Source organism: Manis pentadactyla, chromosome 4 (assembly GCF_030020395.1).
Source record: "Manis pentadactyla isolate mManPen7 chromosome 4, mManPen7.hap1, whole genome shotgun sequence".
In the NCBI taxonomy this organism is placed as follows: domain Eukaryota; kingdom Metazoa; phylum Chordata; class Mammalia; order Pholidota; family Manidae; genus Manis; species Manis pentadactyla.
The window spans coordinates 85,787,672-85,859,760 of NC_080022.1; the positions used below are offsets into that span (position 1 = coordinate 85,787,672).

Genomic DNA, 72,089 nt, shown 5'->3' on the forward strand with positions numbered 1-72,089 from the left:
GCCTCCTTGCATGGTAATGACCGGGTGCAATACTGATGCTGCTCCGGAGGTGTGCCCATAAAGTTAGAATGCCCTGGTCTTTGGGCTCAATGAGGATGCCCACACTTCTTCCTCCCTCGTTGCAGGGAACCCTCACCATTCCTAGACACATGATACGGAGTGTTTATCAGCAGGTGATTCAGTGTTGTAGGGTCTCCTGCGCAGAGATTCTTCAGAAGGGACTGCCATTCCTGGATAGCAGCCAGTTCCCACCAGGGTCTACTTTTCAGTATGGGATCCTAGTTTTAATTTCACACACGCAGAGGTCAGTTTTCATTTGTGGGTCAGAGCTCAAGAGCTGGGCTTCTGCTATCCAGCAAACCTGACGCTAGCATTCCTAGACTGACCCAGGAGGCTGCCCAGTGGGGGCGTGGGTGCCTCTGCTGCTCCCCAGACTGTCTGCTGCAGAATACAGGGAATGCTTCCTCTTTTCCGATTCTTGACGTCAAGCTCCGAAAGCCACCAAGCCTCGCAAGGGCGGTGGAGAGCCGAGGGAGGGCAGCGGGAGGGGAAGCCATTGCAGCAACAGCTTGGAGGAGGTTGCTGGACGCCTCTCCGTGGAGAAAAACAGGCAGCGAGAGCCAGAATAGGGAGGAAGAGGACCTTCCCTCTCGGGCAGCCGCCGGGTTGCTGCAGAGGGGAGGGGAGAGGCGGGGGCGCTGCATGCAACGCACTGGCTCCAGCGGCGCCCGCGGGGAATGTGACATCAGCGGCGCCGGGCGCTTGCGGCTGGAGGAGGCGGCTCGCCTCGGCAGCGCGGTGCACACCTCGCCCCGGGGTGAACGCAGACCTGGGCAGGCGGCAGGGATGTCGGCGAAGGAGAGGCCAAAGGGGAAAGTGATCAAGGACAGCGTGACCCTCTTGCCCTGCTTTTATTTCGTGGAGGTGAGTTGGCCCAGCGCCTTGGCGTAATGCAGATCCTTCGGGCATCTCCGGAGCGAATTCAAGGGCTGGACCCTGTTGGAGGCGCGGAGACGCGGCCAGGGTGCGCGCCGCTGCCCCCAGATGCCCGACTCTCCCCTCCCCCCAGGTTCTGGGGAGCCCCCGCAGTGTGCCTGTGAGTGCCTGCCAGCCAGGGGTGATTTCCACTAGCGGAGTCGCGGCCAGGTGGCCTGCAAGGGAGAGATACCTGTGTGAGTGAGTGTGGGGCTAGTTCCCCGGCCCTCCTGTGGGGCCTGTGCACAGTGTTTGGGGCCCAGAGGGGCCATGATGCCGGTATTTTGGGATATGGGTCTCCGGTCAGCTAGTACGTATTAAAACTCTGTGAGCTTTTGATAAGAATTCAAATGCACATAGCCATGCCTGGGGTGTATGAGTGCCGGGAATATTTATACAGTATCAGGACTATTGATTACTTTATTACAAACAAACAAATACGGTTCCCCTATATAATTACTGTGGTGCTCACATCTGCTTCTAAAATTGGGTCCACATCTTTGGGCATCAATCTATTGGCCTTTTATCATGATTAACAAAAATTATATGTGTGTGTGTGTGTGTGTGTGTATTTTTTAAATAAGTGACATCATTTGATTTTACATGAATTGCACATATACACTTAATCTGTGCTGAGCAGTATTTATTACAGATAAGCAATTCCTATGCAGATGTATTCAAAATGAACCTGTAACTTACCAAAACGCCTTATTTAATAAGGGAAGAACAATTTATGGAAGGGTTATAAAGATTGACAGGTGCAGTGATTCCATGCACTATGTCCATTGCATTAGGAAGACATTTTTAAGCAAGAGGTTTATTAATCATAGGTAGAAAAAAGATGTATTGGATAGGTTTAGTGAAATCAGATGGTTTTGGACATAGAACTATGTTCTGTAGTTATAGCCTGGATTGCATAGAGAATTATGAGACTGTTGCTGAATTATAAATGTCCTTCCTTGGCTGTCTTTTTAGCCAAATATGGAGGTTTAGCACTTTCAGTTACATATAGTAGACTGTTTTTGATGATTGTGAGACTATCTATGCTGAGGGATAGTCCCTGCTTTGAAACTTGGGGGAAGGGACATTGTCATATTGTCCAGGCAGGTAACAGTATATTTGCAAGTTTCTCTTAGTTGTCACAATTTTTTTTGAGTGGTTTCAGTTTTAAGAAAGAGGTATGTGACTTGCATAAGTCTCAGAGAAATGTTGGGTGATTCCTTCATCCATGATCCACAAAAAAAGAAGGAAAAAAATGGTCCTATTTATTTAAAGTAATTATTTGATTCATTTGTTTTTGCCTTCTCCTTTCACAAGAGATTTTGAAACCATGGTTTAGGTAATTCAGTTGAAAGATAATAGGATTTTCTCAAGAAAAATGTGGCAGAAGATTCCATGATGAAAAGGGTAGAAGAATAGAAAGATGGGATATCTGCCTTGGAGTTAAATCCTGTCAGGCCACTTGTCGCATTGCAAATCCACTGTGGTTTTGTACTAAAGCACTTTCATTCATGTCTGGAACTGTTACATCTATCTAGGAGAAATCAGTCAATGGTAGGTTTCCACCTCCAAGATGGAGCACCCCTGAGATCAGCTAGTAGCTGACTACATATGGATTGCAGCCATTTGGCTTCAAGGAAAATACTTCCATGAAAGAGGATGCAAACAGAGAATTACGAATATGCCTTTAGAGAGGCTATGTGTGCATTTTTTAGGTATCTTTGTACTAAGGAGTGCATATCATCCCTTAATCTAGAATTTTAAAAGTAAAAATGCTTCATAATGCATTTGAATGTGTCCCTAGGAACATCTCACAAATGTTACTTCTTTTCAATGTGTGGAAATCATTGAATTCATTTTCACCCATTCAGGTACCCTCTAGGAGTCCCTTAGCAAGGCAAGCCATTGAACAATTACTTGAAGACAGTTCATGGAGTTTGAGTGAGCATTTGACATTATGACTTGACATTATGTCTTGAGTATAACTCATTTCAAAGGGAGAGCCACAAAACTGGTTTGCAAATTATCTCCTGAAACTTAAACACATGATGAACCAACCACTAAAGAGCCTTTAGAAAACACTGGAACACCAATTATTTAAGGGATTGTTGACAGACTGCACTATCAAGCTCTCTTGGAATGATTCATTTTGAAGCTGGAGAGAATCAGCTTTATATCTCATTTGGAGGCTGCATAAATACAGCATGAATTAACAGTCCAGTAAAATGCTCTAGAGTAATGACACTTGCTTTATAACATAGTTTCCCAAGCCTTAGTAATTAAAATAGAAAAGTGAAACATGAGTGAATCTTAAATCGCACAGTAGTCCAAAGCTTCCTCTGTTACTTAAGACAATAATTTAAATAACAAAAAGGGGCAAAAACTTTGGATTCTGAGGAGAAAACTCTGGGTCTCACATCAGTGACATCATAGACAGTTTAAACTTTGCCTTAATTCAAAGAGTTTAGATTGTTTTAAACTGCTATTCATGATAGGTCTGAGATCTGAAGAAACTTTAGGAAAGAGGAGCAACTTTCATTCAGACTAGAGGGGGCTGAAATCAATTTAGTCTGAATTATGGCAGAAAAAGGGCATCATGATCTACTGGGAAAAACCTGAGCTTTGCAGACCTGGTTCATACACCACCTATGCTATATACCACTCAGATAATTCTGGCCAACCTACCTCTCTCATCCTCAATTTCTGCATATGTAATAGCATTTATATGATATAATATAAATATACATATTCATATATAATATAAATTATAATACCCATACCTTAGACTATATTATGATGTTAAAATATTAAGACATGGAGACACTGTCATGCCTGGGATAGAGTAGGCACTGGAGATGTGTCACTTTCTTTCCTCTCTCTTAACTGCCCTTGACTTAAATGGATTATTTTACTTTTAAACTAGTTTTAAGGGATCAAGTCCTGATAAGCTCTAGCTTGTGAGTTCCTGTTGTTCAGAGGAAGCCACCACCTCCCCAACTTTTACAAGTGGTCTGGGTTTCAGAAGTTTCCTGAAATTGGCCTATTGCAATGGATCTGAATGGAGAGAGTAAATAGCTGAGTACTATTTACAGTTTGGGCAATAACAGCCATCATTTATGAAACACTTTATAGGTACTAAGAATAAAGCTAAATGCTTTACATGTACATCTCATTCAGTCTTCAAAGATTCTCATTAAGAAAGAGGTCATGCTTATCCATGTTTCAAAGAAGAAGAAACTGAAACTGAGGAAGTTATAAAACTTACCCAGGTTTACAAAGCAGGTGGGAGACAGAGCCAGGTGTGACCCCAGAGCCCAGGCCCTTAACCACTGCAATAGCTGCCTTTCTCAACACGTTGAGAGAATATTCACATAGGCAAAGTTCCCATGGTTTCCCTCTGGTGAAAATCAGAAGATGGGGTTGAAAGTAGGGGCCTACTGACAAAGGTGATACAGTTTTGCCTGACAACAGGCTAACTTCTTCAGTTGAGTTCCACCTTGACACCCCCACCTGAACCCCCACGCTGATTCACTGCTTAGTGGTCAGTGTCCCCTCCACAGATCCCCATGCCTAGGTAAGCAAAAGAGGAGAGACCCTGGCAGCCAGTTTGCAGAATGTCAGGGTAGAAGGAATGTATATCCTTGTGGGCACTGGACTGCGGTGTTCAGCCACACTCTAAAATCAAGTAATCTTGTCACAGTTCACCACTAAGCTTGATGTTAAGCCAACATTAAGTAAGTTAACTTCTCCTACATCTCTGATTTATGCTGTCAATTGTCTGCTGATAAAAGGGCTTATGACTGAGAGTAATTAAATATATCAATATTACATGATGATGTGAAAAACACGAAATAATTTCCAGCCAGTTATCTCACTTTATGAACAAGTTTGATAGTTCAGTTTTTCATTGTTCAACTCAGAAGATAAGAGGACAAGTTATGAAAGGAACTCTCAAACAAGTATATCCAAGGCCTTATCAGGTTGAACAGAAAAGCAGGTAAAAAGAAATGTTCCACTGAAGAGAAGGTTTCTCTTGCCTTTCAAGTTCCAAAGAATTCTCCAAGTGATGGACAGTCCTATCACTTAACGGTGGCAACTGCAGCCAGCAGCACACCTCGACTTACTTAGTAAGAGGTCTTTCAAGCTGGCTAACCCAGTATTTTATGAGATAAGGCTGGTTGTCTGTATATCTGATGTGTTTCCTTTATGAAAGCATTATGAGGGCCCCACCTGTGCTCAGACTCACCGTTGTGCTCTTATTAGTCATTCTCTTCAAATATGTGAGTTCTCATTGATTTAGTATGTAATATAAACAAATGACAAATTATCTTTTAAGCTAAAAAGATACAAATTCTTAATAAATAAATAGGAAAGAGATTCTTTGCATTTAAACATTCTGCTTTATGGTATATATTTTTATTAGTAATTTAATGTTTACTTTATGGAGGTAGAAGAGCTCTTGCTGACATACAAAGATATTTTTATAGGGCTATAAATATAGTTTGAGGTTGACTGACTCACCTAGGATCCCACAGCTGATCTTAAAACCAGCACAGAGTTCAACATATAGCAAGCACCCAATAAATATTTTTTGGACAAAGAAACAAGATAGTTTGAAATTTCTTGTTTCTCTCTCTCTCTCACACACACACACATACACACATACATCCCTATACACAAAGGTATGCACGAACACAGAGGGACTGAAAATATCTTTTCTCTCTCTTTCTGTTAAGCTTGAAATAACAGTATCTGAAGCATTACAGATTCAAAATATTTTAAATGCAGCAAACTTGATATTAGACAGACCGTCTTCACTAATTTGAATGTTATATTTGACAATGGATAAGTTTCCAGATTTTCTTAACCTAGACAATATTTGTTAATACTAGACAGTGTGCTCAGGAATGAAAGCTGTTGTTTCTCTGTTGTCGTCCTTCCTGGAGAAGTTCAAAAAGTCTTTGCTTGAGCAAAGACCCTGGTTTGTGTAGTCTGAACACCAGGCCTAGACATTTTGTGATGTTTTGACAAAACGTTAATGTGATTTTTGTTTTCTTCCCACTGGAAAATGTCTACAGATTCTTAACTGTAGCAAGCATTAATTCATAAGATTTCTGTTGCAGCTCATGAACTATGTAAAAATTATATAACCCATTTGATCTTCTAGCTGGAAAATATAGTTAACTTATTTCCTTTTGCATAAACCTTTAGCATCAGTAGGAAGTATAAAATCACATTTTCCATTGCATGTACCAAAATAGTAGCTATAGATTTTTTCCTTTTTCTAGATGGCATAGAGAGATTGTCTGCTCAAAGTACTCCAAACCCTGCCAACAGAGATGAGATGACAAATCTTCCCTCCTCTTTTAGAGTCACAATGCACAAAGCCTTTTGATGAAAAACAAAAAGAAAATAGAGAAGATAACAGGTTCCTAAGTTTTAGAGAGACTAAATGAGGACATTTTCACAAATACCAAGACTGTGTATTGAGCATAGAACCTGCTATTTGAGAATTCTATGTTATTCCTAGGCACCATCACTCTCCTAGTGTGTCTCCATGGCCAAGTCACTCATATTGTTTTTTGTCCTACTTTTTCTCTAACAGGAAATAAAATACCTGGTTTCTACCAACCTCAAAGGGAGATTAATAATAATAATAAACTAATAGTCCATTTCCAACCTCCTTTATATGACAGACCCTGTGCATACATTATCTTTAATCCTGAGAACCACCCTAGAATGTACTATTAATATTGTATTAATGTAGTATTGAGAAGGTAATTTTCCTTATTTTTTACATCAGCAAACTGAGAGAACTAAATATTCTTCTCTGGGCACACAGCAATTAGGTGAAGGAGCCAGGATATGAGTGATTGTCCATTTTGCTCTAGCATTAATTAACATTATCCAACTCCACCTCATGCATGCTTTCAATGATAATGCTTAACTGAACAAAGAAGTGGATGAGAAGACCCTACTGCCCACCTTTGCCATGACTTGGCTAACTTCATGGTATCTGAAGTCCTGTACTTGGAAGATGTCTGGGTGAGGTTCTCAGTCATGGAATAGAGTTTTTCTCTTCATTCAGATACTTAGCACTATCTCCTACTTACAGTAACTGATTTGATTCTGAATGGATGTGTAGATGGCTCAATGACTGGCTTCTGAAAAAGGTGTTTTTGGAAAGCACAAATAGCATTCATGAGTCTCCTGTGGAGACTGAATGAGGAGCTACCGGGAGAAAGAGAGGGAAGAGTTGGAACTGAAATAAAATTAGGAAAGTAGAATCTGTAGGTCTATGAAAATGGTGGAGTATGGAGGGAAGGTCTCCCAAAGAGATAATAGAAACAGAGAGAGGCCAGGCCAAGGAGAATTAGGAGCAAGAGCAAGAGAATTAGTCACAGCAGATTTCCTCGCTGCATATGTGTGCAACACAAGCTATTGCTTAAGCAACTTCTCTTTAAAGGAATTAAGGATATGTCTTATTAGAGAATTAAGTCGAATAAAATCATGTACTCCAGGAACATCTAGTTTGATTCTTCTATATACAAATGAGAATATTGTGGCTTGAAAAGGTTAACTGAGCTGCCTAAAAACACACTGTGGTTAATATCAGATCAGGAATAGAACGTAAGTCTCCTGACTCCTGTTCTAGTGCTCGTTTCTAATTACTGCTATTTCTAGAATCCCTTATGTAAGAAAGTTTCCCCTGGATTCTAATACTTGAAATGCAGGTCATTCTAATTCTTCATATAAACAAATTGTTCTAGCTGTTTGGAAATTATCTCTAAATACTTAGGTACACATTTCATGCACCACATTGCATTAAACAACATGTTAAAGCAATTATGAATGGATCTTCTGCTTTTCCAAATATTTAGGCTCTTTGAAAAACATGGTTACAGCTAATGATCCTAAGTTTAGAAGTGCTATTTTTCTTTCTCATTGCCTAATTGCCCACCTGTGATTTCACAACTACTTTCTTTGACACAAGGTCTCTGACAGACCTGAAGGAAAGAAGAAACATTGGAATGAGTAAGAATGTAATTTACATCGTCAGTTTTCTATTACAGTTTAATGTATTTTTTTCCATGTACACTATCTCATTTGATCCTTTAAATACAACTGAGGAGTAGGTATCAACACTGTTTTACAAATTAAGTAATTGAGACTCAGGAAGTTCTAAGAACTTGCCTAAAACCCAAGTACTGCTCTTCTACCATGTAGGCCACAAGAATAAAGAGGTTGTATTTAAACTGTGAAATGTCTAATTATAAGCATCTCAGTTTTTTATAGTTTCATCTAGAGTTAATTAGTTGAGAAATGTACTTCCAGGTAACTATGCAATAGAGTAATTTCCTCAAGGTCAAGTGGGCTTTAGGAAGAGGAAGCCAAGGACAGAAATGCTCATTTTGACACAATTAATGTTGAGGTGTTTTTCCTGTCAGTAATTAGGCATTGAATCAATTGCCCAATAGGTTCATTATTGTTTGGTTGTTTTTATATCACAAAACATTTATGTTAGTCAACATAAAAGAGGAGAATTGCTTTCTTATTTGCTGTAACAAGGTGGCTTCTGTACATTCTCCTAAAACTAACATTAGAACCATTCCATATAAACTAAAGAGAAGGGGAAACACACATAATTAAAATCAATGTATTTAGAGGAGAAGGTAAATAAGGCATCAGTACATTTCATAGACTGTCATTTGGGAGTGGGAACTGTGGAACATATGTGCGTATGGTGTCCACCATTTACTGTCCTTGCCAAAAGCTTGGGCTGTGGGATTGCCTTAGAGGTAAAACTGCCGTTTAATAAAATCCTAACCATGCTTCAGAAAGTGGGTCCTCATGGACAGAGTCCAAAAGACACCAATCTTATATTAAGGGCTCTCCAAAAAGGGGTACTAAATTACCAGGGTGTAATCTGTACTTTCATGACAATTCATTTATTCACTGAATAAATATTTATTGATTGCTTATTATGTGACTTTTGGTTAAGTTAATGGAAATAATATGAAATCACTACTGGCGTACTTCCTAGTCCATAGTAGAATTTCAATAAATTTGCACTGAATGGATGGAATAAAATAGCACTGATAATTATGAACGTAAATTTTCCCTTAACTTTCATTTTTCAGCCAGAGGAGACATTTTTATTTGTAAAGAAAGTGATGATGAATGCCCCTTCAAACATTGCTCTGCCTCATGGATTATTGAGCACCTGAAGATTAAAACAATCTTCAAGGTCTGTATGAGTCCTCAGTTCTTAATTATACTTATTTTTTGATGTAAGTCATACCTATACCTATGGCTTTTTTTTTTTTTTTTGAGATTTGAGACTTCAAAGAGAAGCATCATTTAAACAAAGAACTTATAGTTTTGATTTTCATAAGACACATATGCTAGCAATGATCCACTAAATGATCATTTAGTAGAACCTACCAATAGATAACAATTTTTTACTTTTATAAAAGAATATGGCTTTTTTACTCATTGGCTTTGTAATCCTAGACATATAATTCACTTCCTTCAAACCTCAGTTTCCACATTTGTGAAATAGTGAAAATACTGTGGATGTGTTAGTTTTTGTGACCTTTTAATTATATGTAAATTCTATAATATGGCTAACAATTCCCAGTGGGAACTCAGCGCCTAGCAAATGAGTTTTCTCTTTCCCATTTATCAACACCTACCTAACCTCCATCTTGTCTAAAGTTAACTTTCTATGTGGTTTTAGATATTATTAGGTTTCTTGGAAAGACTTTGTTTTCCTATTTTTTTGTATCACACATTTAGGTGTGTTTTATAATGCACATACAGTGATAAAGTAATTCATTACAATATATAAATACATAAAAGCAAATGCTTATTGGAATGTGTGCTGGTTTTTTATTGACTGAGGTACACGTGCACACCGCCCCCCCACACACACACACTCATATAATGGAGACCACTTGCCTTAAGTGCCGGTACTTGACCTTGTCAGAGGAAGAAAAGTCACATTTACTGAGCATCTGCTATATACTAGCGTAACACCTCTACTGCAAGTCCTTGCTCCAGGGATGTTAATAGGCCCATACTCTGGGAGACCCTGCCATTCTTACCTCTTTTAGGGTTCTTTGGTACCATGTACCAACTCAGCAGCAGGGGCTATCCTGTGCAAATTACATGTGTTCCCATGTCTGAATTGAGCTATCTGTGAAATAAATAAATTTATCTGCAAAAACTAGTGAATGAGCAAAGGATAATCCAATCTTTGGGAATAAGTGACCTAATTTAGGCTATAAGGAAGAGATTTGTTCCAATCTTTTCTTTAAGTCAGTTGGATAAGCCCTAAAGAAGGAACAGACTTTTTGCCCATTAGATAATGATTTAGAGATGCTTGTATTGTAGCAACTGAGATTTGAGAGACTAAGACATAGAGAATTTCCAGCTCTGAAGAGTTTGGTATAGTCTTTTTCATGGGAAAACCTTATAAAGAAGATGTCAAGAATGTGTTGTAAACTCTACACTATACAGAGAAGAACTTTTAAAACTCTTCTACCCTCAGCTCTCATCCAATTTCTAGCTTCCAAATGGATTTTATATGTATGAGGAAAAATTATTTAGAGATGCCAGATTTTTTGGTACTTAAATGTCCTGGATAACATTGATCCTAGTGATTCTTAGATAGTTAGACTAGGAGATAAATAAGGAAGAATTCTTTTTTAAATTAATTTCTTTTTCTTTCTAGCCTCTCAAGCAATATAAGTAGCAGGTGGCAGATAAATTCTCAAAAAATTTGTGTTGCATTGATTATTATGTTGCTCAAGAATCAAAAAGCTTAATTAATGGACATAGATGGAACCTGTACTGAACCTCAGCTTTGGTCTTGACCTTGGCTTTGGTCTTCTATGCCTGACCTTGAATGCTAATGGTCCTTTCACTTCAGTTCAGAAAGAGAAGAAGAAAGAGCTAAAACTTAGGTGCCCAGATATATGTTTCAATGTGTTTGAGGAGGGCTAAGTGCAGCACGGCCTAGGATGCTCTTTGGGGCTATAAAAGACTTTATGAACCCCTCATTCCAAGGCTCCCAGTCCCCTTGACTCAGAAGGCTCTGCTCCTGGCTCCACCACCACCCTTTCATCTTACGATTGCAGAGGCCAATGCAGCAGACTAGGAGGGAGAGGGCTGGTAGGAGATGGCCCTACGAACCACAGAGACCTTAGTGTGCTGTGCCTCAGTCTCACATTCTTTCCTGTGTTGTTTCTTCATTTTCCAAGATGCATTAAAAATCATAATGAGGACATCAATTTCCAGTCTAGGCAGAGGGTGTCTAGCATAACCGAGGGGTAGAGACTGAGCCAGGGCAGCAAGGCAGGGACTCGCCCTTCTCCAGCAGCAAGATAAGGCTGCTTAGCTTCACATACCAGATGGTCAGGTTGCCAAAATAAAAGACTGTTCAAAGCTTGGCATACGAGTGGAGGTTAAACACATTTCTAATGGGTGGCTATTTCTTTAAATGAGTAGGGAAGCTGGTTAAAAAAATGTCAGCATAAAGGGTTAACATCCAAAATATATAAAGAAATCACATGCTTCAGCACCCAAAAAGCAAATCACCTGATTAAAAAATGGACAGAGGATATGAACAGACACTTCTCCAAAGAAGAAATTCAGATGGCCAATAGACACTTGAGAAGATGCTCCACATCACTAATCATCAGGGAAATGCAAATTAAAACCACAATGGGATATCACTTCACACCAGTAAGGATGGCCAGCATCGAAATGACTAGGAACAACAAATGCTGACAAGGATGCGGAGAAAAGGGAACCCTCCTACACTGCTGGTGGGAATGTAAGCTAGTTCAACCATTGTGGAAAACAATATGGAGGTTCCTCAAAATACTAAAAATAGAAATACCATTTGACCCAGGAATTCTACTTCTAGGAGTTTACCCAAAGAAAACAAGTTCTCAGATTCAAAAAGACATATGCACCCCTATGTTTATTGCAGCACTACTTACAAGATAAGGAAGCAACCTAAGTGTCCATCAGTAGATGAATGGATAAAGAAAATGTGGTGCATATACACAATGGAATCCTATTCAGCCATAAGAAAACAAATCCTACCATTTTCAGTAACATGGATGGAGCTAGAGGGTAATATGCTCAGTGAAATAAGTTAGGTGGAGAAAGACAAGTACCAAACGATCTCCCTCATTTGTGGAGTATAACAACAAAGCAAAACTGAAGGAACAAAATAGCAGCAGACTCAACAGTCTCCAAGAAGGGACTAGCGATTACCAAAGGGGAGGGGTATGGGAGGGCAGGTGGGGAGGGAGGGAGAAGGGGATTGAGGGGTATTATGATTGGCACACATGGTGTGGGGGGGTCTTGGGGAACACAGTGTAGCACAGAGAAGACAAGTAGTTACTCTATGGCATCTTACTACACTGATGGACAGTGACTGCAATAGGGTATGGGGTGAAATTGGTAATATGGGTGAATGTAGTAACCACATTGTTTTTCATGTGAAACCTTCATAAGAGTGTATATCAATGATACCTTAATAAAAAAAAATGTCAGCAGCAGCTACAACAATGCTTAAAGTTCCCTCCAGCTTAGAGACATTTCATTTCTACTGGCCACCTGCCAAGGATCTGTGTATTTTTCCAGATGAAACTTTAAGTCTCCCAAAGGGCATACATGCACACACACACACACACACACACACATCACATTTCCTCTTTCACTCTTGGTTCAAGCCACTTACCTTCTCAGGTGTTGTGTTGGTCAAGCAATCCAGCAGGAATTAGATAATATTCATTGTAGACTTTAGTAATAAAATGTGCTTCTTTCTCAAATGTACTCTTATCCCATGTTACATTATATTTGGGTTATATTTTTGTTCATCTGACTACTGATGCATCTCACAATGAACACATAGTACAATCATAACTTGATTTAGGATATTAGAAAATAAAAGTTATTAATGTCCTACATTAATAGCCCATCTTCAATTTCTCTTTTATTCATCAATCCCTTTCACAGATACATTCAAGTAAATGAGGTCTTAAGCAGCCTTGGAAAATCCTTAATCTTTAAGGTGGACTCATAATGTGCACTTAAGTATGCATCTAAGTATGTAGGAGACAGCTTGAAAAGATAGAGTGGCTCATGATACATTGTTAAATTCACATGTCCAAAATTAGATTAGAAATCCTCTTCTGGGTAATTGATAGGTCAAATAAAATATCAGGCACATAGTATACATTCAATAAATGTTAAATCATTACATAATAGAAAACATAAAATTTTATAGTGTTAACATAAAATAGTTTAATGATAAATTTGATACATGAATTAGTAAACAACTCAAAAAACGTAATTTCAAAATACTGGTACCTGTAATTCAATGATCTCTGTGTATATAACATAAGATTATATGTCACTTTGGATCTCAAAATTAGAAATTTGCATCTCTTATTTCATATTTCAGATGTGTAATTTCCAGTTACATCTCATTTCCCTGACATTATTGGAATGACTGTGTTTTTTGTCCAAACTCCCATTTTATTTGAAATTAAGAAATATGTGTTGATTGGATCCCAAAGATACTATGTATTTCCTTTGTAAGACTGTTCAGGTGTAAATATATATGCTTTCTCCATATGAATAAAATAATCCCACAATTAGTGAAAACATTATTTAATCTGAGTCTATTAAGATCTTAACATTTTTTCAGGGGATATCAAAATATATATGCATGCTACCACTCAGCAAAAATAACTTGGTAGCATTCATAGGACATAAAGATAAACGTATCTCATATTAATGTTTCTCAATGGCTTTGGGAAGATGAAGGTCAGTGGTGAAAGTTTTCAGCAAGAGGCAATAGGTATAATAACTACAAACATGAATTTGGGTGTTAAATTTCTTGAGTTTATAATCTAGCAAACAAGCCATACAGTCTTGCACAAATTATGTAATCTTCCTGTGCTCAGTTCCCTCCTCTGTAAGATGGGATAAAAATATTGCCTTCATTAAAGTTGTATTGTGACGATGGCATGAATTCAGAAATGCAAAGTACTTTAAATGGTATCTGGCAAATATTAGTAGCATTAAATTGCTATTAGAACCCATATTTTTAAAAGGTGTACATTCTAAGGGAAAAGAAATTAGCTGTAAGAAAAATTTTAAAGCAATTACTTTTAACAATTGAAATACAGTTGCCCAGCCTCAGGTCTTAGTATCTCATTTAGTTTAAATAACAAAACGCTTTTAATTCTTTCCAAGACAATGCACGGACTTTGGTGTCTAATTATGTAAGAGCAGCAAATTTTCAGGACCTGAGATTAAAGCTGGTGATTATAAAGTTTACTACCCCAAGCCTAAAGCTAGATCAATATTCAAGTTATAAAACAGCCACATGTCATTATTTCAGACTTTACTGTAAGATCATTGAGATATTGTAATTAGTCTTTTTAGAGCTGTAAAGATATAATTTATATTTGGGCATAAATACACGGGACAGATTTTTCCCATTAAGCCTAACCTATTTATTAGATCTGGTCCTTCTTCCCTATTAATTATCATTGCTATTTGGAGGACTCTATTGGAATTTCTCGTGTTCTTTAATGTTAGGAAAGAACATTAGAACACTGGAAATTCACAATAGGAACGTGTTCTGTGGTAGAAGTAAACAAGGATCTTTACACCTGGGGAATTTTCTTTTGTCATATTAATCACACTACAAGAACTATGTAAACATTTAACATTTTTGTTCAAATCATCCATACATGTATTAATTTATTGATGATACATTGATGATACCCAGTATGTCAGGTCCTGCCCTATACTAGACCCTGGGGGTAGAGAGGCACCTGAGACAATTTCCCTGCTCTCTTGGGTCTTGTCATTGAATAAGAGGGAAAAGTAGAGGAACAACTGCCACTGCAAGTGTCAATTGCTACAAAAGAGCCATTCACCCCGTTATCTCTGTGCAGCTAGAGAAAGAGTTACAAAGGACATGCTTACAAAGAAAAGCCTCTGGAGTTTAAAGGTACCCAATTCCTGATATTGTATATAAGAAGTCATTCATTAAGAAAGACAGAGTGAAGATAAAAGCAGAAGACACGCAAGACATAAGTAAAGGTTGTTAAAATATTACCCCTTCTTCCGCCTCAAAAATGTAATTGTGCTGGAGAAACTGAACAGGGAAGAATATTTAACACCTTGGAATATCTTATCATTGAGTGTGATTTGAGAGTCCCCGCCACCCCTCCTCCTTGGTGCCTCTTTAACCCCTTGCACATGTGGCCACCTCATGTCTCTGTCCCTTAAGCCAGCATTTTCACTGAAGCCTGGGGCTACTCTTTCCTGAAAAGCATCAGATGGGAGCCAGAGAGCGACATGTGCCAGAGTGGCAGCAGGGTGTTAGGGTGTGGTGGGGCTCGTGCTTCCAGGAACGTAGCAGATCAGGTTGCATTTACTGGCCTTGTACTTCGAAGCCAGGCACTCCCAAGGAGGTTATATTAAATTAGATAATTTATGGGGGAATGTCTAAATAAAAAGTCATTCAGTGTTGTTTTCTTGTTGGATATGAGTAGGTGCTTAATTCTGCTTTCAGGAATTGAAAGTGAATGAGCTTTAAAAAGAATAGATACTAGGTTTGAGCAAAAGAAGCAATTTTCATATTAGAGTGATAAAGAAGTTGGTAGAGAAACTAAGAGTTAAAAACAAGTGGGTAGGTTTTTTCATACTGCACATATTACTGCAACACCCTCTCCGCATTTGGGAGCTGCAGCCCTTGCAGCAATGCCGAGGAGGACAGCAGGCTGAGAGCCACGGAAAGGCAGTGGAGAGCACATTTCCGGGCCTTAGATGCCAGCCTGGGCATCCAGGCGCTCTCTCTCACAGGCTTTGGGGCATTTAGGCAATTTCTGTCAACTCTCTCTGTCTCAGTTTTCCCGTTTGTAAATTGGGGGGACACATAGATACTTTATAAGGTGTAGATGGAATGCAGCAATCTATTCTAGAACTTGGCACAGTCTCTGGTACTTAGATCCTCAACACATGCTATGTGTTGTCAAGAAATTGCCCATGTTTTCTGGTTCTCTAATAGCAATGCCCTGATTTCTTTGTATTAAATTCAGTGAGAATTTACTGGACACCTAAAACATTCAGAACCCTGTGGGAAATACACAAGTCTCCCTTTTAATTACCAGAGCTTAAAACAGAGGTTGGTCGTATACAAAAAACTACAGAGCAAGGCAGACATGTAACAGGTGTGACAAGAAAACATATATGGAGTAGGTGAGGCAGTCTTCAGTTCAGGATGGAGAGCATGGAGAAGGTTTCAGGGAGGAAAAAATTATGTCATCCTGACCTTTATGAGGATGATTTTAATGGGAAACCAATGTGAAAATGTAAAGTAAAGCAGAGACTAGAACATGTCTTTTGGGGAATGAGTGTAATGGGAACGTAGACTGCTTGTGGATTGGGAGAGGAGAGAGCAGGCATAGAGCAAAATCAAGCAAGAAAAACAGATTGAGTCTGTATTACAAAAGGTCAAAAGTGCCATTCTAAAAAATTTGCACTTTGTTTTGTTATTAGTGGGACAGTCTTAAAGGTATGATCAGATGTGAATCCTAGGAGAATTGGAAGCATTGTAGAGGATGAAACGCTGTGGCGAGGATGGAGGTGGAAGCCCTAACTCGTTATAGTGAGTAGTGACGGCGTGAGTGAAATGAGGAATGCTTTTTAAGTCATGAGAGCACACAGAGAATTTAATTAGGTGACAGTGAAAGAAGGCCCTCATTTCCCTGTTAACAAATGAGGCCCAGGAAGGGGAAGTGACTTGTCCCTAATACCAGAAGCTATAAATGGGGCAGTAAATGGGGAGAGAAACTGGATCCTCCTAGTTTGAAGACCAACATTGGTTTCCCTCTAACACGGTGCCAATTTAATCTTTATCTACACATGCCATGTAAGCCATGTCCATTTTATTTGTGAAACTGGTTTAGATTTCTAGACCTTAAATGGTATGATAGACTCATTCTGACTTATCCTTTCCCTTAATACTACAAAGATTAGTGTGTTTTTATAATCTGCATTTTTGAGATTCACTGCTGTTAATCTTAATAGGTTATCATCAAGGTGAAGATAGTCTTAAAGCCATAAAGCCCTATAATACAATATTAGTTATTATTATTGTTAATATTTGAAGGAAACACTTATCTGTATTAGCTACAAGGCAAAGAATACTAAGGAGTGTCATTAAAGATTGCACTGTAGGAAGGGGGACATTCTATCATCCCCGTGTGTTGGCCTATGACAACCTCCTATGTGGCAATAAGCTTTAATAAAAATATTTGATCTGCTAATATTTTTTCAAGTTTCATTTTAATACATTGTATTTAAGTTTTAAATTTCACATTTTATATGATTGTGGGACACTTACTATTTGTTCCCAGCCTCCTGTTTAAAATATTTTATTAATATCAAAAATGTTCTTTTTCTCTTAGATTATCTTTTGCATATGAGTGGTGTGAGTATACAATTATATTCTTTCACTTCTTGTGACATTATTTATATCACAAAATTCATATTCATAGCCAAGGTAGTTTAACTCTGAAATTCCTCATGCAAGTGTTCTTCAAAAGTGAGGGCAATGCTGTTTAAATCGGCCTATATCACTAGTGTGCAGCCTTCTCCCTGCAGCCTTGGACTCTCTCTTAGCATCAGATTGTCATCTTACTCTATTCCTGACAGCTACATTTTAATAATGAAAAGACATCTCAATGTTCCTGTTTCCAAAACAGAACCCTGGATTCCTCCTGCTCAAGCTTCTCCCAACCTTCCCAATCCAGTAAGTGACACCATTGGCCTTCCCCAATTGCTCAAGTCCCAAAGCCTTGAAATCAGCCTGTATTGTTTTCTCTTCAGCGACCAACCCTTCAACAAATCCTGTCATTTCTGCCCCTAAAATCATATCCAAAATCTACCAGCAACTCTCCATCTCCAGTACCACACTTGAGTAAAAGCTGCCTTCATCTCTTGCCTGGCTTATTTCAGCTGCCAAGCATCCTGGAACATGTAAGCTTCATGCTTGCAGAGGGTTTTCTCTGTTTTGTTTAATGCTATCCTCCTCATGCTTAGAGCAGTGCCTAACACATTCTAGGTATTCAAAAAGCATCTGCTGAATTTTGAAGATCCTTCTGAATTTCCACCCTCTGTCTGCTTTTGATCCATTACATTCAGCCCAACAGCCAGAGTGATCTTTGTAAAACACAGTTCAAGTCTTTTACACCTCTGCTTAAACTTTCCAAAGTATTTCCAAATGTACTTGGAATAAAATACTAACTCCAGCCATGGTCTTTAATTCTCTGCAAAGTTTCATCCCAAATCCAACTCTTTGACTCCATTTTATATCACTTCTCTCTTTTGACTGTGTCTTTTACCTGTTTTTTAAGTGGCTAGTTCTTTCTTGCCCTTTCAATTCTCTGCTTAAGTGATACCTACTTAGGTAGGACTTCCTTCATCGAAAATAGCAGTCCAGGTACCCAATTACCACGGCCCTCTCTTTCATCTTCTTCACGGTGTATATTCTTTCTAATATTGTAATTCTCAAATTTTTACCTGCTTTCCCCTGCTGGAATGAAATATTTATAAGGACTTAGTTTTATTACATCTGTATTCCCAGAACACAGCACAAGGCCTAGCACTAGAAGACTTGCAATAGACATTTGTTGAATGAATAAATAATTAAATGAGCCATCAATATCACATAGGTTCACTGACCCTTTGTGACTATGATCCCACCAGTTTAAGAGGATCTCACAGGACTCTGAAGTCAAGATTGTCACGAAAAAGGAAAAGAATGGAACTAACCTGTATTGCTCTAGGTTGAGAGCAAAGTGAATTCTCCCAAATGACAAGTAAAGTGTGTTCTTACTATCAACATGCTAAAAGCAAGTAAGCTCTATGACCTAGATAAAATGTCATGACAGATTCCATAAACTGTTTCACTAGAACGGGTATGTAATGTAGATTTTTTTTTTAATTGGCATCAGAAAAATCAATATTATCTAGCAAATGTAATCTTTTGAAAACACTCTTCTTTTGTTTTCCCAGTCCTCTGAAGTTATAATTTTCTTTAAAAATTATCCTATTATCTTTACTCACAAGTTCCTTAGCAGATGGTAACCATAAGAATCAATCTTTCTTTTTTGAAAACCATTTTCTTAGTGTTCAGATAATTTCCATCTTCCGTACTGCTGCATTAAAATAGTGTGGTTTACATTTTTTCTTGGCTAAAACATAACTAGAGAATAAAACTCCTAGTGCCTGACTATATAGAGCTTTTAGAATCTTTTTTTTTTCTCCATTTTTTTTTTTTTAAATAATTATTTTTTATTGAAGGGTAGTTGACGCACAGTATTACATTACATTAGTTTCAAGTGTACAACACAGTGGTAGAACATTTATATACATAATTCTAGGTTCCAGCTATCACCCTACCAAGCTGTTACAATATCTTGACTATATTCCTTATGCTATACATTACATCCCGGTTACTTATTTATTTTACCATTGGAAGTCTGTCTTTTTTTTTTTTTTTTTCTTTTGTGAGGGCATCTCTCATATTTATTGATCAAATGGTTGTTAACGACAATAAAATTCTGTATAGGGGAGTCAATGCTCAATGCACAATCATTAATCCACCCCAAGCCTAATTTTCGTCAGTCTCCAATCTTCTGAGGCATAACAAACAAGTTCTTACATGTAGAACAAATTCTTACATAATGAATAAGTTACATAGTGAACAGTACAAGGGCAGTCATCACAGAAACTTTCGGTTTTGCTCATGCATTATGAACTCTAAACAGTCAGTTCAAATATGAATACTCATTTGGTTTTTATACTTGATTTATATGTGGATACCACATTTCTCTCTTTATTATTATTATTTTTAATAAAATGCTGAAGTGGTAGGTAGATACAAGATAAAGGTAGAAAACATAGTTTAGTGTTGTAAGAGAGCAAATGTAGATGATCAGGTGTGTGCCTGTAGACTATGTGTTAATCCAAGCTAGACCAGGGCAATAAAACATCCACGTATGCAGAAGATTTCTCTCAGAACAGGGGCGTGAGGTTCTAAGCCTCACCTCTGTTGATCCCCAATTTCTCACCTGATGGCCCCCCTGCGACTGTGCCTGTCTTAGGTTGTTCCTCCCTTGAGGAATCTTACCCGTCTCTGGCTAACCAGTCATCTTCCGGGCCATACAGGGAAATGTAAAGTTGGTAAGTGAGAGAGAAGCCTTATTGTTTGAAAAAGTTAGCTTTTTACTTCTTTGCATATTTATGCCCTGTGGCTTCTATGACCAGCATTTGTCTTGAGGTATCTTTACCACTTGGAAGAATTATGATACTCGGTAAATTTGATATGAGGCACGAATTCTATTTAAGGGTTGTAATTAGGAAGGAAGAAGAAAAGCTGTAGAAGTAGCAGATGGAAGAAAACATGGGAAGATTGATTATTTCTTTGACATATCTTCTTGTAGAGTAACTTCAGCATGTATAGGTTTTAAGCTACTACTTAAATTACGCACACACATTAACATAATAGGAGTATAGTTACATAACCAAAGCATATCTGTAATTACCAGCCATCTCCAGTGAAACCAAGAAAACCAGTTAGGCACCTTAGGCATTTGTGAAAACTTATCTATGATATGGTGGATATTGTCCAACTGAACTTGAACAGTCTGAGAGAAATCAGACAAATTAAAACAACCCATTCCTGGGGACTGTTCACATGCCATATGTTCTTTTTAGAATCTTTTTTTTAAAATCACATTTGGATACAATCAAAAGAGGTCTGTGTGATTTTCTTATGTATATATCAATTCTATATCTATGCCAAAATTAGCACAGTCACCTGTTAAATTTTTTACATTCAAAAGAAAGTAATGTTGATGAGCATTTCAAAAGATGAAAGATAACTGTGAGGGTAAGTATGCTTGAAGCAAACACTATAATTTTAATTCATTACACTGTGTGGTAGTAAAATTCAATATAGGAAAACAATATATGTAATTACTTTTCTTCCCAAATATTGTAAATATTTTGTTCAAATCACTCTTGCTTGAAAGCAAAATTTATGTAAAAGAAAAAGAGTAAAAGATCTTTTTTTAAAAAAGTCAGAAAAACAAATATTAAAAAGGATATAAACTGTGATTCTTTGAAAACAAATGATGGTCTTAAAATATGTTTCTATAGGAATTTGAAAGACATTAATACATGAATAAAAGTGGTATAACTGGAAAAATTGGCAGTTTCAAGAAGGCTAATATCTTAAGGGACTAAAATGAGTATTAGTAAAGGAAATTATTTTCACTCATATTAATTTATTATATGTATATATATATAATTTATTATATGTATATATGTATATGCATATGAAATTTGGAAGTCACTATAATGTATAGTGTTGGTGAAAATATAGAAATGAATAAGATTAGGACCCTAACCAAAGGAGATTTTCATTTGGGAAGCAGAGCAAAGGCTGTAACTAACCAAAAGCAGGTAATTATAATAAAGAGCACTGTATAAAAATTTCCTGAAAAGAAGTGCTTTTAAAAAATTTTAGAGAATTAAGAATAAGGAAATTACTTTCAAAAGAGATTACCAAGTAAGGCATTATGAAAAAGGTAACATTTGGAGAGTATATTATTAGTAGTTGTTATAACAGCAACAGCAATACTTACTAACACTTATGAAGTACACTTCATTCCAGATATTGTTCAATATGACTTGCAATACTACATGTAATCTTTTCAACTGCCTGTGTGGATGGGTACTATCCATGTATTTATTTTATAGATAAGAAAACTGAGATGTAAGTGAAACATCTCCAAGTTCACACGGTTGGTAGTAAGTGGGAGAGCTGATACTAGGACCTCCTGTAATGAACCCTGAAAACCGTATGACTCCATTGGTTTATTACAGTATGTTGAATTCTGAGTGTCCTTCACTATTTACACACACACACACATGCAGTAATGCACAAGCACACCAATGCACAACTATAGGAATTGTGCTTTCATCCTATGGTCATTTCTTCACAGCCTAGTTGAACAGAGTCTCAAAACTGTTGAACAATGTCTCTACCAGGGAAGATTTACTTAGTTTTCAGATTAGTAATGTTGATAAAATTTTGTCCACCTTTCTGCTGCAGACATGAAACTTACTTTACTGGGGCATTACATTTTTTTAAATGAAATGAGCAGAAAATATTTAGGTGGGTGTGAAAGGCCTCAAATCTGATTCCCATTTACAAAATATATGTAGAAGTATAGTTCATATAGAAATATGAACTAAAGGCATCACGGAAATTTGAAAGATGGTATATTATCAAATTGGATTTAAGAGCAAAATATTTAACATTTCAATTAATGAAGAACTTTTTCTGAATTTATGAAAACCACACTTTTAAAATAATGTTTATTTATGCTAAGTGATGTATATTTTTAACTAAAGGTTTGTAAATAGAAGCCCTTAATTAAACAGAATTTGAAGCTACCCCCATTAGTTGATGCTACTTGTATTTCATTGACCTGAAATTCTATTCCATATTTTTAAATGGAAACATTGAATAGTCATTAAGAAATAAGACTTTGGAGCTACAATTCATGGGTTCAAAACCCACCTCTGCCATTTGCTATATAGGAAACTATATAGGGGTTTCCTATATATAGGGGTTTCCACTATATAGGGGTTTACCCACCTGTAAAATGAGGAGAAGAATAGCACCTATTTTATATCATAACAGGAAGTTTGATATAAAGTTATAAGTTAAAATTAGTTAATAAAATCAAAATTTCTAAAACAGGAAAGTATCTGGCACACAGTAAGTCCTATTTGAAGCATTTGTTAAATTAAAACTAAAGTATATTTAAATTGATTTAAGTGGAAAATCTCAGTCACTCATATACAGGATGAAAAACTGATTTATTGGTCAAGACTGAAAGCTACTATTCCTTCATTACAAAAGTGGGGAGCAGTGAGGAGAAATGATCAGATATTTGGAGTGACAAAATGATAACAATTCTAATAACACAAATACAAGTTTTCATGTACATTTTATTCTCTTTATTGAAAAGCATTCATCTGAAAAATAGAAAGACCATGCCAGATTAATCTCTGTATGTTACTAATTTTTCTAATACACCTAATTCTCACCTCATTATGAAGAGACCTCTTGGCAATACAAAGCATAATGCTATTTTGTAAACTTGTTTTCTTTTTGAGCCAGACAATTGGAAATTACGGATGTTCAGTAATGTTTTTATCGAAAACCTACTCTGTTTAGTTAAACAAACATGGTATCCTCCACACGTAACAAACCTTTAAACTAAATAGTTCTTTTATATTCATTATATAAGTCTGCATTTTCAGATTCTGAATGGTCTAGCATCAGTGTATATGCAGTATTACCTCTTTAGCTGAGATCAGGTCTTTTACTGATCTTATGATCCTCTATGGCCAAGCTCATGTCTTGTTCATGGTATTATAGATAGCACCCACCTAATACCCAGCAGGCTGTAGGATGAATGAATGAATAATCAAATCTATAACACAGTCTACAAAGAAAATTGCATGTAGCTTTGGTTTACCAGATGAACTAGAGGACATCCAGTGTAATTAGAATTTCATACAAACAACAAGCAATTTTTAGTATAAATATCTCCTGGATATTGCATGGGACATACGTATACTAAAAATTATTCATTGCTTATATGGAATTCTAATCTCACTGAGTGACCTGTATTTTCATTTGCTAAATCCAGTAACTCTAGTCTAGTTACTGTAACAAATTAAGATTTACTCATTTATTCAATTAGTCATTCATTAACAAATAGTTATTGCTTTATTAAATTGTTAAATGATGTACTGCATACTACCATGTGCCAGGGACAATTCTATGCCCTGGAGACTCAGCAATAAATGACTGGCAGACTCACTTCATGAAGCATAAATTTCAGGGGGAGATGGGAGATGTAAGAAAAAGTAAATAAATCCAGTATTAAATTGACAAGATTATATCAGTTAATGATAAGTGCCATGGAGAAAAGGAAGCAATATGATAAAGGTAGGGAGAGGAGGACAGATTGAGGGCTTGAATTGTAGTGGGCAGGGATGACATAAATGTGGTACAAGGAAATGTAGAAAATTGAAGCAAAAGCCAGTTTGTGCAGAAATTTGCACTCCATGATGTGACATTTGGATTTTATTCAAGTAGAATGAGAACCACTGGTGCAGTTAAGAGAGGGAATGATAGGATCTAAAATATTTTCAAAAGACCTCTTGGTTTTCTGGGTGGAAAATGGGAGCAGAGGGTAAAAGTGGAAGTGGAACACCAGTTAGGAGGTAATCCAAGAGCACAGGTGAGGGAGGACATGGGCTCAGAGCAGGCTGGTGACAGAGGTAGATGAACTAGAAATACATTTTAAAGACAGAAGCAATAGTATTTAGGAATGACTTTAACTCTGAGATTGGAGAGGAGTGTAAGAGAAGGGAGGATATCCATTGGTTTGCAATTAAAGATGTGCTGATTCTATGTATGACCAGCATACAAGAATAAATTGTTCTCCTATGCCCTTCATTCTCAGTTGCCTATATTGGCATCATCGGTGGTCAGCCTGTATTTCCTTGAACTCACGGATGTCTTCACACCTGTGCACTCTGGATTTAGCTGCTATGACCGGAGCCTTAGCATGCCGTACATTGAACCAACGCAGGAGGCAATTCCATTCCTCATGTTGCTTAGCTTGGCTTTTGCTGGACCTGCAGTTACGGTAAGGATTGCCCCCAAACTGTGTTCATCAGTCCCAAAAAACTAAGCATAATCACATTTGTGTAATAAATGAGTTATAAGCAAACAAAAACTGAACTCCAAATCTTGGACCGAAAAGATCATGTCTCTGAGATATTGAGACAGCATCATGTGGGAATACTTAGTAATTGAAAATTATCGGCATTAAAAGTTAAAAAAGATTATGGGATTGCAAAAATGATAGGTCCCTTTTATAAATCATTCCCCCAAAATGATAACTGCATAATTCTCTTTGAATAGCTAATATGACATTTCTGATATAATTCCTAATTCATAATGTGTTTATTTGACATCTGAAGTCTGGAAAACTGTAGGGAGAAAACAAATAATTATATAGTGGAGAGACTTTCTTCTCAAAAGTGCATGTTGATATCACAGTTTGATTTTTAACTAGGTTAGCACTTTTTATTGCTTTTTGCTGATAATAAGCACTGAGCATCAACAATTGAGAGCACACTTACATTCCTGGCACACACACACACATACACACACACAACAGAATAAAATACTTTGGGTTCAGAATAAGCATTTACATTTTAAAATATGTAACATAAAGAAATGCCTTAACCTACTGGAACTGAATTAAAAACAACTGTTTTTAATTTATAACTGTCACATTATGAATAACATATTTTTCAATAAATTCATTAATAAATAAGACTGGCCAGCCCTTTCAACCATCTCTTCTGTCTCCAGACCCTACTTAAAGGGTAAGAAACATGTTTTAAGGTTTATGATATTGATTTCTACCCGTAAGAGCTCTTACTTTGCTTTTATCACGCTCATGAATGTCAGAGAAAGTGATTATTAAATAAAAAGCTGTATTTGAGTGGAGGTTTTACAAGACTTACTAATGAATTGGCCTATTCTAGTTCAGTACATAGGCAGTTTTAGAAAAGTCTCTGCATAGACCTTCTTAAATCTATACTTTTGTATAGCTATGGATTTGTTTTATAAAAATTCCCCCATATTAAATAATTATAATGTTTCATTATAAATAAAATCATATAAAATATTCTCAAAAGGTAAAATCAGAACCTAACTTTCCATAGAACTTTACCACACTTAAAAGATCCAAAAATACTTTGTAAATTAATGAGTAATTTGAACTCCAGTAACTCCAGTGTGAAAGAAACTAATAATGATGCACATGGAAATAACTGAGCAGCAATGCTCAGAATAATAGCATTTTCCTGTAATTTTGCATATCATCCAGTCATTTGATAAGAGCAAAAGGAATATATACTTTTAATCTATTAAACGTGAAAGCATTTCTCCTAGTTGGAGTAATAGTGTACTTGAAATAAAATAAGTAAAGTACTGTACAAATGTTCATGAGCCTGCTGAAAAAGACTGTGTTGATACTGAATCATTTAAAATTTGCTTTTTATGTATCCGGAAGTCTTCTTCCCTCAGATATTTTATTAAGTCACTAGGAAAGCAAGTTTAAGGTGGCACTTCCTGCCAGCACCATTTATCTCACATGGATCCTCTTGCTGACACTGTCACATGTCCTGGAGACAATGACTTTGGCCTCATCACTGTGTTCCCGCTTCTGTGACTCCCTTGTGTCCCATAATAAATCCTCACTATGCAATTGAGGGAAGCTCCCTGGCAGATTCTAGTTCAAAACTTTCTTTCCTGAATCCCAAGACATTGCAGACAAAATCTGCCGTGGCTCCTGTTCACCAAGTTGATATGGGGAGCCCAGGCGTAAGTCCTTCCACAAAGGCCCCTCCAAATTCCCGGGTCTCCACAGGGCCTGCATGGCTGTTGCATGCCTCTTCATGGTAGAGAGGCTAACTAGGGAATATTTACATCCTGGACCCCTAATTTCTCCCACATCACTTGAAGCTCCAGGACACTCGAGGATGTCAGTGATTCTTCTCTTCCACACCAGTTTCATAGGTTTGGGGTAAACAAGTCAATGGTAAAACAATCTGTACTTTGCTGACATACTGTTTTTCACACCTTTCTCTCCAAACATTCGTCTACAGTTCTTTCTCATTTCATTTTCCCTTCTGTTTTTAAGGCCTTCTGAAAAACATACATTTTCTCAACATCTGTCCTACCATGTGTGTAGTCATCTTCTAGAACCATAATTCTGCCTCTGATCTTACTACATATATTTCCGCTCTGACCTCGTCCCCCTTTATTCTGAAATAGAAGATATCAAATAGACTAATCCCGGACTTTCAGGGATGCCATTTTCTTTTTCTCTTAAGGTAGCATAAACCATATGGGATGGTGAGTGGAGGTAGGGAGGCAAGAGTAATCCTTCATTTAGAAATGGCTCTAAAGCACACTTCTTGAGGAGAGACACTTCCTGTTTCACCCATTCACATAGGAAGAAGACAAAAAAAAAAAGAAGAACTTCATGTCAGCAATATTCTTTTTTTCTATTTAAGTATTATTGATACGCAATCTTATATTGATTTCAAATGTACAACACAGTGGTTAAACAGTTACCCACATTATGAAGACCTCACCCCTCTAGTGTATGTACTATCTATCAACATAGAAAGATGTTAGAGTCATTGTCTATATTCTCCATGCTGAACTACTGTCCCGGTGACCAACTTATACTGTGATTTGTAAATGATAGTGCCCCTTTATCACACTCCCCAACCACCGACTCCAACCCCTCCCCCTTAGTAACTACTAGTCACTTCTCGGTGTCTATGATTTTACTGCTGTTCATTCTGTTTTGCTTTGGTGTTTTTTTTATATCATTAATCTACAATTACATAAAGAACATTATGTTTACTAGACTTCCCCCATCATCAAGTTCCCCCCACATACCCCATTACAGTCACTGTCCATCAGCATAACAAGATGTAAAATCACTACTTGTCTTCCCTGTATTGTATAGCCCTCCCTGTGCCCCACACACACACATTATACATGCTAATCATAATGCCTCCTTTCTTTTACCATCCCCTTATCCCTCCCTGCTACCCCTCCTCCCCAGTCCCTTTCCCTTTGGTAACTGTTAGTCCATTCTTGGGTTCTATGAGTCTGTTGCTGTTTTGGTCCTTCAGTTTTTTCTTTGTTCTTATACTCCACAGATGACTGAAATCATTTCATACTTGTCTTTCTCTGCCTGACTTATTTCACTGAGCATAATACCCTCTAGCTTCATCCATGTTGTTGCAAATGGTAGGATTTGTTTACTTCTTATGGCTGAATAATATTCCATTGTGTATATGTACCACATCTTCTGTATCCATTCATCTACTGATGGATACTTAGGTTGCTTCCATATCTTGGCTATTGTAAATAGTGCTGTGATAAACATAGGGGTGAATATGTCTTTTTTCAAACTGGGCTGCTGCATTCTTAGGGTAAATTCCTAGGAGTGGAATTCCTGGGTCAAATGGTATTTCTATTTTGAGTTTTTTGAGAAACCTCCATACTGCTTCCCACAATGGTTGAACTAATTTACATTCCCACCAGCAGTGTAGGAGGGTTCCCCTTTCTCCACATCCTCGCCAACATTAGTTGTTATTTGTCTTTTGGATGGTGGTGATCCTTACTGGTGTGAGGTGATATCTCATTGTGATTTTAATTTGCATTTCTCTGATGACTAGTGATGTGGAGCATCTTTTCATGTGTCTGTTGGCCATCTGAATTTCTTCTTTAGAGAACTGTCTGTTCAGCTCCACTGACCATTTTTGATTGGATTATTTGCTTTTTGTTTGTTGAGGTGTGTGCGCTCTTTACATATTTTGGATGTCAACCCTTTATCGGATCTGTCATTTATGAATATATTCTCCCATACTGTAGGATACCTTTTTGTTCTATTAGTGTTGTCCTTTGCTATTCAGAAGATTTTCAGTTTTATGTAGTCCCACTTGTTCATTTTTGCTTTTGTTTCCCTTGCCCAGGGAGATATGTTCATGAAGAAGTCACTCATGTTTATGTCCAAGAGATTTTTACCTGTGTTTTTTCTAAGAGTTTTATGGTTTCATGACTTACATTCAGGTCTTTGATCCATTTCAAATTTACTTTTGTGTATGGTGTTAGGCAATGATCCAGCTTCATTCTCTTAAAATGAAAAAAAGCTGTCCAGTTTTTCCAACACCAGCTTTTGAAGAGGCGGTCATTTCCCCATTGTATGTCCATGGCTTCTTTATCATACATTAATTGACCATATATGTTTGGGTTAATATTCGGACTCTCTATTCTGTTCCATTGGTCTGTGGGTCTGTTCTTGTGCCAGTACCAAATTGTCTTGATACTGTGGCTTTGTAGTAGAGCTTGAAGTTGGGTAGCAATATCCCCCCCCGCTTTATTCTTCCTTCTCAGGATTGCTTTGGCTGTTTGGGGTCTTTTGTGGGTCCATATGTATTTTAAAACTATTTGTTACAGTTTGTTGAAGAATGCTGTTGGTGTTTTGATTGGCATTGCATTAAATCTGTAGATTGCTATGGGCAGGATAGCCATTTTGACAATATTAATTCTTCCTAGCCAAGAGCATGGGATGAGTTTCCATTTGTTAGTGACCTCTTTAATTTCTCTTAAGAGTGTCTTGTAGTTTTCAGGGTATAGGTCTTTCACTTCCTTGGTTAGGTTTATTCCTAAGTAATTTATTCTTTTTGATGCAATTGTGAATGGAATTGTTTTCCTGATTTCTCTTTCTGCTAGTTCATCATTAGTGTATAGGAATGCAACAGATTTCTGTGTATTAATTCTGTATCCTGCAACTTTGCTGAATTCAGATAGTAGTTCTAGTAATTTTGGAGTGGAGTATTTCGGGTTTTTATTTACAATATCATGACATCTGCAAATAGTGACAGTCTGACTTCTTCTTTACCAATCTGGATGTCTTGTATTTCTTTGTTTTGCCTGATTGCAGTGGCCAGGACCTCCAGTACTATGTTGAAAAACAGTGGGGAGAGTGGGCATCCCTGTCTTGTTCCCAATCTTAGAGGAAAAGCTTTCAGCTTCTCACTGTTAAGTATGATGTTGGCTGTAGGTTAGTCGTATATGGTGTTTATTATGTTGATGTACTTGCCCTCTATACCCATTTTGTTGAGAGTTTTTATCATGAATAGATGTTGAATTTTGTTGAATGCTTTTTCAGCATCTATGGAGATGATCATGTGGTTTTGTCCTTCTTTTTGTTGATATGGTGGATGATGATGGATTTTTTAATGCTGTACCATCCTTGCATCCCTGAGATGAATCCCACTTGTTCATGGTGTATGATCTTCTTGATGTATTTTTGAATTCGGTTTGCTAATACTTTGTTGAGTATTTTTGCATCTACCTTCATCAGGGATATTGGTCTGTAATTTTCTTTTTTTGTGGGGTCTTTGCCTGGTTTTGGTATTAGAGTGATGCTGGCTTCATAGAATGAGTTTTGAAGTATTTCCTCCTCTTCCATTTTTTGGAAAACTTTAAGGAGAATGGGGTATTATGTCTTCTCTATATGTCTGATAAAATTCAGTGGTGAATCCATCTGGCCCAGGGGTTTTGTTCTTGTGTAGTTTTTTGATTACTGATTCAATTTAATTGCTGGCAATTGGTCTGTTTAGATTTTCTGTTTCTTCTTTGGTCAGTCTTGAAAAGTTGTATTTTTCTAGAAAGTTGTCCATTTCTTCTAGGTTTTCCAGCTTGTTATCATATAGATTTTCATAGTATTCTCTAATAATTTTTTGTATTTCTGTGGGGTCCATGGTGATTTTCCTTTCTCATTTCTGATTCTCTTGATGTGCGTAGATTCTCTTTTCCTCTTAATAAGTCTGGCTATGGGCTGATCTGTTTTGTTGATTTTCTCAAAGAACCAGCTCTTGGTTTCATTGATTTTTTTCTATTGTTTTATTCTTCTCAATTTTATTTATTTCTTCTCTGATCTTTATTATGTCCCTCCTTCTGCTGACTTTAGGCCTCATTTGTTCTTCTTTCCAATTTCAATAATTGTGACTTTAGACTATTCATTTGGGATTGTTCTTCCTTCTTTAAATAGGCCTGGATTGCTATATACTTTCCTCTTAGAACTGCCTTCACTGTGTCCCACAGAAGTTGGGGCTTTGTGCTGTTGTTGTCATTTGTCTCCATATATTGTTAGATCTCTATTTTAATTTGTTCATTGATCCATTGATTATTTAGGAGCATGTTGTTAAGCCTCCACGTGTTTGTGAGCCTTTTTGCTTTCTTTGTACAATTTGTTCCTAGTTTTATACCTTTGTGGTCTGAGAAGTTGGTTGGTAGAACTTCAATCTTTTTTTAATTTATGGAGGCTCTCTTTGTGGCCTAGTGTGTGGTCTGTTCTGGAAAATGTTCCATGTGCACTTGAGAAGAATGTGTATCCTGCTGCTTTTGGATGTAGATGTCTGTTAAGTCCATCTGTTCTAGTATGTTGTTCAGTGCCTCTGTGTCCTTACTTATTTTCTGTCTGGTGGATCTGTCCTTTGGGGTGAGTGGTGTGTTAAAGTCTCCTAGAATGAATGCATTGTATTCTATTTCCTCCTTTAGTTCTGTTAGTATTTGTTGCACATATGCTGGGTCTCCTGTATTGGGTGCATATATATTTATAATGGTTATATCCTCTTGTTGGACTGAGCCCTTTATCATTATGTAATGTCCTTCTTTATCTCTTGTTACTTTCTTAGTTTTGAAGTCTATTTTGTCTGAGACAAGTACTGCAACACCTGCTTTTTTTTCCCTATTGTTTGCATGAAATATCTTTTTCTATCCCTTGACTTTTAGTCTGTGCATGTCTTTGGGTTTGAGGTGAGTCTCTTATAAGTAGCATATAGATGGGTCTTGCTTTTTTTATCCATTCTATTACTCTGTGTCTTTTGATTGGTGCATTCAGTCCATTTACATTTAGAGTGATTATTGAAAGATATGTACTTATTGCCATTGCAGGCTTTAGATTCATGGTTACCAAAGGTTCAAGGGTGGCTTCTTTACTATCTTACTGTCTAACTTAACTCGCTTATCGAGCTATTATAAACACAGTCTGATGATTCTTTATTTCTCTCCCTTCTTATTCCTCCTCTTCCATTCTTTATATGTTATGTGTTTTATTCTGTGCTCTTTTATGTTTCCTTTGACTGCTTTTGTGGGTAGTTGATTTTATTTTTTGCCTTTAGTTAGTATTTGTTTGGTATGCTTTCTTTGCTGTGATTTTATTTTCTCTTGTGACATCTATTTAGCCTTAGGAGTGCTTCCATCTAGAGCAGTCCCTCTAAATTATCCTGTAGAGGTGGTTTGTGGGAGGCAAATTCCCTCAACTTTTGCTTGTCTGAGAATTATTTAATCTCTCCTTCATATTTAAATGATAATTGTGCTGGATACAGTATTCTTGGTTCAAGGCCCTTCTGTTGCATTGCATTAAATATATCATGCCATTCTCTTCTGACCTTTAAGTTTTCTGCTGAGAAGTCTGATGATAGCCTGATGGGTTTTCCTTTGTAGGTGACCTTTTTTCTCTCTCTGGCTGCCTTTAATACTCTGTCCTCATCCTTGATCTTTGCCATTTTAATAATTATATGTCTTGGTGTTGTCCTCCTTGGGTCCCTTGTGTTGGGAGTTCTGTGATCTTCCATGGTCTGAGAGACTATTTCCTCCCCCAGTTTGGGAGAGTTTTCAGAAATTATTCTTCAAAGACACTCTCTATCACTTTTTCTCTCTTCTCCTTCTGGTACTCCCATAATGTGAATATTGTTCTGTTTGGATTGGTCACACAGGTCTATTAATATTCTTTCATTCCGGAGATCCTTTTATCTCTCTCTGCATCAGCTTCTCTGTGTTCCTGTTCTCTGATTTCTATTCCATTAACAGCCTCTTGCACCTCATCTAATCTGCTCTTAAGTCCTTCCAGAGATAGTTTTATTTCTGTATTGTCCCTTCCAACTTGATCCTTTAGCTCTTGCATATTTCTCTGAAGGTCCATCAGCATGGTTATGACCTTTATTTTGAATTCTTTTTCAGGAAGATTGGTTAAGTTTATCACCCCAGGCCCTCTCTCGGGGATTGTCTGGGTAATTCTGGACTGGACCAATTTCTTCTGCCTTTTTATGGTGATAGAGCTAGCTGTAGGCAGGTAGCACATGTGTCAGCTGGGAGAACAAAGTCCTTTCCTGCTTGTTGGTCACCTTGCCCTTCTCTGCTGCCTGTGTCAGTTACCCGCACACCTGGAGCAGCCTCCAGATTAATACCCTAAGCTGCTGTTGGCAGGGTTACCATCAGGGTAGCCCAGAGCCCTGCAGGGAGTGGCAGGCATGCCGGGTGCACTCTCCTGTGAGAATGGTGCCCCTTCGTGCCTTGCCAAGGTTTCCTCTGCCTGCGCCAGGCAGCAGCTTGCCAGCAGTGGCCTCTGAGTCTGGCCTGGGTGGCTGCAAGCTGGGAGAATATTCTGGGCAGTCGCTGTGTGCGCAGCTGCTCTCCAGCTGCCTTGCCTATGCAGGCGAGCGTGGCTGCTCTTCGGCTGCCCTGCCTATGCAAGGGTGTGCACGGCTGCTCTCTGGCTGCTCCACCACTGTGTTGTGGCTGCACCAGCTGGGGGAATGACTGGAAGGCTGCCTATTGCCATGAGGGGCTTCAGGGGTGCATTAGCTCCTGCAGGCCTGGGGCACCCAAAGTTCCTCAGAATTCCCAGCCTGCTGGGTTGAGTGTGCTGGGATGCTTCTGTCCAGCTGTGAGGCCGCTGTCCTTTTAAGACTTTCAAAAAAGCACTCACTTTTCTTTTGTCCCAGGGGCGCCGGCTGTGGGGACCTGCTCGCAGATTTTACTTTTCCATTTCCGTAATATCCAGCACACCATGCACTGTGTGTCTGTGCTCCCGGTGTGGATGACTAAGGCTGGGTATTTAGCAGTCCTGGGCTCCCACTCCCTCCCCGCTCTGACTCCTTTTCTCCCTCCAGGGAGCTGGGGTAGGGGGAGCGCTCAGGTCCCGCTGGGCTGCGGCTTGAATCTTACCCACTTTGTGAGATGCTGAGTGCTCGCAGATGTAGATGTAGCCTGGCTATTGTACTGTATCCACTGGTCTCTCTTTTAGGAATAGATGTATTTGTTGTATTTTCAAAAATATATATGGTTTTGGGAGGAGGTTTCCGCTGCCCTACTCACACCACCATCTTGGCTCCCTTGCTTTGTTTTTATATTCCACAAATAAGTGAAATCGTGTGGTACTTGTCTTTGTCTGCCTGGCTTATTTCACTGAGCATAATACCACCTAGCTCCATCCATCTTGTTGCAAATAGCAATATTCTTTAAAAGGACCTTTATATGAACAAAAGGAATATCAACTGATCTTTTTATACAGACATTTAAATATGAATCATTTAATATTTGCTTTTCAGATTTTTTGATGCTTTGAGAGATAGATGTTTTAAAAATAACTTGTTCTCCATGATGTTGTATAGGAAATTAAAAATTCCTTTCATATCTGTAAAATACATTTTCTTATTCTCTGAAATTGCTCTTAAACTGGGAAGTCTCATCCTTAATATTAAATTTTCATTTACTGTCATGTGATAATGAAACAAGCATTTTGTTTAGTCCTTTGGAGATTATTTCTCAGGGAAAACACAGAATATCTGGGTTTATCATAAATCTTCATGAACCCTATATGAATAGAATATAATGTATACTTTCACTCCCTGGAAGTAAAATTCTATTACATATTATTAAAGGAAAATATATCTAATTTTGTAGGAGAATTCTATTGGAATTTGATTATAATTCTTAGAAGTTACCTTAGCTTTAGGAGACCATACAATCAAAATGTAGAATATTAAACATGTTAGGGTTTCCAAAAGACATTCACTGCAAATTTAAACACTGAAGATAATATGATCAATATTACACTTTTTTTGTTGTTGCTTTGTTTTATTGTTTTTATAAGAAAAACTTTTTGGATTATGTATTCTACTTATAGTAGTTATCCCACGGCCACTGCCCATATAATAATAAGCGATATATTTCCTCCCTCCATCTCCCCTGAAACAGAGTCTCTTCAGAAGCACTTCCAAAATCAGTCCATGATTTCTGACATGCAAAAAATTATATTGTTTCTTTTCAGGCTTGTGTACAGCATAAACAGAACATTGTAAAAAGACAGTTGTCATAAACTATTTTCTATTTACAAATGACAACAGCAGCAAATAATTTTATTGTCAAAGCCTACACTCCAAAACCTTATTGCAGAATGCCATTCAGAATGAGGAAAGGAGCAGCCACATTTGGAAATAGATCAGGAACCATCTTTTCCTCCCCTGAGGAGAAATCTATCTTTAAACAAAATTGAATCACTTTGAAAATTCATGCAATGATATTTAGATCAAGGTTAAAGGAATAGAATTGTGAGGAGAAAATTGATGATCTCCTTAGAGAGAGGGAGAGAGACAGTTGGGTGATGTCAAAATCCTGACAAGAAACCTCTATCCATAATCGAGCCAAGTGGTATTAAAGCATTCCCTTGATATACGAGTTTTGAGCATATTAAACAACTAAAATAAAACTCCTGAAATCTCAGTGTCATTTGGGGTAATAACTATTGTGCTGTATGATAAGACACTTTTCCCTAATGGCACTGTACAAACAAATTCATATATAAGTTAGCATTCATGGGCAAGATGTGAATCATTACATATATGAATGAAAAGAGAATAACAAAATTATTCACAGAATTATTAAAGAAATGAAGATAGAATCAGTCTTTTTTAGCCATACAGCAATGCATTTCAGGAACAAGGGGTTAATTTTCTTGAAGATGAATTTAAAATAACTATTATATTATCCTGTGTGCCCAGTGTATTATGTCATATCTATGGATGCAGAATATAGAACCTATTGTGTTTCCATGTTCTACTTAAAGTAGTAATGTAGGTTGATATTTTTCAAGAAGGATAAATAACTCAATGTTCAATGATTTGAAAAAAACTCCTTTTGATTATTCCTATGTGATTGACCTTAAAGAAGTTTATCATGCATGCCACATCATTTTTACACATTTGTGGTTTGCTATTTATTGTTAGAGATCCATTAAAAATTTGTTTTTTATGCAAATTAACATTCTTTTAATTGTACACACACCATGTTGACAACAGATAAAAATACAGCAGATTGAATATTCAAGCAGAAAGTAGTAAGCTTACTGTCATTAGTTTAAAAAAAACTATAATTTTAAATACCCTTTAAAAGGAATGTTAAACTGGTAATGAGCACTGGGGAGTTTTGCCTGAAAAATCTGTTTGAGCCCCTAATCATGATTGCAATCTTAAAATGACATGATGGTTTGTATCTAAGAAACTGCCAATATCTCATGTAACTCTACTTTTCTTATCTCCACACATATTTACAAATCAATATCTAATTTCATAATAATCTCTTAGGCACAATACTCTCTAATATCTGAAATTTTTGCATAAATAAAATGCATAATTTCAAATCTTGTTTCTGTTATACAGAGTAACTAACAATCCTAACACCTGGGGTAATTAACCAACAAGAATCCCACAGTGAAGGTAACAAATGCAAATCCCACAGTGTCAGGCACTGTGATAGATGGTGAAGATAAAAGATAAATAGGGAATGACTCTTCCTTCAGAGGGTCCTAGTTTAGTGAGAGGCAATCAAATGAATAATTGAAGTGCACTTTAATCAAGGTGAAGTAAGGGGTTTCAAAGAAAACTTCCTAAAGGAAATGATGCCTAACCTACATTGAGTCCCATCACCGATATCCTATGCCCTAGAATCCTACAGCAAGTACATTTCCTTATTTTAAGTTATCCCTCTGGTACCACAGTATGGTTCTCTGTACATGTAAACACATTTTCTAAATATCTTATTCCTAGGAAGCATTACCCTGCTTACCTAAATTCTCTTGTAATATGTGCTCTCCAATTAGATAGCAGCTGGCCAAGTGGCTATTTCATTTTAAATCTAAATTGATTTAAATTTTCAATAATGAATTAAATACACAGAAATGAAATTAAAAATTCAGCTTCTCGGTTGCAGCAGCTACATTTCAAGTGATCAGTAGCTACATGTTGGGAGTGGCTACCATGCTGGACAGCACAGAAAGTATTTTCTTCCCTATGAAAATTTTTATACATTTTTATTGGGTGGCTCTGTGTTCCATTGCACCTTTCCAACCTCATGGGTGCTCTTCATGGGTTGATCTTCTCCATTCTAAACTGGTTTATTGAAATAATCTGCCAGTAATATGTTTCTAATCCTAATTCTGGTACTTATTCTCCCCCCAGTCATCTTGTTTTCATGATTTAGGGATGAAATGCCAAGACCCTAAGAGTAAGGGCAGAATCAGTCACCATGTGATTGATCAGTTAAGCATCGTCCATGGGTGTTGTTGGGCAGAGGGCCAAAGTCTGGGTGCTGCAGCCACATGAAAATGCCGGGACACTCTCCTACCCATGACCAGTACATAGGAGCACAGATCCAGCTCTTCTGTGGCTACTCTTTACAGTGCCTTGATTGCTTCCTTCTCACTGCTCCCTCCACTACTCAAGAGAAATTATTTTCATCTCTAAAGCTTTAAGAAAAACACATCTTTACATTGTTGAGTTGATGATGTGTTAACAGATAATTTATAATTCATTAGGACCCATTGAGTTCATTCTGAACATTCTCCTGTCTTTGCAGATTATGGTAGGGGAAGGAATTCTCTACTGTTGTCTGTCCAAAAGAAGAAACGGGGTTGGACTGGAGCCCAACATCAATGCTGGAGGCTGCAACTTCAACTCTTTCCTTAGAAGAGCCGTCAGATTCATTGGTGGGTGTGGGGAACTGCAAAGAAAGGAAATGTTTTTTTCCAAATAGAAATGTTCTGTTTAATTACAGGTATTAAGGGTTTAAAGTCACAATTTAGATGTATAATTTGGGGTACATGACAAGTTTCGCATTATACAAAAAACGGTTCAAACACTAAAATTTGGGCTTTGTGTCTGAAATGTGTTATTTACAGTTACAGTCCTTGTTTTGAGAGCTAATATGCAACACACTTCAGTACCTTTTTGCCTTAGCTCTAGTTGAAGCACAAATTTGCTTTCAAATGGTTTCAGTAGATCTGTGTTCATTTTTAAAGTGGAGAATAAGTGTCTTGTTCTCCAGTACAAATGGATCACCCTTCAGAAATTAGTTTAGCCACATCAGTGATTTCATTTCAATTCTTTTGGAGTGCTTTGATCCAGAAGTTACTTCCCTTGGAAATGTCACCAAACAACACTGAATCATGGCTATCTGTCCTGGATCTATCTCCTAACTTTACCTCTTATTTTGTTATGAGACGTACAGAAAATCCATATGCCTGGCAACACAGCATTTGAACCAGATCATCTTTTCTAATTAGCAGAGGCCCACCTTAATGTTGTTTGAATCACAGGCCTTTTTTTTTAACTGTTTTGAGAAGTCAGGCCACAGTACATCACACCCACGTGAATGTTTTACATTCAGTCCCAATAACCCAGTAAAAAGTCATTTTTATATATAAACTTTCAGTTCAAAAGAATAGGCAATTTCATTTGGTACTGGTAGATAATTAAATACAAGCTTCTCTTCCACCTGAGGAAAAATCTGATCCAAGTCATGTCCTAGACTGCTCCACTAGGCAAGGCAAGTCAAGGTGGTAAGATAAGTAGAGGCCCCTTAGCAGGGTCATAAGCTGAGGCAAGGAAATAAAACTTCAGGACATGTAGCTGATCTCAGAGAAAAAATTCTCTAATGTAGCAAGGTGCTATAGACAAAAGGGGCATGGAACCTCTTTGCAAAGCCTCATGACTGCGAGCATGGCACATCCTACCGTAGAGAACAGTGCCCAGAATCAGCCATGCCCATCATCCTTGGGTCTAGAGATGCTCATTCTACTAAGGTAAAAATGAGTGGGTTTCCCCACTTAACTGTATGCTGCTAAGAATTAAAATGTAGAAATAAAGGTCCTGTGGCATGACTTCTAGGTGAGTGGGTGGAGAAGGAATTGGGAGAGAGTCTGTTTATTGATGATATGCAGAGAAGGAAAACGCAAACCAGGGTAACATGCAGGCCAGAGACCTTGGTCTGAGGGAGTGTACTGACGAATGAATGGGGGCCTTTCACGGTGACTTCCATGAGCAAACCATGAATCAGAACCCAGGGTGTGAAGGCAGTGTTAGAGGGAACAGGTGAGTTCAGATCATGTGATTTGAGCAGAGCTAGACACCCAAAGATAAGGGCAGGCTAGGGACTTGAAGCTGGAATGGAGTTTGAATGCAAAGCACACGTCAGAGTTTTGGGAGTTCATGGTTTAAGACTGGCCCCAAGGAGTCAAAGAAAGATAGAATTTGAACAAGGAAACACAAGAACATCATCTTTGAATTCCAAATAAGCAGGAAGGTTGCCATAGCCCCATACCCAGAATGTGATTATTGTTTCCACAGAGGGCCTGCCTGCCTTCTTCTCTGTTTTAATTAGCATTCCAGGCATGACTACAGCTGGTAGGGAGTTAGAATCAGTTCTGTAGCATTCCGGTGACTGTGGCTGGAGTTAGAGACTGTGGGGGAGAGGGAGCCCTGGAAGCGCAAACATGCAAAGCAATTTAAAATTATTTTGCATTTTGCTTCATTCCCTGCATTTAATTGCCTCAAATCACATGGTGGTCACCTTGACATGTTCCAGAAGTCTGACAAATGGCCTAAGGTTAATAATATTAAGAACTGGCCCTATTTTACCAAACTGGCAAAAATACTTCAACGCCCAACTTTGGAGATATTCTTTGGCCTTAAATATCTGTTTAGAAATTTAGGAATTTTCTATACTGTGTTCTCGAAATAACTCAGAGAAAATGATTCCAAAAGGTTGGAAGGTTGTCATATTAATGTGTAATAAACATGGTTGATGATGACATAGCATCAGTATTAAGCACTAACTTGGTAACAGTTCTGTCCTTTCCCTTACAGGTGTTCATGTATTTGGACTATGCTCTACAGCCCTCATTACAGATATCATACAGCTGTCCACAGGATACCAAGCACCATACTTTCTGACTGTGTGCAAGCCAAACTATACCTCTCTGAATGTGTCTTGCAAAGAAAATTCCTACATTGTAGAAGATATTTGCTCCGGATCTGACCTTACAGTTATCAACAGTGGCAGGTTAGAAACTGAGATTTTAAAACTTTCTATGTCAACAGTTGCATTGTTCTTTAACAGTTTGGGGTATCATCTTAGGCATATCTTTTTCAGTCATAATGCTTTTGGTTTTATTTTTCTTTTAAGTTCAGTGATCTCTTTTTACGATTACACCATAGAAACCACTGGTGGCTCATTCTAAACCTGTCTCTCTGTCTCCAAATTTCAGCCTCACATTCTTGCCACTAACCTTCATATCACCAAACTCCATTCATACTTTGTGATTACCCTACATTCATTATGCTTTTAGGTTACCACACTTGGTTTATTTTAGTATATTTGTAGTTAGTCATTGAGTAGAGTCAATATGTGTCTTCTGTTGACTTAAGTGGAAGACTGAATATCTATGATATTTACATTGCCATAATATGTATTATAAGAACAAATCAAATCATGTGAATTTTCCTTTTGGGAGAATTTTAAGAGGAATAACATCTGGGATTATATGTGTCTTTTTTTAATAAACCCAGATGTATATAACTTCTGATGAAATATTTTTTCAGTCAATTAATTAAAAAGTAAACTTGTTATGGTAAGAGATAATATTTTAAAAGTTCAAAAGAAATGAATTACAGGAGGGTTAGAGGCAATAAATGATAGATATAAGAATTATACTTGTCACTGAATGTGTTCTCAAAGACCGATATGAGTAAAAAAAAAATTAATAAGTCCATTTGATATTATCTAATCTACATATTCAAATTCTCAAGGTCCATTCAGTAATCTTGACCTATGTCCTCTATTCTTTTTCAGTCCTTTTACTTTATCTTGTCTGTGTTGAGTGGTAGTCCTTTCACTGGGTACAAAATAATTAGGAGGACATTAATATAACTGAATTTTATTTTTTCCAATGCTTTAATCCATTAAAAAACTTTTCTCTTTTTTTGTCTGTCCTTTTTGGTGTCTCTCCCACTATCCTGTGTTCCACCTCTCCCACCTTGCCTATTAAATTATTTAGTAAATAAGATGCTCCATGGTTTCCCTAATGATAATTAAAGTGAAAGACAGAGAAAACCATTTTGTTAAAATTTGACTTATTATGCTTTCTAGAGTGCAGAAAACATGTTTAGACCCACTACTGTGAGAAAATAATTTTGTCTTTTAAGGTTTTATGTAATTGAAACCATATATTTAGGAGCATAAAAAAAGCTTAAAAGCTTTAAAATCCTAGGTTTTATGAACTTTCACCCTAAACTGATACAATTATAATACCAAAGAACAATTATGTTTTCTAGTCCATTTCTACTTACAACCATCATTCTAGTGGTGTAACTAAGTGAGCCCTTGAAAAGCTAGCATTTTATATTGGAAAGTGCATCACTACAGTTCTTTAATATAATGGTGATTAGCCATATTTATCACTCAGGGCTTTCAGAATAAGAAACAGAAATTAAAGTTATTGCTTGTTGCCTTGCGGCTTTTAAGTTGTACATTTTAACCACCCAATGTTCTTGAGATGATTATTAACAGTGTATCTGAAACAGAAGGCATAATTTGACTGTCTTCCTTTGGCAGAAAATCATTTCCTTCTCAACATGCGACCCTCGCTGCCTTTGCAGCTGTGTATGTTTCGGTAAGTAATGGGGTCTTTTTTATCAATCTGTGTCCTACAGAAAATAAAAGCAATGAGTGCTGTCTCCAAGTGACTAATTAGATTATATAGCCGTTGTAAATTTAGCACAGCAGTCCTTCACTACAATTGCATCAAAAGCAGAAATTGGAAGCTACTATAAACAATATTACAGTGAAATAATTTTTCTATACAGTCATAACATGTATTTAGCCTGGAATCCCTTTAACATAATATACTTCATGGGAGGGTACTGTCAACTATGTGAATGTTGTAAATTCTAAAGCTGAAAGAATTGTATTAAGTACACACACACACACACACTTTACTTTCAGTATTTGAGTAACAGTAAATTCTAAGTCCGTGTAAATTTGGTAAGTGCTATACAATAAGTCATCATTGTATCTGATTAACACAATAGTCCATTAGGCCTTATGTAAGAAAAATAAACTGAAATTATATGGAAGTAACATGGAAATTAAATAGTTACCTGGAAAATTCTACTAATTCTACCTTTCTTTTTTTCAAACTTTCATGTAATCAAAAGGGAGATGTTATTTTCTTGAGGTATTTTGCCATATATTTCCTTTTTTCAGCCTTAGATCATAACAATAGCAAGGGGCATGGACGGTAAAATTGACATCAAGTTTATCAGTTAGACTTTTGAGTTTGACTTTTTATTTGATTATAATTTAGCAGTAATATGACCTTTCCAACATACCTAACCTATTTCTTTCATTTTAAAGATGTATTTCAATTCCACTTTAACGGATTCCTCTAAGCTTCTGAAACCTCTCTTGGTCTTCACATTTATCATCTGTGGGATCATCTGCGGATTAACACGGATAACTCAGTATAAGAACCACCCAGTTGATGTCTATTGTGGCTTTTTAATAGGAGGAGGAATTGCTCTGTACTTGGTAAACTATTATTATTGTTATTATTATTATTATTATTTGATAAACCACAGTTTAACATGGAAAACGTGCATAGAATATTTTGCACTGTAATGATTTACTTGCAATATAATTTACATTTATGAGAAAATCTCTGGCTGCACCTCCATTCCAAGCCAAAACACATATCCCCTTTCAGTAAAGTAATTTATTAAATTATTTCCATGGGAAGAGCTGGGACTACTATTATTGGTATAACTTTACAAATAAGAAAAGTGAACACTAATGAAGGTAAGGTTAGTGAAAGGGAAGGCAGGCTTAGTGGGGAATTATGTAACATACAACAACACAAATGAGGCACTTGGATATAACTATGATCCAACAAATGTTGAATTCTTTAGCAATACTCTATTTTCAAGTCTGATCTTCCTCTGAAAGAAAAGGCCCCAACATAAGAAAACTGAGATTGTCATTAATTTTACACTTTTTCAATATTGGATCTGTGCCAGGTACTATACTGAGCATCAGAATGGTGAGAAATAAGATATATTTAAGGAGCTTACAGTATAAAGATTAATAAAAATACAGATTGTTATTATGTCAAATGATTTAATAGGGTATGAACAAAGTGTTTGGGAATAGAATCTGCCTAAGAAAGTTAGAGATGTCTTCACAAAATGATATGGTTTTTAAAAAAATGAGAAATCTTTTTCTTAGGGTAAGAAAAGGAAGAAGGGCATCCAAGCAGAGGAGCCTGCACATATGAAAAGATAGATGTGTGAGAGCAAGTGCAAGTGGAGGGTGAGGCACCAGGAGGAATGAGGGATAATGGCCATGTTTCTAGACTGGAAGACTGGGCAGTTGGCATCTCCACTAGCAGACCAGGTAAATGATAGAAGAAGCAGGTTGGTGGAAGGAAAGGGGGTTGATGAGCTCAATTTAAAAATCAATAGGCAGTTGAAGAGTTGGGTCTGGAATTCAAAAGAGCAATCAGTAGTGGAGAAATAGATTGGAAATCATGGACATCATTGGTGGAAGCAACATTAGAGTTATGGGGACATATAAAACTGCCAGGTCATAAGAATGAAAGAGAGCCAGGCAATACCTAATGCAAGGAGCATGCAGAGGAAGACACAGTAATCGAGGAAACTGAGAAGAGCTGACAGGGAATTTAAAATTGATTGTCTATAGCATCAGCTCTTCATCATGTGGTCTTGTTGCACTTGTGGAGGGTGTTACCAGAAAATGTTTACAAGAAATAGTCAAAGTATTGAAGTGAACAATGATTTCTTTCTTGTTTTTATGAACTTCCATGGTCAGGATAGTCACTTCAAATCTCATCCTTACTCACATGCTTCATTCAGTGGAGGAGAAAGTGATCAAATAAAAGTTAGCATGCCAGGAAATGTGTGTAAGCCTGGCTTGCCCACAAGGGTGTTGATTGGCACTGTGTGCTACAAAATAGATAAAGAAGACTGAGGTGGCTCTCAAGTTCATGCACTATTTTTGCACGTGTGTGATTTTCATGGAATCCTAGAATTAGTATAGACTCCGTAGTCTGAAGGATTTGGGCTTGAATCTCAAGTCTCCTGCTGCTTGGACAGGTTAAATAGTCACTCAGAAGCCTATTTCTTCACCTATAAAATAAGGATAATAGCTATCATAACAAGGATTAAGCAACTACATTTCTTAGCACAGTTCTGGGCAGCATAGGCAGAGATTACTTTCAGTCTTGTGGAGGATTTTCCTCAATTTACAACTTTAAATACAACTATTAAAAGAACATTAGATAGAATGGCTATTTTAGTAACTTTGACAGTAAGAGTATAGATATATATTATTTAGAAGATTTGAACCAGGAATTAAAGTAGGTGGAGAGGCAGAAGCTTGACTTTAGTCCATTCCTGTTTGCACTCTCTGCTGTGAAATTGGAAATTTATCAGTTCTAAGCCAATGTTGTTGTGCATTGTTAAGTCCTCTATTAAATGTTAAATCCATGGGATTCGTTTGGTTTGACTTGAAAAATAGGCGGTTGCTACCCTCTCTTGAAAGTAGCATGCAAAGGGCTATCTGCTGCTTGCTCTTATCTCTGAAGTATCTCAGAACCTGAAAATCCAGTGGGGATTAGATCTTTTATGTGCAAAAAAGGGTAAACATTCTGAATCTGAACTTCAGTCTTTTCCAAATTTTTATTCCCCAAATCTAAAATAAAAATTGATAGCCTGCATGTGAAGATAATATTAAATAAATTTCAGCTCAAATTTAGTAAACTAGTACTGAATTGATGATGTATTACTTCACAACTTAAAATCAGTTTCAAGTCAGGAAAGAACGTGGGTGCCCCAGTCTAGTGACAGTTTCTCTGTACAGTGCTGAACACAAAGGGCTATGTTTGATGTGAGTTGTAACAATATGTATCTCTCACCTCAGTGCAAAACTTGATATCATGTCTTATGAATGATTCCATATTTTCCACACCTCTTCTACTTTCCATCAGAAGGTATGATTGAAAATGGAAGGTAAAATAAATCAGCTAAGCCATTTGGGGAGTTACTCAAAAAAGAGATTTCTAAATACAGAAAAATGAACTGCTTTGAAAAGCAGAAGAATGTCCTTATTTCCCTCATTGTCTGACTTTTCTTCTCAAAACATACAGAGGATAAGATTCACAAAGACATCCAGTGGGATGGGGAAAGGAGAGAAAATCCAACTAATAATAAAATAATGGGTTCCATTATTTCTGAACAATTAGTTCAGTGATTTATGATATAACTTACAAACTATTTCTCAGGCAATTGTAGTTTTAGCTTCTCATTATTTGTATTAGTCAATGGTGTATGTAGAGCACATGCCTTATTTGGGTATTTCAGTGGGTCCTTTAAGACAAACTCTCAGTAACCATTTCTTCTAGGATGTGATATTTATTGTTTCTCTTCAACACTAGGGCCTATATGCTGTGGGGAATTTTCTACCTAGTGAAGAGAGTATGTTTCAGCACAGAGAAGCCCTCAGGTCTCTGACAGACCTCAATCAAGACCCCAGCCGAGTTTTATCTGCTAAAAATGGTAGCAGCAGTGATGGAATTGCTCACACGGAAGGCATCCTCCATCGAAACCACAGAGATGGTAGCTCACTGACAAACCTTAAAAGGGCAAATGCTGATGTAGAAATCATCACTCCAAGGAGCCCCATGGGGAAGGAGAACATGGTTACCTTTAGCAACACCTTGCCTAGAGCCAATACCCCATCCGTAGAGGATCCTGTCAGAAGAAACGCCACCATTCATGCCTCTATGGATTCCGCTCGGTCCAAGCAGCTCCTCACCCAGTGGAAGAATAAGAATGAAAGTCGGAAGTTATCCCTGCAAGTTATAGAGACTGAGCCTGGGCAGTCCCCACCCAGATCCATAGAAATGAGGTCCAGTTCAGAGCCATCGAGGGTGGGGGTGAATGGAGACCACCATCCCCCTGGCAATCAGTACCTCAAGATCCAGCCTGGCACTGTCCCCGGGTGTAACAACAGCATCCCTGGGGGACCTAGAGTATCCATTCAGTCCCGCCCTGGGTCATCACAGCTTGTGCATATTCCCGAGGAGACACAGGAGAACATAAGCACCTCCCCAAAAAGCAGCTCTGCTCGGGCCAAGTGGTTGAAAGCTGCAGAGAAGACGGTGGCCTGCAATAGAAGCAATAGCCAGCCCCGAATCATGCAAGTCATAGCCATGTCCAAGCAGCAGGGCGTCCTCCAAAGCAGCCCCAAGAACACGGAGGGCAGCACCGTCTCCTGCACTGGCTCCATCCGCTACAAAACGTTGACCGACCACGAACCCAGTGGGATCGTCCGGGTCGAAGCTCACCCAGAGAACAACAGGCCCATCATACAGATCCCGTCCACTGAAGGCGAAGGCAGTGGCTCCTGGAAATGGAAAGCCCCTGAAAAAGGCAGCCTTCGCCAAACTTATGAGCTCAACGATCTCAACAGGGACTCAGAAAGCTGTGAGTCCCTGAAAGACAGTTTTGGTTCTGGAGATCGCAAGAGAGGCAACATTGATAACAATGAGCATCACCACCACGGAATCACTACCATCCGCGTCACCCCAGTAGACGGCAGCGAAATTGGTTCAGAGACACTGTCCATTTCTTCTTCCCGTGACTCAACCCTACGGAGGAAGGGCAACATCATCTTAATCCCTGAAAGAAGCAACAGCCCCGAAAACACTAGAAATATCTTCTACAAGGGAACCTCCCCCACACGGGCTTACAAGGATTGAGTGGTGGCATTGATCATTCGGGCTGCCCCCGAGAGTCCATGTGTTGATTCCACCTGTGCTCTGTTCCAGCAGATCGGGAAGCCTTCTCACCAAACTAGATTACGTACCATCAGCCCCAAATTCAGTGACTCTTGAGAACTACACTCAAGCTTGTAGATTTCACATTAAGGGGAGGGAAAAGCACAATGCAAGAACTTAATTAATGTGATAATGTGAAGAATCTTCTTAAGACCCATCTTCAAACTCAAAAGGTTTGCAGAGGGCAGTACTAAAACAAAATGGTTTACTTCAATGTATACTATTTAACTTCCTGAATGTGCCAACTTTAGGGATTTTTCTTTATAATTAGCTGTGGGAATCCGGAACACACGTTTTCCCTACAGCAGAGGCCATGCAGTATTATATATTCATTTTGCAGAATCTGCACCTAAAGCTCAATATGGTGGTGCTGATTATTGTAGTACATAGACCGTGTAAACTCTCAAATTCTATTTAGCTGTTAAATAGTGGTGTGCAATTCCTTGTCAAAGAAATGCTACTGTATTAAGAAGATGCTAGCTGCTTTGTGTTAGAGTTAGACACCCCGCAGCTTCTCTGTAGTGGCCCTGTCACAGTCAAAAATGAAAAGGTTTTGTGCATTTCTTCAAATTTATGCTTTCTTCAACAACAAAAATTGTGTAGGCATATTTTCAGTGAAAGGGAATAACTAGTACTTTTCTGCATAGTATTTTTTTGGTTTTTTGCTGCTTACTTTTTAGTAAAGTATAGGTACTGCTAATGAACAATCTGGTTTTTAGTGACTACATTTGCATAATTTTTTTAAAGATATTGTTTTAGAGGGTCTTCTGAAATTGTGATCATTTTTGCGTTTTATGGCTTCTCCTTTATTTATTGAATAAAAAAATTTTTTTGATGTTACAGGTATGTTCCCCTATTTTTAAAGCAAAAATAACAATTGATATTCCTTGAGCAAAATGTACTGTTGTGAATTTGGAAACAAGAAATATGAACCAAAACTTGACTTTGTAGGTTATTTTGCCAGCAATGTTGGTTAAGTCTACCTATCCAGCTGGCTTAGGTTGCTATCTTAACAAGTAACCCCAAAGTTCCATTTGGTTCTGATCATTAACTTTTTGATATCTCAATAACCACTAAATTAGATCTCAGTAGTTGGGTTTCACCTTCTTCCCTAAGATACTTTTGTTAGTTGGATATCAACCAGAAGAATCTAAAAAAAAAAAAAAAAAATGCAAATCGATATGTAAAGGTATCTCCCAGTGTAAATTAAGAATTTGTTTCTTCAAAATACCAAAATAGGGGCAGTTTCAGTGCTTAATGTGCAAACATCAGTTTTTGCTTCCTATCCTAAATGAAGCCTTTAACCTATGTCAAAGAAAACAAATATTATCAAGAAGAAGAAGATAAAAACAAAACATTTTGTGGTGTTTTTCCAACTTAAAGTTTATTTTTAAGTGGTTCTTCGAATTGAGTAGTAAGCCTTTTTTACGCCATTTCTTAACAATTCTAATATACAGTTGATTGCCAAGGGGATAAAAGGTAACATTAAAGCTGGTTGATCTGATCACAGTTTAGTTTTCAGTGAGAACAGTTGTTTAGGGATAAAGAGTGCTACATCATTATCAACTTCTACAGGAAAAGGGCAAAAATGTCTAAAGTAATCAACCTCCTAAAGCATTAGGGATTTAGCTGAAACCAGCAGAATTGAAAACTCTGGCAATAAAATACAGATTCAACTATATCCCTTTTGGCAATTTCCTTCTCAGAGAGGGGAGTGGGAGTAAAGAGTTGCCTTCCCCACTTCTCACCACCACCACCATCATGACACTCCTACTGGTGTTGCCAGTTTATAGAAAGAAAGGTGGACTGGTTCTAGTGCTCTGAAGAAAAAAAAAGCTGCAGCATTTCAGGTGCAGTATGATATTTCCTAATCTTTCCTATTTCTTAACAAAAGATTTTAAAGTACTTCTGTAGTCATTGAAGTTTTTTTTCTTTACATAAATATTGATATATTCTTTTTCTACTCGAAGTGCCAAAGGCTACCGTTTTTAATGACTTAAATTGTACCACATTGTTAAGGAAATATAATGATAGTCGCTAGATCTCAGACCTCTGCATGTATATTTGATAACACATCTTTTATAAAAAAATTACAAAAATATTTGTTTACATTCCACTGGTACCTTAATTTAAAATAAATGAGACTAACAGGTGGTATCTCTTCTTAGTGTTCTATTTATCGTATTTGCTAATGAGAATACTTCTTCCTGTGTTAGGCTGTGCTTTACTGATAAAACCAAGTATTGAATAAAGAGAGTTAATTATCTTTTTAAAGTAAATAAAATTATGAAAAAATATATAATATATATATATAAAGTATTGTGTTTAATAAAATGTTATGCAATGTTTTCCAAACCAATAAAGTTTGTAAAGTGCTATAATGTATTTTGTTAAGTACAGATCAAAGCTATTGTGTGAGTATATTGTGCTAACATCACAGAAATAAAGATTAGATTTCTTCATCAAACCTGGAGCCTTCTGTTTTTTTACTTCTTCAGAGTATGAATGGATAATAACTTGGCTTAAAGGAAAACAGCTGAAGAAATAAGAATGAATCAGAACTGCTTATATTCATAAGTGTTTAGTAGAAAGCGTGTGGCACTAAGAAAGGTTGTCAAACTATGACACAGTGTTTCCTTATCATTTAGAATTTTTATTTTATGCATATTAGTGGAGCTCTTTCAGATTTACTTAGACATAGATTTTTCACATATCAATGTTAGAGTATAAGAAAATATGAAAGAGTCAGGATCAATTGTTCTGAATCAATTTTTGACTAAGAATAGTACATGTACATGTTTGTCCAAATATTATTACCCTCTGTACCAACTTTTCTTAAAATGAACGCTCTACTATGAACTCCAGGTTTGCTTCCTAAGCCATTAACACCTGTTACTGCTGATACTCTACACATTTTCACTAGAGGGTATTAACACAAGTTTTCAGACCACAGTCAGGAGTTATCCTTTACTTAAATAACCCTTAAGTAGTTCATTGACTGAAATGTGAAGTTACCATTGTCCAGTAAGGCTACCAAGTTTATACAGTTGTCCAACAGCAACCAAGTTCATGCCTACCAGGCAACTGCATCATGATCGCCACCTGGCCAAGAGCCATTGTAAGATGCTATTAATTGTAGAAAACACACTGGTTTTAGAGATGTTAATATGTGGAAAAATTATGTATATCTTGTAATGATTGAAATGCAACATTAAATCTGGATCTTGACTTTTTTATCTCTAAAATGGGACATTCAGCTATATTATCCTTTGCTAAATTTCTATGGATTAGTATAATGTATTTTATCCAGAGAGCAAAAACTACTGACAAGAAAATAGACAATAAACTGCTGGTTTAAAATGACTAACGAATGAGTACTGTCATCTTGGACCACAAAATTAATATAAGCAAGCCAGTGGGTTTGCTAAGAGAACACATCAGCCATTTTACTACATAATATATCAAAATAGGTGATTTGTATACAAGTGCCTCTTATCCTAGTATTTTTCTTATGAAGTATCAGATGAATGGCTTCTGGGTTTTTTGTTGTTGTTGTTGTTGTTTTTATTGAAGGGTAATTGACAACAGTATTACATTACATTAGTTTCAGGTGTACAACACAGTGATTCAACATTTATATACATGATAATTCTAGGTACCAGCTATCACCATACCAAGTTGTTACAATATTTTGACTATATTCCTTATGCTATACATTACATCCCGGTTACTTATTTATTTTACAATTGGAAGTGTGTTTATATATATATATATATATATATATATATATATATATATACATTTTGTGAGGGCATCTCTCATATTTATTGATCAAATAGTTGTTAACTACAATAAATTTCTGTATAGGGGGGTCAATACTCAATGCACAATCATTAATGCACCCCAAGCCTAATTTTCGTCAGTCTCCAATCTTCTGATGCATAAAGAACAAATTCTTACATAGTGAATAAGTTACATGGTGAGCAGTGCAAGGGCAGTCATCACAGAAGCTTTCGGTTTTGTTCATGCATTATGAACTATACACAGTCAGTTCAAATATGAATATTCATTTGATTTTTAAACTTGATTTATATGTGGATACCACATTTCTCTATTATTATTATTTTTAATAAAATGCTGAAGTGGTAGGTAGATACGAGATAAAGGTAGAAAACAGAGTTTAGTGTTGTAAGAGAGCAAATGTAGATGATCAGGTGTGTGCCTGTAGACTATGTGTTAATCCGAGCTAGACGAGGGCAATAAACATCCATGTATGCAGAAGATTTCTCTCAGAACAGGGGGGGGAGGTTCTAAGCCTCACCTCTGTTGATCCCCAGTTTCTCACCTGATGACCCCCCTGCGACTGTGCCTGTCTTAGGTTGTTCCTCCCTTGAGGAATCTTACCCGTCTCTGGCTAACCAGTCATCTTCTGGGGCCATACAGGGAAATGTTAAGTTGGTAAGTGAGAGAGATGGCTTCTGGGTTTTATACTTAAGAAGCTATCATTAAGGGCCATAACATATCTGTCTTTTGCAGATCAAGTCTTTACTTGATATCTATAGGTATCAAAGGAAACATGGAAATATACATAATTCAAATAGTAATTTAATTAAAATAATATAATTGAAGGACATCAAAAGGAATTGAAATTATTTAACCTAAAAGGAAAATGTAACCTGGAAAATGGATAGTGGTCTGTTTGTGACTGGATATTTCATTTCCTTGGCCTACTGAATGTGTCTCGTGACTTTACTCTGTGGAAAGCTTCTAAAATGCTCTAAGGATCAAATGCTCCAGTTTGAAGAAAATATATATTTCTTCAACAGTGTACGATATTACAGGTAAAATTCAATTATAGAAAGCCCTAGTAACTATGCTTTCTAACTGCAAGAGAATATCTCAGTTAGTCCTCTGATATATAAACGACTGGTTTTACTCATTTACAATTGTTAGTAAATGAAGTCCCTAATTGTGTGTGTGTATGTGTGTGTGTGTGTGCACTATAGTCAATGATAAGGTGAACCTAGCACAATGGTAGTTCTGCCTCTAATTTTATTTAATGAACTTCCTGAGTCCCCATTTTATCTCCTCTAATCCCCCTCCTTCAGATTTTCAGTCATTGACTATGAAAAAAATCAATCTAAGCTCTAATGTTAGCTTTTTAAAATAGTACAACTGACAAGTAGATGAATGAATTTGAAGAAGAAAAAAAACATGAATATTATATGCATAGAAAGTCCCTTTTTCCCTTAATTACTTCACGATACTTTATTACTTACTATCTCCTAGAAAGAAAGCTAGATATTCTCTATACTAGGAACTCTTTCTGCCTATGCTATGGTTTGTACTTTCCAGCCTGTGATGTCCCTCTGAGAAAAGATACGTCATCTTTGAGTATTAGGAGAATCTAATTCACCCACTCCCAGCTCAGTCTTTCCCATTCTGCATCTAAATTAAATAATGAAAGTTACATCCACAGACATTGCAGGAGGTATCAAAAGAGGTATTTTCAAAAATTAACTCAAAATGGGTCAGACTTAAGTGTACAGTGTAAAACTGTAAAACGTTTAATAAAAAACGGGAAAATCTTCACGAGCTACGACTAGGACTAGCTACTGTTAGATATGCAGTTTGCAAATATTTTTTTTGTCTGTAGTTTATCTTTTATCCTCTTAACAGGATCTTTTGAAGAGCAAACATTTTACATTTTAATGAGATCCAATTTATCTTTTCTCTTTATGGGCCATGTTTTTAAAGTCAAATCTAAAATGTAAAGACTAAATAGTGAAACAATAAAATAAAAACACAGATATGAACAGACATTTTACCAAAGAGGATATACACATAGCAAATAAGTACATAAATAGATGTTCAAGATCATTAGCCATTTGGGAAATATAAATTAAAACCACAATGAGAATGATTAAAATAAAAATAGTTATTGATAATACCCAATGCTAGTGAAGAAATACTAGATTGCTTATACATTGTTGGTGGGAATATAAAATGGTATAACTACCATGGAAAACAGTTTGGCTTTTTCTTAAAAAATAAAAAAAAACTAAGCACACACGTATCATATAGTCCAGGAATTACATACTTGGACATTTGTCACACAAAATCAAAACCTATATCTACATAAAAGATGGTATTCTTCATCTCACTTTTATTAATAATAGGCAAAAACTGGAAACAACCCAGATGCTTTCCATTGTGAATTATTATATAACCATACCCTGGAGTACTACTGATCAATAAACTAACTATTATATAACCATATCCTAGAATACTACTGAGCAATAAAAATGGATGAACTATTGATACACATGACTTGAATGGATCTCCAGGGACTTATGATGAGTGAAAAAGCCCCTACCAAAAAGGTTACACACTGTATGATTCCATTTCACATAGCAATACAGATGTAAACAGCCTGTATTTGGAGAATTGGCTTTATCATCTCTTTAATAAATAACTTCCAAAGTTGCCATAGTTGTCATGGTTTCACAGCAAGAGTGGGATAGGAGAGAACAAGTCAAGGATAGTCAGCTTTGTCTGTAAGAAGGAGACATGAAGTTGCATCTGTTACATATAATCTATCCATTTGGCACAAATTGGATTTCCATACTGCAAGAGAGGCTGGGGAATGTAGTCTCTAGCTGAGTGGCCCTGGGCCCAGCCTAAAGTATATGTGTTCTCTAGTTAGAGAGAAAAGGAAGAGAATAGTTCCTGGGGGCTGGTGATCAGTCTCTGCCATGCCAGCTTCAAGACCCTTCTCAACAAGACTTCCAGACCCTTACGTTCCACTATGTCTTCACACAAACCTATTGCTGCAATAAACTTGGTTTCTTCATTAATGCGTGAATGTGTATTTTTAATTCTTTTTCTGGAAAGTCTTTCCTCACCTTTTTAAAAATCTCCTTTGTCCTTCAGGGCTAAATTTCAATACTCCTTTATTTGGAATTTTTCCTTTAGTCCAATTTTAAGACTGGAAGGGACTTGAGATATCACTCATCCTTTTAGGTATAATCACTGTAATTACCTATGTTTCACAGATGAGGAAAGTAGGACACACAAGAAGTGATTTACTCAAAATCACAAAACTGTAGGTGTCAGGAAGACACTGAAGGCAGGGAACAACTAGCTTCTGTTTATTTTTTAATTCCTAATGTTTAGCACATCACCCACTACATAGGTTGGATACTCAAGAAACATTTGAAATGAATGCATAAACTATTCTGACACCAGAGAGGGTACATTTTTCAGAAGGGCTAACCTAATCTATCCTTTTGAGAATATTTATAGATCCTTGTTCTGCATGACCAATGTATTCACTTAATCACACAGTTTGAACTATTAATCAATTTGATTACCAAAGCATTGAATATTTAATAGACACTAAATTGGAAGCTTCTTATAAGCAGCTCCTAGCTCAATAGGTGCTCAATAAATATAATAGCTGAATGAGTACAGTATGTTTTATCTACTATGAGTGAAAAAAATTATGAAAATAAGTAAATAATAGAATTTATTACATACAGGAAAGTTTGAGGGGATTTGGAAGCAAAATTAATGGTTGTCCATTTGATTGTTCCCTGAAATTCCACAGTTCTCAGAAATCCTCTCCAAGACTCTTGTAGCCAAATGCATGTTAGTTCTGATTTTTTTCCCTTTTTCTTACTTGAAGCATCTTTTTAAAATGTTGACATAGTGTAAGCCAGATTTCTTGGAACAAGCTGTCTCCTCACAATAGACATGATTTTGCAACATTTGTTTGTTCAAATGGTTCCACCTCCACAGTAATCTCTGTGGAGGCAAGTGCCAATGAAAAGTACCTACTTATTCTAGCATTGAAAAGAACAGAAAGCCTTCTGTATAGGCAGCATTCACTGTTATTTTTTTAATTCAAAATCAGATATTGGAGTACAAAGAGACTACAGTTATTTCTTTATATCTGGCATGTCCTCTGGCCTCTTATTCCTATACAATTTGCCACGAGGATATCATAGTTTTTTCTAAATTTATGGAGTAGTGAGAGTCTTTGGGGTCAAGGTGACAAATACTCAAATTTTAGCTCTATCTACGTTGTGCCTCAATTTTCTTATCTGTATAATAGGGATAATAATTTAGGGCTGTTATGGAGATTAAATGAATAAATATAAGCAAAGTGTTTAAGACATGTGGCAGCATTAGTTGTTATTCTTAGTCAGTGTTATGTGACTTCTTCATCTCTCATTCTCACCTTTCCCTAGAACCAAAGATACAACTGCCTACTTGACCAAAACCTCCACTTAAGTATTTATATTCAAATTTTAACATTTTCAAAATACATTTCCCAATTTATATTCCAAAATTTATTCCTCCACCTTAGTAATAGCAAATTATCTACCCCCACTATGTTTGTTAAAGCAGAACATCTAAACTATATACTTAATCCATTCCTTTCCCTTACCATTCCCTTCTAAGCCAAGTTTCATCAGGTCTTCCTCCAAAATGTATCCCAACACTGACCCCTGTGCTCCCATCCTCACCGCCTTTAACTTGGCTAGATCACTGAACTCTTGATCCTCCCCTCTAGGAATAAGGCTTTCATTTTTGGTCCCCTGCAGTCCATTCTACATGGCAACTAGAATAAACTTCTGAAAGACACAGTCAAATCAGATCTTCTAAACTTCTCCAAATGGCTTATGGAAATCCAGGTTCTAAAAACATGAAAACTTCAGACATGGGTATCTAGTCCCCTTCATTAGCAAATAGAAGTTTCTTGATGAGAGAACCCCAAACTTCAGTGATTTTACTTATGAGGTGGAGAAAGTAGAATGAACTCAATTTGAGCAGAGGACCTACTGACAAAAGACTGTACCTGTTACTGCTACTTCAACATTATCTATGAGGTCCCACGATGTCTAGTGACTTCAATTAATCCAAATAAAGTCACCTCTAGCATTATTGACACCCCAAAATAATTATTTTATTTATTCAATTGGTAGATATTATTCACATTCAGTGTGTGTCTATGTTCCAGACACTTCATTAGATTGAAATATTTCCATGTCTCATCATAGTGATGAGAAATATGTTTTTAAAAATCTCAAAATTTCTTCTGTTGTTTTATTTGGGAAGACAAACAAAACATTTTGTATCTTAAAACCACTGTATAAATACCTCTCAATATATGCCAAGTCATAGCATTATAAATATCAAACTCTTCTTCCTACATGTAGCAAGATAAAAATTTAAACCCTACATACAAATGTGTGCAACAAGACAGAATACCCTTTATTCCCCCAGTACTGTTCTCAATATGCTTTGGTGTCCTCTCATCTTTTATTCTATCCAAGTAGATAAGATGGCTTCTGGGAAAAGGGCGAAACTAGTGTATCCAGGTAGCGGTAGGGTTTCTAGTGACTAGTCCTTAGAGTGAGCCTGTGTTTTGTTCTGAGCCTTCAACTAGCTTACATGGCAAAGTCAACTGTACTTCTTGAAACTAATGCTTAAGTGGGAAGCTAGGAAATTTGGGGTCTGCTCTTTTACGGTGCTGGGTCCCAAAGTCGTCCTTCACTGACTTGGACCCACCTCTCTACTGGGTGAATTTCAGATTCTCTGAGTCTCAGTCATATCTTCTCTTCCACTCTGGGTGAGGCCATGCTACTATGAGGTCATCTTCCTCACCTGTCTCCACAGAAGTTCCGCAGGCCCACAGCTCAGCTCTCTTTTATCTTTCTACTGAGCATATATAGGAACTTCTGTTGCTTACATGCCCCAGGGAAGCCAGACCTCATGGGGCACTTTCTCTGGCTTTCACTTCATTTTCTCTCCTGCACCAGAAATTTCCAACCAAACACTGCCCCTCAAGGTTATAAATACTGTAAAGGGGTGGGGAAGAAAAGTATAAATGAAAATGTCATTCAATATGGTAGGATGTGTAATTGGGAGACAAAGATGGGAGTGGTCACTCCTCTCTTAGATTCTTTTTAACTGTTAGAAACCATGAGACATAAATTCTTGTATGAAATAAGACCATTTGTGAAAAATTCAGAATCAAGGCAGTGTCATTATAACTGTTCATATGTGACTATTTCTGAAACTGGAAGGTTGATGATTTTCTTATCTTAGGGAAAGAATTCATCATAAACTGTCCCTTATTCCAACTGAGGTAGGTTCTCTACTGCTGCTGGACATACAAGAATTAGGACAGATACTAAGAAAAAAAAAGAGAGACAGACGGAGAGACAGAGAATTCTCACCACACCATTAGAAATCTGACCGCTATAGTGAAAAGCCATGTCTTGGAATTTCTGATTAATTAATTTTTTAAAAATTTGAGCCCCATGAAGGCTCAAATAAATGAATTGCTGATAAATAGCCACAGGAGTCAATGTCAGCACAAAATGGATGACTTCCTTAAAGAGTTTAATTGAAGAGATTTGGGATGAAGGGTTGATTTACAGAGATATGAGCAGGGTTCAGAGGACCAGCAAGGGGTGTAAATCACACAGTAACTAGTTACAGCAATAAATCATTACTTCCCCAAAGCCTAAAGAGAACATGGATTCCAGTACTACTGATGGTGCTGGGCTCCAGCTGGTGGAAATTAATCAGCTCCACAAAGCCTCTACACTTAACCTTTCTTTCCACTGCTTGACTGTATGCATTGTTATTTACATTTTTTATAGTAAATGTCACGGATTGAATTTGTGCCTCCAAAATTCATATGTTGAAGTTCTACCACCTGTCACCTCAGAATCACCTCAATTGTCTACTACAAAGCTACAGTAATTAAAACAACTTGTTCTAGCACAAGAACAGACCCATAGATTAATGGAAAAGAACAGAGAGCCCAGATATAAACCCATGCATATACGGCCAATTTATATATGATAAAAGAGCCATGAATATACAATGGGAAAAGACAGTCTCTTCAACAACTGGTGTTGGCAAAACTGGACAGCTACATGTAAGGGAATGAAACTGGATTACTGTCTAACTTCATACACAAAAACTCAAAATATACCAAAGGCCTGAATAAAAATCATGAAACTGTAAAACTCTTGGAAAAAACATAGGCAATAATTTCTTGAATACAAGTGTGAGAAATTTTTTCCTAGACACATCTCCTTGGGCAAGGGAAACAAAAGAAAAAAATCAAGTGGGACTACATCAAACTAAAAAGCTTCTATACAGCAAAGGACACTATCAGCAAAACAGAAAAGCATCCTACAATATGGAAGAATATATTTGTGAATGACTCATCTGATAAGGGGTTAACATCCAAAACATATAAAGAACTCATATGTCTCAACACCCAAAAAACAAATAACCCAATTAAAAAATGGGTGGAGGACCTGAAGAGACATTTCTCCAAAGAAGAAATTCAAATGAACAACAGACACATTTAAAGATGCTCCACATCGCTAATCATCAGGGAAATATAAACTAAAACCACAGTGAGATATCACCTCACACCAGTTCGAATGGCCACTATCTAAAAAACAAAAATAAAAAATGCTGGCAAGGATGCCGAGAAATGGGAACCCTCCTACACTGTTGGTGGGAATGTAAATTGGTGCAACTACTGTGGAAAGCAGTATGGAGGTTCCTTGAAAAACCAAAAATAGAAATACCATTTGATCCAGTAATTCCACTCCTAGGAATTTACCCAAAGAAAGCAAAATTCCTCAATCAAAAAGATATATGCACCCCTATGTTTATCGCTATGCTATTTGCAATAGACAAAATATGGAAGCAACCTAAATGTCCATCAGTAGATGAATGGATAAAGAAGGGGTAGTACATATACACAATGGAATATTATTCAGCCATAAAAATAAAATAAACCTTACCATTTGCAACAACATGGATGGATCTAGAGGGTATTATGCTCAGTGAAATATGCCAGGCAGAGAAAGACAAATGCCATATGATTTCACTTATTTGTAGAATATAAAAACAAAGCAAAACAGAATAAACAAAGTAGCATTAGACTCACAGACACTGAGAAATAACTAGTGGTTACCAAGGGGAAGGACAAGGCAGGTGCTAGTGGGGGGAATAAAAGGGCACAATAATGCACAATCACAATATAAGTTTTCACGGGGACTGTTGAATGATTGTGATGTACATTTGAAACCAAAATAAGATTGCATATTAATTACACTTCAATAAAATAAAAGAATTACCTTGTTTGGAGATTGTCTTAACAAAAAATCAAGTTAAAGTGAGTTCATTAGATGGGTCCTAATCCAGTATAATTGGTGCCCTTATAAAAAGGAGAAATTCGGACACACACATATATATATAGAATGAAGACAACATGTAGAGATTTAAGGAGAAGATAGCCATCTACAAGCCAGGGAGAGAGAGACCCCTGGAAGATCCTTCCCTGATAACGCTCCCAGGAAAACAACCCTGCCAACATCTTGATCCTAGACTTAAGCTTCCAGGACTGAGAGTTAATAAATTCATGTTGTCTAAAACTCCCAGTTTGTTCTAGAATCACAGTGGCCTACATTAACTTCTTGTCACCATCAAGGACTGTTGGACCAGGTGACAATCCAATACTGTTCTTTGTAACATAAGTTTAGTGGAAAGATTCAGGAAAGGCAATATTCTTGTTTCTGTGCTGTTCTTTTGTTCTCCACACTACCATATATGAGTCTATGTGAATGTATCCACATAAACATAAGAAATGATAAACAGATAAAACTTTGTGCTAAAAATTATCTATAATTAAAAAGAATCTGAAGTCAAACTTCATAAAAGTCCATCATTTTCTCAGTTTCTTACTTTGCTTCTATTTCTTTATAATTGAAAGCACCTTACCTTTTTTCCTAATCTCTGTTGAGCAAATCTCTAACTCATCTCCTACTGACAAGAGTGAGCTTCACCTAATTCCATCTACTTTTTCTTTAATTCTGTCTAGGTAGTAGAATAATATCCTAGGAAGAGAGGTTCTGGAAAAAGTATGTACCCAAGTTCCACCAAGAAATTTAAATCTGGATCCTTTGAGATTTCCCGATCAGGATAAGCTGCACATAGAACCCTTGATTCCTACACCAGTTAACTAGTGACTCAATCTCTCTCTTGTGATTTGCTGTCCTTCATTTCCTTCCTAAGATTCACTATCTCAGCTTTCATCCTCTTATGACTCTGAGTTTTGTACCTTTTCTTCTCAGAGAAGACTTCTTTATTTCTTGATATTCAAAAATGAGTGATTAGTTTTCATTTATGCATGACATAATTTCCCATGCCTTAGTCTTCACTGATCTTTCCTTATACGTTTTTTGCCTCCTGGGTATTTCTCTCCCAACCAAAAAAAAAAAAAAAAAAAACTAAACAGGAAAGTAAGCAAGAAAGAAAGCTTTGCAAAAGTCCCAAGGTGATCGTTTTTCTGAGCTGTTTTCTGGTAGACTGCTGTTGGTTGAAAGACTGTACAGAACCATCTTTACTGCCCTGTTATCTTAAATAAAAATTTCTGGGATCTTAAAAAAAAAACTTTATTTTTTACAATAGTTTTAGGTTCACAGCAATATTGAGCATAGCTACAGGAATTGACCATATGTTCTTTGCCTCTACACATGGCTAGCCTTTCCATTATCAATGTCCCCCATCAGAATGGTGCATTTGTTGTAACTGATAAACCTGTATTGACACATCATTATCACTGAGTCCATAGTCTGCAGTAACGTTAACTGTTGGTGGTGTGATCATATGTATATTTCTCTAGAGTCTACTCTAAACTAGGCTCTATTTTTTTTTTAAATGTGAATAAGACATGACCATTGCTCCCAAGGAACTTCCTGTTTTTCTATCACTTGAGAAAGAATCTTGTTAAATCGTCTCTTTTGGCTATTTCTAAATTATTAATTTTGTATATTTTAAGAAGGTGATAGATGTTTACTACCTGGCTAAATTTTGAAGTTAAAGGAGTTTTTCAAGCTCACCAACTTTTGAGGGACCTGGTTTTAAAATCCAAGATTCTACATTTGTAGCTAGGTCTGTGATGGTAAGCCACTAAAATTTGGCTTTTTTTCCCCCCTTCTTGGTGAGTATCAGGCTCAAAAATGTCTTCTTATTCATCCTGGAGGAGGCATCTCAATTTGGAGGGATGTAGAGCAATGAATGTATTTCACTGAAACCCCATCAAGAGAATTTAACCTGGACAATTCCTTATTAATAGCAAAAATATTATTGACTTTTTTCAACAACAGTTCTATTATCTTTTAAGGTAAAGGCAATAAATCAAATTACTAATTTTTTTTTTTTAAGAAATACTGTAGTTTATTTTAGAGTCCTTTATATGCAGTCTTAAGGGGGAAAAAATACAGCCTCTTCTAAAATCCATGACAAGGTTGTAAATGCTATCTCTAAAGTAAGCTTTTAATCTATTTCTAACTTTTTTGTTAATCAATAAGACACCAGGAGCACAAGAGCCACAAGTCCTACTATCCCAGAACTGAAACGTTCCCAGAAAGGCATGTAAGTTTGTAGATGTGTGTGCTTAGCCCTTAAGAGAAGACATACATCTGTAAGTATGTTAGTCAAGGCTACGAAGTAGTTGCTATATGAATATTTCTTGTTTCCTCCTGGCCATTGCCTCTGTAAACTGTCTCTAAAGTGATCAAAAAGAGAAAGAGAGGAGTACAGGAGAGGTCAGTTTCCATAGGAACAAATCTAACAATGGAAAAACTGTTAGAGTATTGCCTGCAGGAAACCGAACACACACCATCAGTGTGTTACAAACAACACATTTACCTAATTTAATTGCACTTTCAAAAATCATTTCTAAAAGACTTCCATAAAAAATAAGTATTTACAACTTTTTAAAGTATATAACCATGACTTGAAACCAATGTAATATTGTATATCAACTATGCTTCACTAAAAAATAAAGCATATCAACATGGACTATCTGGCTCAAAAAATATATATTTTAAATCAGAAAATTACCTATATTTTCTATTTGAACTGGTAATATTTGAATATGGGGAAGGGGGAAGCCAGCTAAAGCATAAATACTCTCAGAGAAAATTAAGAGAATACAAAACAATTATTTTTTCTTACATATAAAATCTGCAGTACTTCTAATTATAAAACACACTACTTGACAGCATGAAGAATCAAAAACAATAAAGTAGTAGGTAACTTATAAAACTTTCTTCATTTATAAGATGAATTAATATGAAATAATTCAATTTAGAAGAAAAATTGGTAATTTATAAATAATTTCACATAATCCATATAAGTGAGTAGGGTTAAACTGCACTATATTTTAAGGAGCCAGAGGAAAAATTCCATTTTAGAAAAATCTATAATTCTCATGTAAACTCTAAAACTTCTGCCTGTAGCCCTTGAAGAGGACTTTAAGCATTAAAACAGTAATGAGATAAGTTCTAGAAACCTCAGAGTTATCTTTGAATTCTTCTTTCCTCTTTCTCCACGTCCAACTTATCATGAGCCTCTGTGCTCCGTCACTGTCTCACCCTCTGTCCCTGACCTCATTCCAGCAGTTCCGGCACCCTGCCACTCCAGGTCCCCAGCTGAGTGTCCACTCTGCAGCCCAGATCCACTCTTCCTTTTGCACTTACTTGCCCACACTGCCCCACACTTCTGATCCTAATGGGCAGATTTCTCATGTTTGCCGGAAGGGTCTGATTAAAATATTTTCCAATACAGTGCAAATGACTGATGGGGAGGTCAGCGAATTATACTTCTGAGGGTAATCTGCAATTGAAAGGGAGATTTATAATAAAAAAAATTACTTTGCTGATCCAAATCCTTCAGATGTGAGAACAATTTTTTAATTAAAGTTAAATAAATATTCAAAAAGAATGAATTTGTTATGTTAGATTTTCAGCAGTAACACAGCTGTGGACCCCAGTAATCTCTTAATTTGCATAATTTTGACAGTTCCTTCACATAACCATCAGCCCTGCAACAAAATTTTGGAAACTTAGAGCTACTTGATATATTGGTCCCCACCTCTCTCACCATGTTGAATACATGTATTGGGTACTTTTAAAATGGAGCTAAAGGTGAGGTTAAAAACAAGAGGCTAGTTAAGAGTCTCAAGTGCTACCAGATATTATTCCACACTGTCCCTTCCCCACCTCTACAGAAGACTGAAACTTTGTCCTTGAAATGGTGAAACAGAGGCTCATTTGAGAGCATAAGAGGTCCCTCCCTCGGCAGCACCCACAACAGAAAGGGGCAGGAATCCATATTAAGAGCTCAAAATCAAGTGAAAGTCTCGGTCATATACACTTGACCTTTGAGTAAGTTGGGTTTGAATTGCACAGGCCCACTTACAAATGATTTTTTTTCAGTAAATATATTGGAAAAGTTTTTGAAGATTTGTAACAATTTGAAAAAAATTTTCCTTTCTCTAGCTTACGTTATTGCAAGAACACAGTATATAATGCATATAACATACAATATATGTGTTGATCAACTGTTTATGTTATGAGTAAGGCTTTCAGTCAACAGTAGGCTATTAGTGGTTAACTCTAGAGTTCAGTGCTGGAGTGATGTCAGGGGAGTCAAAAGTTATACATGGATTTTCAACTGTGAGGGGCACTGGCACCCCCAGCCACCACACCGTTCAAAGGTCAACTGTACTGAATTTCAAAAACCCAACTTCTTCCCCCATTTGGGATCTCAGAATGATGACAGCACAGGTAGGGTAATAATCACCAGGTCAATGGCTAAAAAAGTCCTTTCAAAGAATTCGACTGGTACAAGAGAAAAGAACTGAAGGTACTGATATCGGCCCAGTTCGATGATGGAGGCCCAATAACAAAATCATGACCTAAAGAAATGACCAAGACATACAGCTTTTATACATTTTAGACAGAGAAACATTAACCTGTGAGGAACCGTCAGGGCAAAGAAAGCTTAGGTTTGGGAGCTTCAATTAGTAAGGAATGCTAAGCAGCATTTGAGCTGGGGTAGTAAATTAGTAAAAAGTAACAATATTGTTTATATAGGCTTTTTTGGCCTTGAATTCCCTCTCTCTGGTGATAAGTATGTCTCTTTACCTCCTGGTACAGAAAGGGCACCTTTCCCAAGGGAGATTTATTTCCTGGTTTCAAGGCAAAGGGGACAGAGGCAGGCCAGAGAATTCCTCCTTATTCCACTCTTTCTCCAGTCTTGTTAATTCAAAGTAACTAATATGCCAAAGTGACACATTTTGGGGGCAGCCTGCCCTTGGTCCCTACAAATACAACATACCAAAACCAGCACAATGAAGCTAAAGCAGCACTGATACAATCCTCAGAAGGAAATTTAAAGTTGTATATGTTCATAGTGTGTAAGAAGAAAAATGCAAAGCTAATGTTCTAAAACAAAGCTCTGTGCTAGACACCAGAAATACAATGGTAACTAAAATGCAGTCCAAGTCCTGAAGCTGAATATAGCTTAGTGCAATGGTTGCCATATATTAGAATGAATAATCATCACTAAGGGGGTTTATTAAAACGCAGAACCATTAAAATGTAGACTAAATTACAGTTTTTCCATATGAAGAAACCACTGTTTTAGTATGTCCTTCACAATAAGTAAGTCCGTGTGGCTAAGAAACATATGAGTAAGTCCTCAATTTCCTAACATATTAGGAGACCTCTGAAATAGAAGGGTTCATGGAGCCTTTTCAGAGGCTAGCCAGAAAAAGGACTGAGTCCTGGGACAGGAAGTTTCTGCTTCAGCAACAGCAAGGCCAGTTCACAGGAACAGCTTGTTCTCCAGAGTCAAGAAACAGGGGTCATTTGTCAGGAGTCTCAAGGAAGGAAAGTTCTTTAAATTCATACTGGCTACAGATAAGGAAGGTGAGCTCGTGTGAAGAGGGGAAAGTTCTGGGACTGGTGGTAAATTTATCAAAGGAAGCCTCATGGATGAGGAGTTGGGAGACCTGCACAGGGAGTCCACATGCCCACCACTCGGGGTCAGTTACAGGCCCCACAGGAAGGAAGAGAAGGACACCTTGCAACTCTACTATTGGCTACTGTACCACCCAGTAACATGAGGGAAGAGGTTCTGCCTCCCCAGCAACAGGCTGGCAGCAGCCCAGCCAATGTTACAGTTCAAGGAAAAGCTCAAATAAAAACAGAAGAAATATTTTCCTTTGTTTTTGACTTGATTCATACAAGTTGAAAAAGAAGCCCAAAATGGAGTCATTTGAACTCCCCTCTTCCATCCCCAGCAGCAAACCAACTTGATTATACTTTGAAACTATTACAGGAATATGACCTTAGAACATTGATCAGAAATTTTCTGGTCACATCAATGAGGCAATTGGTTACATGGGCCCTCTTCAGCCCCCAGCCCCTCACTCCCCACAAAGAAGAGGTAACCTGCATGAGAACACCCTCTTCTCTGCCCCCATGAAGGAAAATGACTTTGTCTGAAACATCCCTTCTCTTCATTTGCTAATAATTTCTTGCCCCACCCTCTTTCCTATAAAAATCTTTCATTTTGTACAACTCCACACAGTGTCTTTCTACTTGCTAGGGGGAATGTTACCTGATTCATGAATCACTTAATAAAGCCAATTATATTTTAAAATTTACTTCGTTGAATTTTGTTTTTAAACAAAATCATAGCAAAGTATTTTTATTATCAGGATTTATGCCCAGAATTACCAACCACTGTTCTTTTTCTCATCAAATGTAGTTGAAATGGCTTGTACTATCCATGGTAAGTTAGTTCTCGTGTTTACTACATACTCTGGGTGTTTAAATGAACAGGAGACCTTTAACATTCTCAAAGTCAAATAATTAAGCTTAATACTTCATTAAGAGAATTGTTTTTAGGATTAATAATTGACTGTGTAATCCCCCTGCCCCTCTATGTAATCCTTTTTTAATCAGGGTAGTGTGATTTAGCTCCTCGGCTCCCTGAATGTGGTGTTAGCTACCTGAGCTATTTTCCACCGGGAATGGAATGCACTGCTCTCTGCAGCTGAACAAGTCTGTATTGAATCATAATCCTCCTACTCTCAACCATCAGAGAAATTTGGTATAATTTAATATCTATTTCTTGCACTCTAATCATTTTCTTTTTCCTTTAGTAGACATATGGGAAAGTAATCACATAGTAACTGGGTTTTGCAAGTCAACTTTTGAGAAGCCTTTAATTAAACAAGAGAATATTCATAGAAATACAAATCATTTTGTGCTCCCTAGTAAATTACAAACTTTCTTTGTCATTTAGGAAAAAAATCCAGTTACTCATATTAATTTATGTGAGGTTAAAATACAAGTTGCCTTGGAATTTAGGGTGTCATTGATATGGACTTAATAAATAAAGGATCTCTGACATTCTTTTCTTACAATTCTATTTTAAAGCACTGGATACCCATAGGTGAGAAAAGTCCACTCATTAATTCACTTATCAATGGAGCATTTGCTTTCTTTTGTTTTACCTTTTATACATTAAAACATATTTTTAAAAGATGAAACAAAATTCCATTCCCACCAGAATTAGTGTAATTCTTACTGTAATCTTCTCAGTGAGTCAAAATCATGGGTTTAAGAATGATTACCTTCATGCACCAAATGTGCCAGTTGAAATTGCTCATACAATTAACTGTCAAGGGATTTTGTCACTTTAAAGGTCATATATTATGATTCCTGGCCCTTCCTCAGTTTCACCTAGTGAATTTAACACAAAATTTGTGCAGCAATAATTGTACACAACGTGGGTCAAGATACCTATCTGCCAAATCAAAATGGTTTGGACATTGCATTTAAAGTATTTCTATTGGGAATTTCAAGAGAGGAATAATAACTGTTTGCCTTATATATAGGCCTCTCAAAGTACATGGGTTTTATATTTATCCCGTTTTCTTAAAATAACTGATTTCTTGACAACATCTTAAAATGAGAGTATACATAGCTTATTACAGTTGCACACATTTATACCAGTGGATAACCATACTTGTAAACTGTTTTTCCTATGGTTTCCATCCTTTGAAAAATATTCTATTTTGCATTTTTTTCTAATAATTATGAGGAATTTTGTGTTTTATTGCTTTCTATTATAATACATCTTTACTTACACTTTCATGGTTTCTGAACTGATTGCTGTTTCAGTTTCTATGGTAACTCTGCCAGTTGCCTACCTATAAATAGATATTTTAAAATTGCAGACTTAGGAAAGTTTAATTTTTGAATACCCTTCTTCAATAAGGAGAATTTCTAGAAAATAACATACAAATCAAAGTTTAGGGAAGCAGATGTCTAATACCTATCAGGTTATAAAAATAGATGACTAAAATTGAAAATTCATGTAGATGCATGATGGCAAGCACATGGTGAAAAGAAAATACTCAAGTATTTAACAAGAAAAATTTACAGTGGGATATACTTTTAATTTTAGCTCCCATTGAAAAATTAATGACATCTTTTAAAATAACATCTATTAACCACATACACTCTCCAGACTGCATTTCTTTCATTGGCACCGTATTCTACTCTGCAGCATGATTTTGTAGAAATTCTTACTTATGGATATTATCCCTTGGTTATGTGGGTGTGTATACACACAGACACACACACACATCTATTCCTTATCTTTTCATGTGTTTTGGTTTCATTTGTCATATAGGTATTTTAATTTATGTGGTCAAATATGTAAACTTCTTCTGTGGGTTCTGAGTCTTGTCTCACTTAAGGAGACTTTCCCACTTCAAGATTATGAAAACATTCCCCCTGCATTTCTTTTTTATTCTTAGTCTTTAAAGTATTTTATTAATATTTAAAAGTATATTATGAAGTAAACTAAATATCTCTGGAACTTATTTCTGTATTTATTGTGAGCCAGGAATCCATTTTTTATAAAAAGTCAGTTGGATTATCAGCACTCGTTCTTTCCCTAACTTTAAGTGTCCTATTTATCATATACACTAGATTTCAAATACATATGAATCTATTTTTCACCCTTTATTATCATCCCTTCATTTATTTTTCTCTTTCTGCACTAATCCCCATTAACTTGTATGTTTAATGTAGAGTAATATGTTTCAAATGTGTGTTAGTAGAGTACCTCAAGATTAGCCTGTTTACTCTTCTGTATGAACTTCAGAATCAGCTTGAAATTGTGAAATCTCCATTACTGTTTCTATTTAGTTTATTATTTAATTCAGGAACAATTTACGTCTATATAACATTTAGTCTTCCCATTTGAGAACATGGGAAATTTCATGAGGCCCACCCAGTGAACTCACTTGGTGTTATTGGGTAAATCAGTCAATCCTTACTACCGTTATTACCTTTTGTCAGCAAAGGAAGTCCACAGTTTAAAGTTTATGAAATTTTGCTTTGAAAAAACTGTATTTTTATATCACATTGTTCTTATTCCTAAATGCTTTTTACATACAAGATGATCGTGCATTCAGTGGAAGAAAAACACCTTTTTCACTTTAATCAGAATCAGACCACCTATAAGAGTCTCTCACATAAGGGAACAGAAAGATCAAAAGTGATTATGCTCAAAAATATCTATTTTTAAAAGAAATATTTGAATCAAAACACTAATATTATTTGAATAGTAGTCAAGTTATCATTTTCATCTGGAATTTGATTGTGATGATCATTTGCATTACACTTTCTGTGTAGATTCATGACACAAATCAATAAATTGTATTGTCTATGCCCTTTTATTATATGGAATGTAAGTTAAAGATTCCTGACAGTGTATTGGCATAAACAAATATAAATTACTCTGAACAGTTCACATTCGCATGACTCACTCCTTTTGAGGTTCATATTATAATCACACAAAGAAGATGCAAGAAAACAACTCAACTTTATTGCATGCAGTACAATGTTCCATTAATGGATGTAGTTTTACATTCATTTCAGGAGAGACTGTGTAATGAAATGTATGTCAGACATTTAATGTCCATTAGACATTTAAGCTGCTTTGTATTTAAAAGCATGAGTTGACCTTATCAGATGGCTAATAAGTAATTGTACCTGTACTAATCAAAATATCTTCCATTATAATAAAATATATTCATGTACATCATGAGGCTTTTATTTCTGATGTTCAGTAGCTTATGATCAAGTACACATTGCTGGTGCTAAAGAAATTCAGACATTTTTTCAATCAGTTATATTTGATATGCCTACAACAAGCAATGCTTTTAAAATATATAATTATTATTAATACAGAACAGAAAACAAAGTATAGAAAATCAAATATCAACAATGCCTTCCATTTCTTGATCTGTTCAAATTGTGTGTATCTAGCTCAGAACTTATTCCATCTATATCCATGCAGATGATGTTTCATTTAAATAAATTATCAGAAAAACAATGATTAAAAGAATGGATTATGATTGATGCTGAAAAGCAGACCTTAATATTTATGAGGAAAGGGCTAGGCCTAGAAACTAAAAATCTTAAGACATTTCACTACTATACATTAGATTATTTTCCTAGTACCCTAGTTATGAAAATGTTATCTCTGATGCCATATCTGCAATGCTGTCAACTTCTATACAGATCAAAAGCTTCCCATCGGCATTCTCTCCAATTCACTTTTTGATTGGCTATGTGTTCATTGCTCCTAGTTTGTGCAGCCAGTAAGAACAGCCTTTCCATAATTCTATGAATTGCTTGTACTTTTAAAGGTAGACAGGCTGTGGATAAAATTACAATATTTCCAGAATCTCTAGCCTGGCCTTAGTGCATCTCCATATCAATAGGTATTTCCAAGGGTTGGAGAGAAATAGTGTATCTCTGTATCTATAGGTGATTACAAAGGGGGCAGAGAGAAAATTGGCACCTGGACTGGAGAGATATTTTTTGGGTCTGTTTTGTAGCTGGGTCTTGAGAGACATGGCAAGCAGAAGTAGATGACTGCTTGTAAACAATAAGTGGGTTTCTCCCACTTTATTTCTCCCTTTGACTGATTTTGGCTTCAAAGGTTATTTGCCCTGGGCTGTGAACATATTTTCCCCCTGGAGTTTCACATATTCTCCTTTGTATATATATATATATATATATGGTCCAATCTTTTGACTCTTCAAGAGTTCTAGAATATAGGACTCTAGAACATGCTCAATGAAAATAACAGTTTTCTCACCGGTATGAAAGTATATCATTTATTATCAGATCTCTCTTAAAAAATATATGTCCTTTGAGGTTATATCTAATGTTAAACTGCTTGCCTCCAGTAAGGTTTAGAAGTCTTGGAAAACTTATTCTTCTTAAACAGTTTTATATGCCTTTTCCTATTTGTATCTGTCCTAAGGCAAACTTTAGTTTCACAATTTGTGTTCCTGTCCTGGCCCCAATTCTCTCAGCCCCACTCCATCATTGTTCCCCTGCAGGACAGATCCCATCCTGACCATCAGAATCCATCCTGCAATGCAGATGTCTTTGACCTTCTAGATGTCCAAGTAAGAAGTACAGAAGAGAGACTACAAAGTCAGCCTCCACCCTTCATTCTGACACATACAATTTGCCATTGTGTTTTCCTCTTGCTCTGCATTTTTTATTCCTATTACAAAACTGCCTTCTCATTCACAGTCTGCCTTTACAGTTAGGGCCCTCCAACTGCTCCTTTCTCTCCAGCCTTCTCTAAAAGAGAGGTCTTCTAGCTTCATCCAACATGTGGACTCAGCTAGCTTTGCTGAGCATGTTTTTCAGATCCCAATTTCTCTATAGAAAACAACATCGGTTAAATCATCTGAATTTTTACTCATCCTAAGTTCTACTTTTGACTTCTTCACATGGCTATACATTTCTGGTATTTAAGATTTACTTTCAGAACTGGGCACTACTTTTATTTCTGGTATGCTCTCCCATCCCCAGCTGCCAAGGTATTTTTCCATTCTTTCTATTCACTTAGAAATCATACAGAATTTACTGAGCAACTACTATGTACCAGAATGTGCTTAATACAAAGACATGGACCTTTGCCCAAGAAGCTGACTTTTCAAAACTTGTGTTGCTTTCAAAGCATTCAATTTATGCATGTTTGAAGGACTGGCATAACAGAGTAGGGAATGGGAAGAGGTGAACAAATAATTTGCATTTTTTTTAAGTATGAATATCAAAGACTTAAGGACCAAAATTTGAGATTGGTGAACTATTCACATACCTAGAAAAATCTGGGGGTAAACTACTTTTAGATTACATTAAAGAAACAAAACTTAAATGCAAATCTTACTTATAAATTTATAAGTTAAAATTGTATCTGATTTTACATAATTTTGCACTAGTGTTTAACCTAAGTCTGCATATTGTATAAGCCTGTGGGAACACTGAGATGAACTGTATATAAAGGAAAATTAGAAACTGCCTGCATCAGAAAGCTTCAGTAATAATAATTTGTAAAAGCTACAGAAGAGTCTAAGAAACAGTACAGATTATAATCCAAAGATAATATGGAAAACCTATTGGGTAAGAGGTTCACAAACAGGTCAACAAAATAAGGCAAATCAGTTTCCAATTTTCATCAGGTAGGAGATGTGAGACGATCTGAAATTACTGTGCAGCACTTATTCAGTATAAACGTTCACCTGCACAAATGAAAGGATTTGAAATAAAGAACATTTATATCTCTTCCCATATCTGAAGCACCTTTTTAAAAGTTTCACATTTCTCATGACATCCTTATAAGAATTTTAACAGGAAGTCCTATCTCTTAACGTCCACCTTATAGGATCAGAAAAGGCAAAAGGAACTGGAAAATGGTTTGCAGGAGGATGGAGGCAAACATCTCTGACCTCACAATTTTAACCAGAGGTTGCCAAGTTGTAATATAATTACAGGGAGGCCTTAGGGATTCACTAAGAAACAAGTGAAATGCTAGTATAGATCAGAAGATGCTTTAAACTAAGTGCATTTTTGCATGGGCTTTATAGATACTTACTCATAATGAATGTCCAATATTTGCTCCCCTAGTTTGCAGTGTGCTTTTATGCACAGATCTATCTGATTGATCCTCTCAACAGGTCTGTGAAGAAGGAAATATTTGCCACTTTTTAATGTAGAGAAAACAGAGGCTCAGACAGGTTGGGTGCCTTGGTCAAAGTCACTCTGGTACAAAGCAGAAGTAGAAGAAGCAGGTAAATTCAGGGACATGATCTTCAAAGTCACACTTTTTGCTACTTCGTCAGGGACTGGTAGGAAAACACAGATGTTGTGTTAGGTTTATAACCCTGGGAACACATGATTTATTGAACTGTTTCTTAAGCCAACTAAATACTCATGATTAATTTTCTAGTGTCACAATAATTGACTTAGTTGAGTCTATATTTTGAACCCTTGT

General features: G+C 36.7%; 1 protein-coding gene across 1 annotated transcript; it reads left to right on the forward strand.

Moving 5' to 3' along the window:
- The first annotated feature begins 374 nt into the window (after positions 1-374).
- On the forward strand, positions 375-47,991 carry PLPPR4 (phospholipid phosphatase related 4). The gene is made up of 7 exons (XM_036883883.2): positions 375-924; positions 24,636-24,821; positions 37,478-37,607; positions 39,766-39,961; positions 41,513-41,570; positions 42,314-42,487; positions 45,408-47,991. Exons 1-7 carry the CDS (start codon positions 703-705, stop codon positions 46,731-46,733), a joined length of 2,292 nt encoding a protein of 763 aa, XP_036739778.1. The 5' UTR covers positions 375-702; the 3' UTR covers positions 46,734-47,991.
- The last annotated feature ends 24,098 nt before the right edge of the window (positions 47,992-72,089 follow it).

Bases quoted from the DNA above. Each gene is read 5' to 3' on its own strand.
- PLPPR4 (XM_036883883.2), top strand. From the start codon at position 703: ATGCAACGCACTGGCTCCAGCGGCGCCCGCGGGGAATGTGACATCAGC. The intron at 24,822-37,477 runs GTAAGGATTGCC...CTGTCTTTGCAG, and splicing joins TTGCTGGACCTGCAGTTACG to ATTATGGTAGGGGAAGGAAT. The intron at 39,962-41,512 runs GTTAGAAACTGA...TTCCTTTGGCAG, and splicing joins ACAGTTATCAACAGTGGCAG to AAAATCATTTCCTTCTCAAC.